Source organism: Falco biarmicus, chromosome 3 (genome assembly GCF_023638135.1).
Source record: "Falco biarmicus isolate bFalBia1 chromosome 3, bFalBia1.pri, whole genome shotgun sequence".
NCBI lineage: Eukaryota > Metazoa > Chordata > Aves > Falconiformes > Falconidae > Falco > Falco biarmicus.
Window position 1 is genome coordinate 119,161,501 of NC_079290.1, and position 65,902 is coordinate 119,227,402.

The 65,902-nt window shown below is 49.3% G+C and overlaps 4 protein-coding genes across 8 annotated transcripts; 1 reads left to right on the top strand and 3 right to left on the bottom strand.

The window, feature by feature from the left end:
- Positions 1-12,858: 12,858 nt before the first annotated feature.
- On the top strand, positions 12,859-17,510 carry MANEAL (mannosidase endo-alpha like). The gene is given in 5 exon segments (XM_056331985.1): positions 12,859-15,621; positions 16,074-16,460; positions 16,462-16,503; positions 16,505-16,529; positions 16,531-17,510. Coding segments are annotated over 5 exon segments (729 nt in total). The 5' UTR covers positions 12,859-15,511; the 3' UTR covers positions 16,696-17,510.
- A 133-nt stretch (positions 17,511-17,643) lies between these two features.
- On the bottom strand, positions 17,644-21,377 carry YRDC (yrdC N6-threonylcarbamoyltransferase domain containing). Its single transcript, XM_056331982.1, has 6 exons — positions 21,220-21,377; positions 20,825-21,020; positions 20,290-20,404; positions 19,833-19,952; positions 18,960-19,102; positions 17,644-18,617 (listed from the first exon to the last, which is right to left on the bottom strand). Exons 1-6 carry the CDS (start codon positions 21,359-21,361, stop codon positions 18,554-18,556), a joined length of 780 nt encoding a protein of 259 aa, XP_056187957.1. The 5' UTR covers positions 21,362-21,377; the 3' UTR covers positions 17,644-18,553.
- A 1,312-nt stretch (positions 21,378-22,689) lies between these two features.
- Positions 22,690-43,875, bottom strand: MTF1 (metal regulatory transcription factor 1). 2 transcript variants are annotated; one of them, XM_056331975.1, is made up of 11 exons: positions 43,791-43,875; positions 42,945-43,409; positions 35,998-36,236; positions 35,438-35,569; positions 34,847-34,920; positions 34,194-34,327; positions 33,295-33,372; positions 32,148-32,250; positions 31,006-31,562; positions 30,047-30,113; positions 22,690-29,005 (listed from the first exon to the last, which is right to left on the bottom strand). In XM_056331975.1, exons 2-11 carry the CDS (start codon positions 43,356-43,358, stop codon positions 28,620-28,622), a joined length of 2,184 nt encoding a protein of 727 aa, XP_056187950.1. In that variant the 5' UTR covers positions 43,359-43,409; positions 43,791-43,875; the 3' UTR covers positions 22,690-28,619. The 2 variants fall into 2 exon arrangements, with proteins under 2 accessions (XP_056187950.1, XP_056187949.1); XM_056331974.1 differs by having other exon boundaries at positions 22,690-29,038.
- An 862-nt stretch (positions 43,876-44,737) lies between these two features.
- On the bottom strand, positions 44,738-60,582 carry INPP5B (inositol polyphosphate-5-phosphatase B). Of its 4 annotated transcripts, none has more exons than XM_056331972.1 (22): positions 60,446-60,582; positions 60,220-60,299; positions 59,757-59,854; positions 59,375-59,404; positions 58,778-58,891; positions 56,191-56,281; positions 54,652-54,822; positions 53,831-53,932; positions 53,291-53,405; positions 52,513-52,629; positions 51,479-51,666; positions 50,760-50,871; positions 50,502-50,611; positions 49,480-49,615; positions 48,770-48,880; positions 47,949-48,111; positions 47,555-47,790; positions 46,848-46,961; positions 46,382-46,466; positions 45,874-46,001; positions 45,513-45,624; positions 44,738-45,175 (listed from the first exon to the last, which is right to left on the bottom strand). In XM_056331972.1, the coding sequence occupies exons 1-22, from the start codon at positions 60,500-60,502 to the stop codon at positions 45,051-45,053; spliced, it is 2,595 nt and encodes an 864-aa protein (XP_056187947.1). In that variant the 5' UTR covers positions 60,503-60,582; the 3' UTR covers positions 44,738-45,050. The 4 variants fall into 4 exon arrangements, with proteins under 4 accessions (XP_056187947.1, XP_056187946.1, XP_056187945.1 ...); XM_056331971.1 differs by having other exon boundaries at positions 56,191-56,284; XM_056331970.1 differs by lacking the exons at positions 60,220-60,299; positions 60,446-60,582 and having other exon boundaries at positions 47,949-48,081; positions 56,191-56,284; positions 59,757-59,871.
- Between the last annotated feature and the right edge of the window lie 5,320 nt (positions 60,583-65,902).

Consider the following 65,902-nt stretch of genomic DNA (forward strand, 5'->3'; position numbering starts at 1 on the left):
AAGGTTTTGATTTATGAGCACACTGAGCTCAGGTGGAGCCATCAACCCCAGGTCCAGCACCTTGCCCCAAACTCAGACACCAGTGCATCCCTCACCTGCACTCCAGTGACTGCCAGCCCCTCATCTCCCTCCTGTGCTAGGGGGCCGGAGGTCCCCATGGACCATGGCCAGGCAACTGCAGGTGGGTCTGAGCTCCAGCCGCTCCTGCCTCCTTTACCAGCTCCTGCTGGCCTCACCCCCACGCTGCAGATGACCAGGACAGCGAAAGGTTTCCTTTCTGTTCAGCAAAGGATGCTCCCCCTTGTCCAGCACACGTCCTCAGGTGGTGCCTGAGATTTCTCTTGACTTCACCTGCTGACGCCCACTCTCACTGCCCATGAGGGTCTGGCAGGGGGGACACACACGAGGGTAAGCTGTGGACCACCTGAGCCTTCACAGAATTCAGGACACCAACCCAGCACAGGCTTGCTGCTGAGAGCCGCTGGGCTGGAGGGAGAAGGGCTGGAGCCAAAAGACACCGAGGCACTGGCTGCAGGAGATCAACAGAGACCAAAAACCAGCCCGGCCACCTTCAAGACTGAAGACAGTCTCATTTTGTAATAGCGCTATGGTAATGGTGGGAGCTCCACCACGTACTTCACACAAATGAGCCACGTGAACAGCTACAGACACCGGCACAGCCCTCCTGTGCCTGGCTGGCTGCTGGCGCTGCGGGTCTGTGTGTCAACCTGGTGCTTCAGGACGCATCGCCCTGACCGGGGCTGTTGTTCTCCTGCACGTGTGCCAGGAAGGCCTCCCGAGCTGGAAAGCTGCTTTTCATTTGATTTCAATTTACTGTTGGAATTAAGCTGGTGTAAAACAGTGTGCGAAGAGAAAAATTACCATGTCTGTTTAGAGAGCGTAAAATAGGTAGTTAACTGTTTGGCCACTGAGATGGTGGGGTCCAAATCAATTTTCACCCAACTCGCATCATGCCACAATTAATAAGCTGAAAATGATGCTTGTTAGAAGCAAACAGTAAACAATAAAAATCCTCAGTGCCTGTCACCCCCCTCCTTTGGGCTCGTGCTCAGCCTTTCTCGTCCCTCCTGGCTGGCACCCGCAGAGCGGCCACGAGCAGTGTCAGCAGGAGCCGCAGCGCCGGGGGGCTGGGGGGTTGCTCACGGGGGTGCTCCCTTTGAGGATGGCAGCGCGCAGTGACCCACAGGCACCTGCAGCCCTCAGCCCCACCACGCCGGTGCAGGACAGGTGCCAGGAGCAGGTGCCCCAGCGGCACCTCCCAGCCCCTTCCCTCCTTGCTGAGGCCAACGGAGGGACCCTCGGGACGGAGCAGGAGGGGGCTGTGCTTGCCAGAGGCACTATGCGCGTTTCAGAAAAAAAGCAAAATTACAAAGTGACCACAGGGATGTCCCTCTGCCAGACATGGTGGGACCTGCCACCACCCGAACCTGCCCGCGCTCTGCCCATCAGCACCACGCTACCGCCAGTCACCCCTCGGCCATGGCACAGCACCGCGCTCAGCACCGGCCTCTCCCGTCCTGGCTGGAAGAGCCGACCTTGAGCTGTCTTTCTCCAGTAAATGCTACATACGCGTGCCGCAAAAAGGCAAGGCAAGATGCACGGATTAGGAATTAGCTTGTCCCCAATAACAAGGGTGAGAGCATGATGGTTGTTACCAGCATCCCCACACCGGCACCCAGGGGTGCACGCTGGCGTGCCCAGGAGCCCCAGGACCACAGCAGCATCCACCAGCCCTGTGGTGGTGGACAGGCAACGCTGAGGCTGGTCCCCATCCCCACCCAGCCCTACACCTCGCAAGGGCTGGAAGCAACGAGCAGCGTGAAGCCATTTGTCCCAAGCCAAGGCCATGACAGCTCCCCAGTCAGCCAGAGAAACATTAATTGTAAAGCAAGTAATTAGCGGCTACAAAATATGACCAATACAATTACACTGAGGGGTTTTTTTCCTCTATCTGTCCAAAGTCTTGGCACTGAACAGTCTTATAATTAGATGACAAAAATGACAGGCAGCTCCAGTGAAACAGCCCGTCCTCGCCTTTTGCAGAGGCTCCCCAAGTGTTCTGCACCAATAATTACTAATCAAGTTATTTCTTTCAGTATTAAAAAGGCGTTCCACAGGCAATTTGCCCATAATGGCACATGCCTAGCTCTGGCAAACAGCCCTCTACGTGCAGAGCCCAGCAGGTCTGGGATGGCTTCAGCTCTGGGCTCACAGCCGCTCCCCAAGGTGACACCCCCCACCCCAGCTTGGGACCCCCCTGTGTCCCCACAGACTCCAGGCTCTGCACGGCTGCTCCATCCACCAAAACTGCCACACAAGGGCACTCAGCATGGTGCAGCCCCCCTGCCATCCAGCGCACATGGTCCTCCAGCACGGGCCCCCCAGCGCGGCCGGGATGCGGATGCGGGCGAGGAATGGGGCAGACTGGAGAAGCAGACATGGTACCCGCGAAGCCCCACTCCCTGCAGCCTGTCATCAGGCACAGGATAAACAACACGGGGGAGGAGGAATGGGCACAGAGGCAGCGGCATGCCCAAGCTGCCCCTCTCGGAGGTCCAGCCTGCTCAGCCCAAGCCAGGCTTGCCCAGTGCTCACCTGCACGGGGACGTGCCCTCCTCAGCATCGCTTCATCCCAGATGTTCACAGCTGCTGCTGGCGTGTCCTGGCTCAGTAGCACCGTAATGATGTCATCCATCTGCATTTCCTAAGACTGGTTGGAAAAAAAGCCCACAAGTCTGTAATTTGTCATTATAATACAGACCTGGAGAACAGCTGAACAAACCACTAATATTGAACAAACAAACAAACAAACACCAATAATGGCTTCTATCGAGCAGAGACCCAAAGCTGATGGATGACCTGTAGCAGCACAGAATTATTTGTGAATTGTTATTGATTTCCAAAATAAAAATGGTAATTTTGCCTCACAATTGAAGTATCGAGGGCAGGTTTTGCTTTTAGAAAGTCTTTTCTCTCCCTGTGACTTTTGAGGGGGAAACATTCACTGCAGGCAAGCCCACGTTATTTTCGGGGACACAAAGCAAGCTGGTTAAACCCGGGCACCTGCACCTGGGGCTTGGCCAGGGTTTGAGCATCACGGGCATCCTGAGTCCTCCCAGACACTGGAAGAGGGGCAGAGGGGCAGAGCATCCGAGCGCAGGCAGGGTGCCATTCAGGACAAGGGCCTGCAGGGCTGGTGCAGCACCAGGGCAAACCCCGTGAGCCACCAGGTCCACACTGGCGCCACCACCCAGCGTTGTGCCAGCATTGGCAGGAAGGACCCCACGCCCTTGCTGCACCTCAGCACAGAGCATCTCTGCCGCCAGAGGAATGGTGCAAGACCAACTGTCCCAAGCTGAAGCACCAAAACCTGTAATTTAGACCCAAATAGGTGCCTACTGAGGTTTTTGAGAGAGCAAGCACCCACCGCTCCAGCATGGCCCCAGCACATGGCTCCAGCCCACAGCTTTACCCCAACCTCATGTCTGCGACCAACGAGCTCTGCAACTTCTGCCCCACCACCTCCAAACTTGTCTCCATGTTTGGGCACAAGCTCGGCATGTTGCTGTGAAATCCAAACCCGTAGCACTTGCCCCAAGCTGTTCTGTATCATTAACAGAACATCTGCCATGCCGCAAACAATGGAGCGCTCGGCGCTTCTCCCATCACTTACCACTAACAGCATTAGTCTTACTGCTACGAACAGAGTGTGCAGCAGAAGGCCAGAGCCTACTAACACCTGGCAATCTGAAAACGCTAGAAACAACCTCTCTGTCCCAGCACAGAGAAGCCACTGCTTGCCTCTGAGTGATCCTGCCTGGCTCTGCAGACCCAGCAGCCCGGGAGGGCACTTCCCACACCAGAAAGTGCGGGTGGTGGCTGCCGCTGGTGCACGCACTGCTCTGCTTCCAGCAGCTCAGCATCCCCTGTTCCCCTGCATTCACAGCCTTTTATCATTATTTAACCCATGACAAACCCATTACGATGCTAAAGATTGGAATTACTGTGATCCCAGGCAGATGCCCAGGTACTGGCCCAGAGAAGCAGCACTTTTGCACGAGGCAGTAATAAATTACTGAAGGTCACCTATGATTTATCACTGCTTTGGATTCCAGCCAGTGACACTGCTTCACCCAGGGAAGCAGCCTCGTGGGTGCCAGAGCATCTGCTCTGGTTGAGCCTCTAACAGTGATGTTTTTGCTTCTTTTATTGGATTGGAAGCATCCCCAATAAGCATGCTGTCTCCTTGTTTGAGTGATGCCTTTGCCATACAACACTGTGAATTTACATCCCATCCACTGCGAACAACTGCTCTGACAACTGGAAAAGCACCATCTGGGGAGAGGACAAACTCCAGGAGCTGCAGGCAGCTCCCGTGCAGGGTGAGCTCTGCTTCGCCAGCCCCCCTGGGCACCCCCATGCCCTGCCCAGCAGAGTGAGCAACCAGCTTCACTCCAGGGGAAAGCAGCAGCTTTTGGTGTGACCCTAGCAGCACAGAGACCTGCAAAGCTGGCCTGGCAAGGCGTACGGACACAGGCCCTTCCTCCTCTGCCTCTCCATGTGCTTGGGCCAGCCCCCTCCCCAGGGCTCCACTTCCTGCCCGAGCATCCCCATCCCAGCTCGAGGCTGGGTGCCCTGAGGTTTTGGGAACACTTTAGGGCTCCAGGACTCCTGCCAGGAGAGCCTCTTTCTTGCTGGCTGGTTGCCTGCCCAGCAGAAGACAGCCCCCCGACTGCCCCAAGATGAGCAGCGAGCACAGCACCGCTGGAGAGGCAGCCAGGGCAGCCCCCAGCCATGGGTCACAGCCGCTCTGACGGGTGCAACCCCACACAACCAACCAGCCACGGATGCTCCTACTGTTCAGGCAGCTGCAGTGGGTGTGAGACCCCAGCCTGCAGGCACTCCTGTGCCTGTGTTCCTTTGCCCTGGGGCTCTCCTCTGGGCTCCAATTCTGTGTCTCCTGGGGCTGGGAGAGTCCAGCACAGCCAGGGAACAGTCAAGGGCATGGACAAGTGTTACTGGCAACAAGACCCTGCCAGTCCACATTGGTAGTTGCAGCCCCACTTTAGAAGTGGGAAATATAATCACCAGCAACTTTTGGAAGTAAATAAATAGTTGATGAGCTGAGCCACTTGAATTATTAATGGCCAGTTCAACTGTTCAGACCCCTTGGTCATTACTAACAAGAATATCTGATGCCAAGAAAACTCTTTGCCTATCATGCGGCCAATATAAAAAAAATCCAGTGTCTATATGAAACCAGCTGCCCTCCAGTGCAGAGAAATTATCTGAAAAATAAGCCCAGAAGCTGGCGAATCCCCCCAGTACATCCCTGAGGCAGGTTGCATCACTACCACCAGGACAGAGCAACCATGCACACAAAGAGGGGAGCAGGGGCCAGGCTGGGGACGGCTGGGACATCCCAACAGCAGCGACAGACTCAGAGGACCTGGAGATAAAAGCTCACATGTTTTTTTGTTGCAAGCGCAAGGGCTAGATGACAGCAGCAGCTATCTGCCCAAGCCAGCGGCTGCTCTGTGCCTGAGCCCAGCAGAGCTGCAAGTCACAGACACATTGCTGGTTTCAGCCCTGCAGCTCCCAGACTCGGTCCCAGCAGGGACAAGTCTTTGCTGTGCTCATGAATGTGCCAGAAATGTCTGCAGGTGACAGGCACTGCCAGAGAGATAAGAGCACGTAGCACTGCACCAGGTTTTCATCTTCAAAGAGCTTTAAAACGCTAAAAAACTAACAGCAGCTTTCCTGGGTGCAGCTTTTGTCCCTGCATGAAGGTCTGAGACACCAGGCTGGCATGGCAGAGACGCGCTGCCAGAGCCCGGCTGCAGGCTGGAGCTGCTCTGATTAGGAACAATTGGACAAGGGAGCAGAGGAACCCCGAAGAGAGCAGCTGCCTCCGACACAGGCGCTCTGTAGGGCTGCGGCTGCAGCTGCCAGCGGCCAAGGCTGAAGTGGCACTTGTGCCAGTGATGCTGCAAGGAGACCCCACCTTGCTGCAAGGGGAGTGAGGACAGACACTCTTAGCCAGCCCTTCCTCCGCCGTCACCCACTGAGTGGGGCAGGGGACATCCGCAGGGGCAGCCCAGGGTTTGGCATACACAGGTTTTCCCTGCAAACAGCCCTCCTACCCTGCAGCCAGGAGCTGTGTCCATCCATCCATCCGTCCCAGCCTGCCTGTGCCCCGAGGGCAATGGGGACATGGGGACGGGCAGCTCGCCACCCATCCCCACGGCTGGCTGGTGGCAGTGGCTGCGTTTCTAGATATCCCTTTCATCTCATCAGAGGCTGCTAGATTTAATTCCCTGCACTTTGGTATAAAGTCAGGGTCCCATCCGGAAAGCAATTTGTGTCTCCCGGAGCAGGCAGTCATAACATTTCCCATTAAAATGTAAATTTGGCTAAGTTTTCTGGCACCTCTTTTCCTTCCTTAAGGTAAGAATATGAACTTGTATTATTTTTTCCATCAATGTTATCTTCCTCTCAGTTTTTGCTAAGTAAAAAAGCTGCCTGATATACACCTTCTGCAAATTAAATTTGAATTGAGTCTGACAGCACAACAGGGATCCAGATTACAAAGAGATGTGCTCGCCTAATTGGAATCATTTCTAAGAGGTTATTCGCAGAAGCGTTAACCACGGAAGGCACAAGTGGAGCCACACATAGTCTCTGCAACGAATGCTCATCTCGGCCGAGCTGCCGGCGTTGCCCTCATGGCACAGGCAGGAGCAGGGTGGCTGTGGTGGGACCAGCTCCTGACAGCAGCAGCACCTTGCTGGTGGCATCACCTCTTGGGAACATGCTGGGTGCTGAGTTTAGTTTTACTGATGATCACAGCTTTCCAACCAAAACCAGCTTTCCTCAGCCAGGCACGGCAGACCCCCACCAACTGCTCCTCCTGCCAGCCCCTGGGGCCAGCCAGGTGCCAGTGGTCCCCGCTCCACCAGCAGTCCCCGCTCCATCACTTGCCTCCCCAGCACCTGCAGCAACGCGCTGTGCCCCTGACCCCAGCAGCAGAGAGGGGAAGGGACATCTTGTTACAGGCACAGGATTTCTGCCAGACACGCTCAGAATAATTAAACCAATTGTCCTGCTCACACTGCAGTTTTTAGCAGATGATCTTTCATGATTAAAACCCCAAATCCCTGTAGACTCACCATCCTTTTGCCTTCAGACACCTGGAGGCAGGGAAGTGCTCTCTCCATGCCTCGGGAAGCTTGTCAGGGTCTGAAGGGTATTTAAAGGATATGACTATACACCAAGGAGAAAAAACTGAGAATTATCTTTTGATGGTCAGCTACGCAGAAAGCAACGGGGCCCCCAGCTGCGCATCCCAGGGCTCCCTGCCCAGCGCGGCCGCTGGACATGGCTTGTCAAAGTCACGCTGGAGCACAGCGGCTGCAGAATTAATACAGGAGCGCAGTGAATTAATTACTATCTCCAGCTGCATTTCCAGTGGGGATAATTTCAGGTGCAACAGTTTGAATGACATCGTTTCAAAGAAGAGTCTCCCATTCTCCTGACTAATTTGAGGTTAACTGAATTTGTTTCTTACCAGGAGACAGCTCATCAGCTCAGCCCACACTAACAACAGCTCCGCAAGCTCCCGCACGCCCCTGGGAAGCAGGAGGTGCTTTGGGGTTTGTCCCCAGGAAGCAGCAGGGTCAAGTTGTGCCATACTCGTGCTTCTCTCACAGAGCCCCCATGGCACCCCCAGCCCCAGGGCTGCAGCCAGCAGTCCTGGCAGCACCCCATTGCCCCACGCAGGGCTGCTGGCCACCATAGCATCCCAAACACTCCTTGCCAGTTTGCCTCCCCTGAAGGGCTCCAAGAGCTGCCCAGGTCCTGGCCAAGGTGGGGAGAGGCTGGTCCCATGCAGGGCAGCACGGTTGCATCTGACCACGCAGTCCGCCTGAGCCCTGGTGGCACACGGTGGGTGCATGGCCGCACCGCAATGGCTCACCTCGGGCAGCCAGCTCCCGCAGGCTCTGGAGTTCCCGCTTCCCCAGGAATCTCATCAAAACAAGCTGTGGCTAATGACAGTTTGCGTCACAGAGTAATGAAGTAATTGCACTTGACAGAGTTGCAGCTAGCCCACTTCCCAGCTACTTGTGAGCAGAGTTAATGGAGAGCATCATCACAGACCCAGGGGAGAGCAGGCTCATGAATAAAAATTAATAGCTTCAGTGCAAGGAGGGGTCTGATCCAGTGCTTTCCATGTCGTGGAGACCCCCAGGCCCCCAGGACAAGAGGGCTCCCCTGTTAGCCCCCAGGTCATGGCACAGCTTCCCTGCAGCAGCTCCTGGAAACCAGCACGTGGCTCAGACCGCAACCGAAACCTCTGTCCCCTCAACGGCAGTAAGGGAATTAGCAGAATCAGCCAGCATTAATTATGCAGAGAATCATTTGCTGGTGAAATTAAAAAGAAAAAAAAAAAAAAAAAGGATGTAATTTAATAAAAATATAATTAAATGAATAGTTAATTTAACAATTCCACAGTGAAAACCCCTTGACCTCTGGAGCTATCCTCCCTGCAAGCACAGGCTGTTTATCGCTCCAGCGCTTGGGCACTGGCAGCAGTGGCACCCCACAGCACCCTGTCCCCCGGCACATCCCCCCAACAGCCTGCGCTGCCCAGAGCCCCCTCCCCGGGGACTCACCCTGCAGCCACCCCCAAGGTGTCAAAGACCAGAAAGGGTAAATCACAGCCTTTTTGACAAAGGGAGAAAAAAAAAGAGAAGAAATGGGCATACACAGACCTCGTTACCTTTAAGCTCCTGAAAAATGCCAGTCCCGATAAACATTTCATTAAGGAACTGGAAAATAGGGAGAAGATGAGCAGCAGCCAGATGGAATTTCCTCCAGGAAAAGGAGCTGAGCGCAAATGTGACAAATGTGTCTGGAGTGACTTGGGAGAGGGGAACGCTGTCTGGGGAAGCGAACTCTCCAGATGGCCCCAAGGTCCCTTCTGTCCCTATCGTCTACGCTTCTACAGACTAATTCCTTAAATCAGCATCCTGTGGAAATCTGCCAGGCATCCTGCCAACTCTGGAGCTGGAAGAAGGGCTGGAGGACAGTATAAATGGATGTGCATGCGCAGCGCGTGAAAGGAAACTGGATTTCTGCAATAGGCCCCTCTAATCTCGGAACAGAAACTCGAAGGAACGTTTTACAGCAGCCGCCTCCTGCGACAGCAAAGCCCTGGCTTGGAGATGCAAGGTGTGCACAGGAACTGCCTGTCTCGTGGATGCCCCTTCCCACACGCTGTTTCACAGCCCTCTCCTGTTACAAAAACAAGAACTGCAGCTCAGCATCCCCCTCTATGTACAAAACCAGCCTAGATGGACAAGACCATCTCTCCTGGCTGTACCCACAGGAAGCGAAAAATTCTCACTCTGAGCTTCAAGCATCTGGTGAGGCGGACCGCGCTCCATCTGGAAGCATTTCCCCATGCACTGGACTATCTCCTAGTCAAGGCATTATAAGAAAATAAATCAGGAGGAGATTAACATAAATATTGTTTGAAAGATTTAATCAGCAACAAATTGCAATGTTATGTTTCCAGCTTAATTAGCCCAAGCCTGGTTTCTTTGCTCTGTATTGCAAAGTAGAGTGAGGGCACTTAGAAGCAGCACTGCAGATCTCAGTTGGCGGTGACGGAGGAAAACTTCTCCCCAGCTGGGGCCGGCAGACGCCTCGGCCAGCAGGATCTCTGGGGGAGGCAGCGTTTTGCAGAACAAATGGTGCACCAGGGGCTTCCTGCGCCACTGTGAGGAGGAAGGTGCTCCAGCCCTGCGGGCACGTTGCTGCTGCACCCCCCGCAGCAGGATTTAGCTTTAGCTTTCAACGACCTCAGTGGCAGAGAGCCCCCAGGACACAGGGGTGGTGTTCGTGAGAGTCTCCCCAGGGAGAGCACCTTGCCCTGCATAGGCGTGCAACAGTTTTGCTGAGGACTCCCTCCCTGCCCCACCAAAGACGTGACTCGAGGCATACCTACACCCGGCAGCCATGCACTGCAAAGCCATACATGTTCACTCAGTCTTGCAGAGCTCGAGGAAGGACCAGGAATAAATCTAATGCCAACCATAGTGTTAGCCAAAAACATGTAAAACATATTAAAGCAATTAAATACATTCTCTAAGGCACCTTCCTATAACAAGAGTTATTCCTGGGCTGCTCTGATTCATGTCCTGCTTCCTACAGTACTGCAAACAATATCCAAAAGGCCACAATGAAGGGTGCTCCAGCTCTGCCAGCTGTCAAAAGTTCTCAGCCCGACCACCTCTGCCACACAACAGCTGTACAAAATAAAACAGGGTATGAAAAGCCACAGGCCTTTAGCCACCAACTGCAGCAGCAAGAATGACATTGTGGACACGGGGAAGCACTCAAAAAACCTTAGCAGATAAGATCACAGTGAGAAGCAAGAGTTACCCAGCAACTGCCCAACATCAGACAGACCGAATTGCTTGTCCAGGGCGTCCAAACACAACCCCCTGGCAGCATTTTTCCCCAACGGCTTCAGCAGGAATGGAAAGGGTCAGACACCCAACAGCTTCACCTCTGCTACCAACGCAGACTAAGCCTGCCTGGTCTGTTCTTACTCATTTGAATCATCACTGTATGAGTTTGAACTGACTCTCCTAATGAGGTTCTAAAGATGCATTTTCATTTGGAAAGCAAGTGCTAATTAAAATGCAAACCATGTCCTTCCTGCTCTGAGTGCTCATGCCAATGTGATTTCAACAAGGGTTGCAAACACAAGAGTCACCCTGATCTGTACTGCTCCTGTGAATTGGCTTATGAAAGTGTTTATAGTTCCACCTACAAGATCTAAAAAGGCATCTCTGCACTCCAGCAGAAGCTCTTTGTCTGATCAGCATGTCCCAGCCGGTGATGAGTGTATTTTCCCAATGCACTTCAGCAGACAGCTTGCAGCGTCCCAGACACTCACTGTGGCTGTCGGTCCCAACACCGCGTCCCCCCACCCACTGCACACACGGGTCCTGGCACCCAGCCTTTGCATGAAGTCACTGAGCTTAGCAGCACAGTCGCTGTTTTGGAAAGCACCAAGAGCACCTGAATAAGCAACAAAGCCAGGGTTTGCTCCATGCTGGTGTGTTCCAGAGGTGCCAGCAGTGCCCAAATGCTGATACAAAGGCCGGTCACTTCAGCTGGTGCTGGGTATGTCACCCTGACAGCTACAGTGGCCTGCAGACACCCAGAAGCCAGAGGAAAGAAGTAATTTATAGTGCCAGTACTTACTGCAAGGCAACCAGGACACCAACCACCTTGCCCACGCCTGATGCGTGGTGAGGTGTGGCTCATCCTCTTGGTGCTGGTGGCACAAATAACGCTGTCACTTGCAAGGACACCAAACGCCAGCAGCACGCAGTGAGCCAGATGCAGAGGCGCCAGCTGTGATGCCAATATGTTTCCCCAGTTTTCTGCCCACCAAGGCCACGCCAGGCTGCGGCAGAGGGGCAAGGTTCGGGCAGCCCAGGGCAGACCGCAAAGTCAGCGCCTTTCAAGGAGCCTGCTCTGCCTCAGGGCTTTGCCTCACCTCCTCAAGGACCACCGCCCCCCACCCAACTATAGGAAACCAGCCCTTCCCGGTCATGAGGGCATCATCTCCACCTGCATGCTTCCAGGTCCCCCAGCGAGGCGCAGAGACCCCACAGTGGGGAAGCGGCTCCCAGGTGGCCCCAGCGGCTGCGCCCCTTGCCTGGTGTCCCTGCGGTTTGGCTGGCTCCATGGGGCAGAGCCACCTGCCTGTGCCGGCGCAGAGGTCCGGAGCGCAGCTGCACCCCGATTATTGATGGCACAAGATTAGCTTGTCTGAACAGGGAAATACATCACCGGAAAAATAGGAAACATTTGGAAAGTGGATGGCGGGTGTGAGAGTGATGAATGAGTGCTGGAGAAGCCTGGCAAAGATCAATGAATAGCTGATGAGCTGAGGAACAAGGTGGGGGGGAGCTCACCATGCAAATACAGAGGGAGCAGAATCAGTAGGGAAGCTGCTCAGTATGGCGAGACGTCACAACGAGCCCCCAAACTGCCTCCACCTCCGCAGCGCCGGCACGGGGGAAGCCGGGCATCGGGGCAGCTGGTTCTGGCTCTGCTCTGTGCTGCAAACCAGGGGCTGTGGGGAGCAGACCCCTGTGCTCACTGCCTGCCAGCGCCCACGGAGCGACCCCCCATGCCCCGCTCTGTCCCCTCCAGAGTCATACCCCATGCTCAGAGCAGCCCCCGCCAGCACCGCAGGGACAGTCACGGGCAGGAGAGGGTCCTGCACAGGCAGACAACAGGGAAGTGATCCCTCCTGCTCCCCTGCAGGATACCCAACTTGGAAAGCTGAGGTAAGAGCAAAGGCTCAGAGAAGGGGAAGCACCCAGAGACCCCTCACGCACACGCGCTTTGCCAGTGACAGTAACTCACCCAGCTGGTGCCTCTGGGCTTTTACGGCAGGAGATGCACAGACAGGCCATTTGTGTGAAGACATCATTTTGGGGTCAGCTCTGTGTATTACAGTCCATTAGCAGCGACTGAGACAGCTGCTCACGAGCAATAAAGATACATAACCACTCCACGGTACTTCGACACTCGGAAAAATCCTCCTGGCTTGGGCATCGCCAGGCCCAGCACCGGCAGGAGCACAGCACCCATCCTGCTCTCCGGTGGGCAGCTCCGCAGAGCAGCCACCACCTGCACCGCAGCCAGCCCATGCGACGCCTGCAAGGAGCCATCCTCGCCTGCAAGGAGCCATCCTCGCCTGCAAGGAGCCATCCTCGCCTGCAAGGAGCCATCCTCGCCCACCACGCGCAGGGCTCCCGCCCCAGGCTCCCTGTGGTGGCCTAGCACTATCTAGTGGTGGGAGACACGGAGGTGGGTGGGCTCAGGGATGGGACCCCAGTAAAAACTGAGCCTTGTGATACTGCTGGAATACATATCACAGGAGCAGCGTGGAGACCCAGACGGAGCCACGCCACCGTCGCACCCACTTAGACGCGGCTCTTGGACCCGATGATCCCGATGCGTGCGCTACATGCCCCTTGCTCATTGCTTCCAAATAATTTTTATTTAGATGGTTCTGCCCTGCCTTCAGCTCCTTCATCTGCCAGTTCACAAATTAATTATAGTTTCTAGAGGCGTTGAACTCGCAGAGGGAGAATAGTGACAGCAAATTCATTGGTCTGCAGATTTCTGCCCAGCGTCCTTGTCCTTAGCACCAGATACAGGAAGAGAAAGCTCCTTCTACCTCCCTGGAGCAGCCACCCTCTGCAGCCTGACGGTAGCTATTTGAAAGAAAACGCTAGCAACTACTTGTGGGATGACAGGCTGAATAGAGCAATTTAGAACTGTCCATCACAAAGCAGGGGTATTTAGCCCCATTGCCCCTTCCCTGCAGTGGGTTCCTGGTGGCTCCAGTGTGCTCAGGTGCAAGGGTCTGCCAGCCCAGAGGTCACAAACAGCAGCGTCCTTTGCATAAGCAAACAAAAGAAATGACTCTGAAAAAGACTACGAACACAACACTGCTGGCTTCCCGAGCCAGCTGGCTCAGCACGACACTCACTGCACCCACAACTGGCAGCCACGAAATTAGATTTAAAAGTGCCCTCACCTCCAGCATATGACAGCAAGTGAAAGGCAAAGGGGAAACAAAGCTCACCGAGCCCTTGAAGAAGCCCAGGCAGATGTGAGCTGGTGAATAAACGCAGGAGCATCACCCCAAGCATGAACCAGGCCTCCAAAATTATCACACTGGTCTTAAAGAGATTTTAAAAATAAATGAGGGAAGCGGGAGAGGCTTTTGCTTGCCTTATACTGTCCAAGCCACTGATGTACATCCGTATTGTGGTGTCTGCTCTCTCCCTGCAGTCGGGAGGACCAGCAGCTTCCCTAGGAAGGCAAACCTGTGTTGTGTTCTGACCAGGTTCAGAAACTGGAGAGGTAAGAGCTGGATGCCTCTCTGCGCTCCTTTGGGTACAACATTTGTACAGTTCTTACAGAGATGAAGTACTCCTAGAGCAAATCCCACGTGTGCAGAGCTGAGGCTCCAGCAGCACTAGTGCCCCACGCCCAAATGAGACAGAGGGCAAAGATGAGGTTCCCTGTTCTACAAAAAACAGCTCGTCTGAGCAGGGGGACATTCCTTGCTGCTCTTCCAAGCCTGGCTCTGCGCTGCCTGTAGCAGCCACACGCGGCGAAGCCTAAAATACAGCCAGGAGCAGGGCTCGAAGCGGCTGCTTCGGACAGGACACGGGCATCATCCCCAGAGCAGCGCTGGTGTACAAGCAACAGGGAGAAGTCTGCCAGATCCCTTTGGCAAATTCAGGTGGCATAGGTACAGGCATTTTAGAGGCCAAAATACACCCAAGGCGATACAGCGGCAGACAGGCTCCCACCAGGGCTGGCCGGGCACCCTCCTCACTGGCTGGCATGAGGAACTCCAGCACCGGGACACCTCCCAGCGCCCCTTTCCACTGGTGTCCTACCAGCACCACAGCTGCCAGCCTGGCACCCAGCCCACAGTCAGCTCTTGCACACCTCCAGCCCAGCCAAAAGCCACACAGCTCTGGAAGGCAAACTTCCAGCTGCCCCCACAGCTGCCTGAGCCGCCCCCCACTGCCCCCACGGACCCGGGCTCCATTCATCCAGCTCAGGGGCAGCTGTACCCCGCACCGCAGCACCGGAGCCACAGCGGCTGCACCCCTCAGCATCCCACACATCCCCCCAAGCACCTAGGGCACCCCCAGCCACCTCGGAGCGCTGGTTACACCAGCATCTCCCCAAGCACCCAGGGGCCCACCTGCCACCTCGGAGCACTGGTTACACCCATATCCCCCCAAGCACCCGGGGACCCCCCTGCCACCTCGTAGCGTCGGTCACAACCATGGCTTAAACACCACCGCTCCTAAAGCATTTGTGTGACCACGAACATTTCCCACACTGCTGACGCACAGGCAAAGTTTAGGAACAAACCACATTTGACTGGGACCCGCTCCATTATGTGCCACTGCAGGGGGGCTGGTCCTGGCCTGGTGGACAACAGCAGGGAGCCTCACGCCCTCCATACGGGACACCATGCACCGACACACCGTAAAGGGAAGGCTCGTCTCTGCTGCTGGAGGCTGCTCAACTCTGGTACAGAGCCGATGCTGCACCTGGGCAGAGGTTCTGCTCCTGTGCTTCAGCCACTGTGTAAAAGCAAGTAAGTACTCGTATTTAAGATAACAGAAACAATTTTTCAACAGCTAAATGCAAGGCTTCCCCTCTTCTTAGCAGGGTTTTCAGTTTACTTTTTACTAGCATTAGGGAAAAACAGTGCAAAGCCCCGACTCCACCGAGCAGCCTGCTATATTCACCTGTCACGAATGGGTCCTCCCAGTCTGCCCCCAGTGGCCACCAGAAGGTCCCCTACAGCAGGTCCAAAGTCTTCTAGGAGGTCAGGGTCAGAGAAGGCAGCACCAGTGTGATGGAAATACCATCTCTGTGGTCTGTTTTGAAGGTTGCCTTTGATGGCCGGCCATACAAAGGGCGCGATGACCACAGTGTGCATGAGAACATCAAATACATTCTGGACAAGTAAGTTTTCCATGTAGACCAAGTCCAGCTGTGTAACATTGCTTCAAGCACAAACAGCGTGCAGAGCTTTGAGTTAAATGCATCAGAACAGCATCCAAAAAACAGCGTGCAGGGGCGGGAGCTGCCTAGAGTGAGCCAATGGGCAGCACCAGGCAGGGGTTCTAATCAAATCCTGCTTTTTCCAGCTCTTCCATACCTCGCCTTCAGAACACCAAACTGCTTTCTTCTGCTCAGCTTTCTAAGCTTATCACCCGGAGGCTGGCACCTCTGCCCTTTCTTTCAAAAAAAGGAAAGGAGCAGGCACAGGTACTCCCACAAAGATGGAGACAAAGTTTCTGGGAAAGGAGGCCCCTGCAGCAAACCCAGTCTCACATCACGCTGGCCTGACAGTGGAGATGCCTGCTGAGGGCTTGTCACCCCCACCTCTGAAAAAACTTTGTGCTGTCCTCTAGATACGGATCTCACGCAGCTTTTTCTAAGTACCAGACCAGCACCGGCAAGAGTGTCATGCTGTTTTGCATCTATGATTCCTACTTGACACCAGCTGAATCATGGGCCAACCTTCTCACACCATCAGGCTGCCACTCTCTCTGCAACACAGTCTACGACACCATGTTCATAGTACTGCTGGTGGAAGAGGGACACAAGCACAACATCCTCTCTGCAGGGTACAACAACACATACACGTACTTTGCATCCAAAGGTTTCTCTTTCGGCTCAACACACCAGAACTGGAAAGCAGTCAAAACCTTCTGCGACTCCAACAACCTGATGTTCATCCCCACCGCTGGCCCAGGCTACATCAACTCCAGCATTCGCCCCTGGAGCAGCCACAACACTCAGAGTCAACAGGAAGTACTATGACACGGCTCTGCAGGCTGCACACAGTCAGGCCAGAGACTGTCTCGCATCACATCCTCCAAAAAATGGCACGAAGGCACACCGATCGAAAAAGCTGTGCACAAGACACCAATGTGCCTTTATCTGGACTGCCTTCCTCATCAGCCCAGCATGTACCTGGAGCTGACTCACAGGTGGGCAGAAGGTTTCAGCAAAGAAAAGAGCAGTGGCTGATGTGACTTCAGTACTTGCCTTACTCGAAAAGGCATCCCACTGACAAAGCTGCAACACAAAGCAGTGCTTGAAGAGATGCAGCCACAGACCCTTCAGCCTAACCAGGCTGCTGAACACGAGCAGCCGCCTGTGAACATCCCAAAGTCTGCGTAACCCCAGTGACGGGCTCACAGAAGGAAGTTAAAGGGAGCAGGAAATCTGCAAGCAGCAGTCAGATCTAATTTTCTGCAGATTTAGCACAGATGAGCCTTTGAGAGCTCCTCTGGAATTCACAAGCGCTGCTGGCTTAGGGGCCAAAGACCTGTTTTTTCTTACCATGGCTCTGTGACATTCGATGTGGTTAGCTGGGTTCCAGCATGTATTTCACCGTGCGCCCTTGGCCAGCTGCCTGCAGCAATCACACATCCCTCACTCCACTAGCAACTACGTCAAAGCATTTCTCCATCAGCTTATTGTAAAGAGGAGTAAATATTCTTTCAAGTTGCCCACTGCAGGTGAAAATTAAGCCACGCCGTTACATACCCTCTTACTTTACCCAACCGCTTCTATACCAAGGAGTTGTACGCCAGGTGTTGTCACTGTGGTCGACTGTTTCCAAATAACTAAAGAAAATTAGAGCTGGAATGCTACAGACTGTTTACTACTGCTGCTGGATGTGCTGGAAACCAAGGAAATGCAACGATCTATACTAAAAGCTCTTAACCAATTGTTTAGCATTCCATGTTTTGAAAATTTAGATCTGAAGTTGCTTTATCCCCTTTAGAACCAAGGAGAAAAAAAAACCACATTTGCAATAAAAATGCAACTGAAAACACCATTAATTTGTGCTTTGAAAGAGTTCAGCTCACAGTAGCTTTCCCCTTTTTTATTTTAGCCATGCTCAGACCCTTCCAAATTAGCCATAAAATTTATACTTGTCTATATCAATAAAATGAGAAGTGGCAGCTCTGAATGTGAAACAAGGTTCTATTTATGACAACTCCATACACGATCTCACTAAGCGCCCAAGTGCATCAAAAGTGAGGGACAACATGTCTAAAAATAAGCATTTAGAACAAAATCATGCAGGTTGCTTACCAGTTTTTAAATTAATAGCAGCTCCATAAACTTTACTTTCCAGTGAAGAACAAACACTAGGGGAAACTTTCATCCATTCCCTATTTACTTCAGCTTAGCACTGTTTTCAGAACAAAATCAAGAGGGAAGTCCACATTCAAAAAATGAAGATCAGCAAGCCAAGAGCTCCTTTTCATTCTTTATATTATGAGGAAGCCAGGTCTTTCTGAGCAGCTCCCGTCTAGATAGGGACCATTTAAATACTATTAAATTTCAAAAGCACTGATAGTTTCAGTAGTAGGTTTTGATTACAGTTAGAACAGCAGCCAGAGAACACCATAGCTACAACACTGTGAAAGCTTCAAAAAAACCTCTTTTCCATCTTTGCTTTTCTTTCAGTGCAGATACAATAAACAAAGACACGGCATAAGCGTTATGGGGAGGGTGGATCAGACACTATATTCATCATCCCATCCTAACATTAAAATTACTGTATTTCAAAGGCCTAATCACACTAATAAAACAGACAAGTATTTTGGAATGGTACAGCAGCACAAAGAGGTCAGCATACACATCAGGCTGGTTTCTCAGACTATAGCAGATGTGGTACTAATTAACAGATACACATCAACTACTGTTCTGGGTTTGTTTGGGTTGGTTTTCTTTTTAATCTTTTGTTTATTAACCTTGACCTAACCCATCGACCTTATTAAACAAGGCCACAAAAGCCCATTTCCTGAATGTGCAGACACATGGTGCCCAACTTCACCAGCTCTGCAGAGCCTCCTCAGAGTCCAAAGTGTTACGATGATTCTGGTATCAAGCCATACTTCTGCCTCAGGATTTCAACCGTAGGCATCATTGCACTGTGGGGTGAAACAGAACCATCAGGAAAAAAGGTTTTTAAGGATTAAACTGCATTTTCTGGGAGAGCAATCAGCTAGACAGAACAGTGCACTCTGAATCAAGGAGAACACAAACTCCATATAGAAGCTTTCCAGAAAGGGGTCTCCTGGGCTCAGAATTTGAGCGCACACTCTCAGGATTTCTGAGCATGCTGATAATTAAGCATTACATTAATAATGTTATTAATAAATAACGTTAATGTGAAGGTTCAATTGCTGTGGGAAAAGAAGCAAAACCCACCCCAACTTGGAAGCTTCATTTCATTTAAAGAAAAAGCTAGTTACATCCAGCAGAATGCTCACCAGCCAGGACGAATGATGGTGAACTTCCCCGACACAGATAAGTCAACCACAGTTGACCCCAAACGACACTCTGGGCTCTGTATATCTCCTATTGGGCCTCCATCGATGATTAAGGACAACTGAGGCCACAAGTCTTGGAATTCCTGGGGAAAGAAAAAAAAAAATAATAGAGAGATGTGGCTAACAGTCCTGAAGATACTTCGTTCTAACACACATTACTGGACATTCTGATGTCAAGGGAGTTGGTTTCTCCCCTTCCTCTGTCAGGTCTGCACTTTTTTCTGTCATGAAGACATCCTGGCTTGATTTCTGATAACAGATTTATCTCAGGCATGCAGGAAAGTCACAAGAATTCTCTGGTTGAAGGCTTTTTAGCTGCGCCACTGTTTATTAAGGAGCGCACAAAAAAAGCCAGAAGTCTATCAAGACATTTGGGGCCAAGAATAGGGCGTTTGTCTGGTACTGAGCCCAGGTATGTCATCACCAGGGTAACAAGCTTTGCAAAAAGACATGTCCTTATGTTACAGGTCGTTACCAGGCCGCAAGGAGCTGTACAGCAGCAGCAGTCCCATTCCACAGCCATCCCTCCTACAGCAATTTTTGTCTTTCATATTTAGCTACATCAAAAGCTGCTTATAAGCCTTTAAATATTACTTTCTAGCTCTGCTCTCCTTCCTTTTTAAGGTGAAGATCACAGCAAGACCAGCTACCCCACACTACATATCCACAGGCTATTTTATCTAAAGATTATCATTAAAAAAAATAGTAATAGTGACAGAAATTCTTGTTTCATTGCTAAAGCTGGCAATTGTGAAAAGCCTGGGGCTCTGACAAACTACAATAATGTCACTCAGGGGCAAAAAGAGGCCTTACCGAAACCGTCAGCGTGCTCGCCTGAGAGCTGATGTTAGCACTTGTTAGAGCCAGTGGTCCAGCGCAAGCTCGTGCCAAGTCCCTAATAAAAGGGTGGTTTGGAATACGAACACCAACCAGCTACAAGGAAGAAGAGAGCATGGGTTTACACTCAGTAACCATTTTCAATCTTGCATTGCCTAAAACGCTCTTGACCTAAAGCTAATACCCTAGAGAATCACCACATCAACACCTGCTGAACCAGCAATAATACAAGTAAGCTAGCCCCCAACGCTGGGTTATGCAGTGCTCAAACAACTTGCAGGGCACACAACAGCACAGGGACCAGCTTCAGGAAGCGCCAGTTCTGCTAAGCATGCTGAACACAGGCATAAGAATAAAAGCTACTACAACAGAAGTACAAAAGTAGCACAACTGTCCCTCAAAAACAGGGGTTCACCCTGTAGCAAAGACCTACCGATGTGAAAGGATTCAAGTCTTTATTTAATTCTTCTGAGCGTTTTAAGACCAGGGTCACGGGTCCTGGAAGCAGGTCCCGCAACAACTCATCCGGCACATTCACGTGGCAGTACCTACACGGCAGCAAGAGGAAGCACGTTAAAGGCAGATGCACAGGTACGTTCTGTTTGAATATGAGGAAGAGCTCCTGTACTATGGGGGTGACCAGGCACCAGAGCAGGTTGCCCAGAGAGGCAGTGGAGTCTCCTTCTATGGAAACATTCAAAACCAGCCTGGACATGACTCTGTGCAACCTGCTCAAGGTGAACCTGCTGGGGATTGGACTGGATGATCTCAAGAGATCCTTTCCCACCCTGACCATGCTGTGATTCTGTGACTGACCAGGACTGCTGTGCTGGGCGCGGTGAAGCAGCTCCACTGCAGCCTCACACCCCACAACCACTCCTGCCCCGCGCAGGGCTGCGGGTATTGTACAAGGGCTCCGGAGCCCAGCACAGACCCACGGGCCGTGGCTCAGCACCACTCGCACCCACCTGTACAGGCCGTCCACGTCCCCGAGGCAGATGGCCAGCGGCTTCCTCCCGTTCCGCCCCTTCAGACTGTAGATGCTCCGCACGGCACCAGAGTCCTGGGCCAGACACGCCACGCCGTACACCGTGTCCGTCGGTACCGCCACCAACCCGCCCGCCTGTAGGGCGCCGACGGCGGCCGCCACCGCCTCCCTCCAGCCTGCGCGATACCGGCGGGTCAGCGGGGCGGCCCAGCACCCCCGCTACCGGCCCAAGGCCTCCGTCCCCCACCCCAGCCCCGGGCCTCACGCCGGGCCAGGGCCACGGCCCGGGCCCACACCGCCGCCAGGCCCGGCCCCGGCGCCCCTCCCCGCCAGCTCCAGCCTTCCCCCTCCCCGCCCCGGTTACCCCGCCCGTACCTCGCGCGTCCGGCTGGGCCGCGCTGCCGGGCAGGGGCAGCGGCAGCAGCAGGCGGGCGCGGCCCAGCCCCGGCCCCAGGCCCGGCGCTCCCTCCCCGGCCCGAGCCAGCGCCGCCAGCACCGCGCGCCGCGCGCTCAGCATGCGAGAGCCACTTCCGGGCCGCCGCGGTGACGCACATCCGGGGCGGCTCGCGCCGTTCCCATGGCGACGCGGGCCGGGCCGGAGGCGGCGGGGGAGCCCCGCGGGCCCGCGGTGGGTGCCGGGGGGGGGGCGGAGGGGGGCGCGGGGCCGCCCGCGGCGCCGCCCGTGACCGCTGTCTCCGCCGCAGGTGCAGGACGGCCGGCGGCGCCTGCGGAGCCTGCTGGAGGCCCGGCAGCGGCACCTGCGGGCCCGCATCGCCGCCTGCGAGGAGCTGATGGCGGAGATGGCCGCCCTGCAGGCCGCCCTGCGGCCCTGCCCCAGCCCCGGGGAGACGGCCCCGGCCCCCGCTCCGCGCTGTTCCCCGGCTGGGCGGGGGCCGGGCGCGGCCCAGGGCAGCCCAGAACCCGGCGGCGGGGCCCAGCGCTGAGCCGGGGGACCGGGGTGGTGCTGGGCCGCGGGCTCCGAGGCGGCCTCACGCGTGTGTGCCGGGGACGAACCACCAGGGCCCAAGCCCTCGGCCGCGGCCCCAGGCTGTGCCTTCTCTTGTTGCACTGATGCATGATCTTACTAAATTTACACTTTAAAATAAAGCAGGTTGGTCTGAGTGTCTCTCACCCCGTCTGCCCGCCGCTTGCCTTCCATCTCACACACTGCCTCTTCCCTTCCCTGTTTAAAGCAACAGGATTAGTCGGTGACCGACTTGATGTTAGAAGGGCTGGAGAAGCACAAAAGCTGTGCCCTACTTTGCGAGTAGCAGCTCAGTCCCTGATGAGAACTATGATTCCAAACTCAGACGCATAATCCGTGGGGCAGCAACAAGCTACAGCTGGGGGGTGGGAGATGCCCTCCAGCTGCTGGCATGGGGTTTTTTTTGCCACATGGAAATGCTTTGCATCACAGAAATCTCGATTTATTGAGCAGGGAGGTTCAGTCCATTTTCCTTATTGCCACTAGCTTTCCCCAAAGTTCCCATTCTCTTCCCTGGGAGGTACCCCATACCTGCAACTTCCAAAGCAGGGATGCTACAACTACCATCTTTACCAACAGGAAATTTTGTCTTTCTCACCTCTGCTGCATCGAGCACAGCTGGTGTTTGCATTAAAGGGACTGCAGAGCATTTCACATACAAAGAAAAATTCGTAAATTCATCATTTCCACTCTACCTCTTAGCCACACCGCAGAGAGTTCGAGGATAGGAAGTTTACAAAGGTCATTGCTGGTAGGGCAGGGAATGGGGTTACCTTCATGCACCTAAGATCAGGGGAAGGATGCTCACACTCATCTCTCGGATGTATTTATAAATACTCTTAGGAAAGACTATTTTAACACAACGTTTAAATAAGCATTTAATTAGGATTTCATTAGTATTAATATTGCTTTCAATTCCAAAAAAGTTAATTTCCACTTCTTTGCAGATATTTCAAAGTACAATATTAACTTCATACAAAATGAGCAATTAAGCAAACACCATTATTTCACATTTTACATTCTTCAAAAAATACAAATTCATATTTACTCTTTTTTTTGGGTTTTGGAGATGCTCTTCCTTTGGAAGTACTGTACCTGTAACTAACATCTTCACATTGCTCAATGTAAGCACATTTGTTCCCATGTTTCATAGTTAAATAAATTCCTTTAATACCATACACACATTCTTGAAAAAACTGGGGTTCTTTTATTTTGTCATCTCCAAGACCACTGCCCAGCTCCCCATATGCATCAAACGGAACACAAGCAGTAAGCGGACAACCTGCGGTTCTCCTGGACTTCCCGGTTTGACAATTCTGCAGACGTCAATGCTGAAGACTACTTCGGTAACTAACCAGGCTCGAGGTTTGCGCATCCCTGCCCACCACGCTGATGCTGGTCTGTGAAATAGAACTGCAACTACAACTCTCTCTCCAAAACAAGGGTCAGACAGATAGCTCCGGTTCAATAAGCAAGTGGAAGGACACAAAGCTACACAGCAAGAAATACCAGCTACTGTAACTACGGTACTGCAAAAACATACCCTTGATTTTGCTGAAAAAGATCATATGAAAAAAATTTCTTTTAAGAAAAAGTAGAAACTGCATTTATTTGAGAAAGTGTACACTGCATAATGAACCAAATTTTGGCCAGCTTGCACACCACCAAAAGCATGGTGTGGGATTTTTAAACTAGTTCCAAGAACACACACACTTAGACTATGTACACGACTACATAAATATCCAGTTTAATTTGCATTTCTCAGTGCAGACACAGAATCCAACTTCTAGAACATATGATATATATCAAGACGAGACGCAAAAAAGTTAAAAGTTCAGCCCTGTCCATGAGTATCGACTACCGGTAACATTTATAAAAACTTGACATTGTTTCCAAAATATGTTACGGAAAAAATAGTGTACAATTAAAAACTATGCAATCAGAAATTTGTAGGGTATATTAAAAGACATGCCTTTTTTTTTTTGCCTTACAGTCCAAATTGACTCTAATAGTTCTGCCCAGCTAGTTCCGACAACTAATGCCAAGGACTCTTCACCCACAGATCTCAAAGCATTTTACAAAGACAAGTTCCATTGTCCTCATTTCACAGGGAGGAAACCAAGGCAGGGAAAGGTTAAGTGACTTGCCCAAGGTCTCACAGCCAGCCAGCAGCAGAACAAAGAAGGTAACACCAAGATCCCTTCTGCTCTGCATGGCAGAACTGGCTGCCTCTCCCTTCGGTCGCTAGCTGTGCTCCCCCCAGTCAGGAACAGCTTTTTTCCTCCAATCAACTCCAAGGTCAATTACACCTTAACTAATCTCCCCCAGCAGTTCCACAACCGACAGGCCAGTTGTTAATTCGATCTCCGAGCCTTGTTTGTAATTGGTGCAGGAAGAATAGTGTAAACAGTTTAACAACGTTGCTGCAGTTGCAAAAACAATATCTTGGATGACTGCAGAAGCGCCATCCTCCATGAAAGTAAGGCAGATAACATGACATCAAAAACTATCTCGAAGACAAATTTTAAAGGTGCAACATGCCTGTTTCAGAACAGCTTGTCACTTCTGTTCCTACTTGGGTGGCAGAACAGAGCGGAGGCCAAGGGAAAAAGAACATACAGCGAGGAACACAGCCGTGTCCAACAGAAGTGACAAGCAGCCCACCAGAAAGCATGAGAGAAAAGGCCTGCTAAAGCACAGTGCTCTCAGTGGAATATTTGCATAGATTGGACATTTGCTAATGATGCATAATTTCTCTTGGATACAGACAGGGAAGGGCAGTATGTCACTGAGCTAGTTACTATATATATTCAGTTAGACAGACACAGACAGACCGACCACATGGGACAATGATCTTTAGCTACAAGTATTGCACCAAGTTAAGTGCTCTTCTTTGCACACCCCTGTTAACTTTTACTCAGAGCAAAAATAAACTTTGTGAAAGTATATACAAAAGAAATTGCAGCAATTGGGTTAAAGATAAAATAACCTAAAGTGCATTTTAGATACCGGTATGAGGTTCTGTGAACTAGTCTTTCTGGACACAGTCAGCATTACAGAAGTGCCCAATTCGTACTTTGTTCTATATAATTCAGTACCAGCATTTAAACAGTGCTGATTTTCCATCCCTCTACCATCTACAAGCATGAAAAGCAACTTCCACAGCCTTCAACTGCATGCCAAGCATCTGCTTGCTTGGGTCACTGCCTGGCGACTAGAGCTACTAATGTTGGTAATTTGACCCACTCCACACATTTAAGCTTCTGCACCTGTCTAGAAACTGTACGTAACCAAGCGAATCCCCACAAGCCACAAACATCAAAACCTTAAACACAGAATGACCCGGAGCAGCGCAGTTTTGCTCTCTGACTGATAATTAAAGGGGCTTGTGAGACGCAGATTTTGCAGAGGGAGGGCACGCTGTTCTCAGAGGCTCCAACATATTAACAGAACATGCCCCTTTCTGGGAATCCAATGTCTTATCAGATCTACAACAGTAAAAATGCTCCCCTTTATTAAAAATGTTATTGTGAATATGCTAAATGCTGGGGCAACAAGAGGAGAAGGACAGAAAACTCTCTGGCATCATGGAATCTAAGGGCTTTGCTGCAGCTGCCCTCTCTTGCCAGCTGCTGGCGGATCTCCTCCCATCCAAGCGTGTTAATGACCATCCCATTTGATCACACAGCACTGGGGATGGTACAAATGTCTGCTGTGAAATGTATCAGATACATGCAACATGGAACACTCTGGAAAGCAGACCGATGACACAACAAAAGCACACATCTGTACAATGCAACCAGGTGGGATGCACAGTCCATAGCGCAGCAGCCTGTGCGTTCACAGAATCACACTGCTCTTGCCTCATTACAAGCTCTTATTAGCTTCACCTGAATTGCAGCCACCCTGATGTACATACAAGAGAGTAATGGCAAACCCAATGTACCTAGAAGTCAGCATAAACTCAAAACGCATTGCTTTTCCTAGAACACATCAACAGAGAACAGTAGCTGTGAAGAGAAAACGGAGAGGTCACCCTCTGACACCCACTCAGAAAGGATGCGTGCAGCACCTCACTGCTGCCAATCACCACATTTCCAAATTAGCTGCAGATTTCAAAGCCTTTGGTAGATTCTTTACTCATTTCTGTCAGAGTTTCTGAAGATGCTATCTGGTCCAAACAGAAGCGTGGTTTAGGTGGACTAAGTCATGAGTAGCAAAAGTAGCATAGAAAAGCGCCTCCCTGAAAGAACGGAAAGGCTCAGAAGAGGTTGCAAAATCCCCCAGCTGTCACATTTCAGGCCACGTCTGGTACCCTTCTCCCCATCAGAGAAAACCCCACAGTTCCAGGGGAACACACACGCTCCTGCACTGGCAGAGTCTCTCACATGCACACACACATACATCCACTCGCCTTCAAACACCACTGTTGCACCACGCCAAAGGAAAGGCACGAGGCCCCTTGCAGTAGCCTGTGCCCCCACGGGACCCCCGCGCAGCTCCTCTGCTCACGCTCCTCCGAAGCGGAGCTCTACGCAAGAGCTGGCAGGAGACTCATCCCTGTGAGCGCAATCTCGGCCACGAAGGCCTGAGACTTTGTTTTGTGTTCAAAGCAGTTCTTGCTGCTGTGCAACCAAACTGCATCACAAAATGAAGCTGTAGGAGAAAAGCAAAGGGGGCCACCATCTCACGGCCCTCTGGAGATCACCACTACAAGAACAAAACACAAAACGCTTTGTTAATTGGCATTTTGTGGATGCAAACCTTATTGCTGCAGGACCCACATTCCCCACTGCAACAGCACTGCACAGCACAACATGCGCCAACACACACACAGAGGAAACAATTAGCATGTTTCCAGTTCAGCTGGTGCCCCCAAGCTCATCACCGCAATTACCAAACAAGAGCATTCTGCCCTAGCAGAGCAACATGCCACTCCCCAGGCACAAAGCATTCTTCACACAGCCTCTCTTCCCTCTCATTCACCCTAACGGGACCCAGTTCTACCCTTCTGTGCTTAACTGGAAGCAAGTTACCAGAGAGGTGAAAAGCCAGCTCCCTGCAACCCGTTTCCATCTGTGCCGTGGCAGCGCGTTCACGAGAGAATAGCACGTGAGATGGCTTCAGCCACTGTCTCAGCTAAGACTGTGACACAGCGTTGGTAAGGCTACACAGAGCATGTCACAAGAGGGTTAAAAAACCTGCTAGTCATCCAGCATCCTGGGAAGGTCTGGCTGCACTCATCATTCTCCCCCCAGCAGGTACAGAGAGCAGCTTTGATCAAATACAGAACGTGAACAATCTCTATCCACTACACGTTTGCATTCCTAAATTTAGTGCGCAGACACACTCCACATTAATTGGCTTATAGTCATTATCTTTGTATCTCACTAATGACAACACTGTAAACTGAATAAAGACTATTTAATATTCTCTCCTTTAACACAAAAAGACTAACAGCCAAAGCCAGAAAGATGGATAAAACACTATAAAATTACATCTTTTAAAATAATGCAGCATAAATAAACCATTTAGAATGAGACTGCATTTATTGCAACATTACAGGCTTTTTGGTGGAAGGGGGGTTTGTGTTTTATTTACCCTGAGTAGGTTAGAATATAGACTTTCAGTTTGATATGAAAAACTACTATGTTGTGTAACATCTTTTAGTCAAGAAATAGCCCCGTGCACAAAAAGCTGGCATTGCAGTAGGTTGGAGGCAGATTCAGGCAGACATTATATAGCTTAACAGAAAAAAAAATAAGCATTTATGGACAGCTGAAGGACAGACTTGCCGAATCCAAACTGAATTTACGTTGAATCATTCCGAAAATTTTCCTAGAGTTGCTCTTGACAAAAGATGAGAGTAACCAGCAAAGGCACCATGCTCCTGATTAAACAGTCGCGGGGGTTAAGAGGATGACTTGTTTCCAAACAGAGCCAAATAAATCAAAAGAGCAGCAGGCACCAATCTGACTACATCTGGGACTCACTGCATCCTTCAAAGAGAGGCAAAGAAAACAAGACTCTTTGAGCCTGAGTAAGCAGGGGCTCCGATTGTGTTTCCATGTTGTGAAACAGTGTCTGCCACCACACTTCTAAGTCCTAATGAAATTAAATGAACAGATCTATTGGGAGCACAAGGTACTTGTGCTCTACTGAAATAAACTCCCCAAAAGTTTCTGTAGGCTTTAGTAACAGCATTAGTACAAAGCAAACCCAGGCATCAGCTCCCAACTCAGTGATGTGACAATTGCATTCCAATAAAATTGCAGATAAATCATCTTCTACAACAATGCCATTTTCTACTACAGCAAAGCCCTTTCCTGGGCTCCCCTTATAGTGCATGGTTAGCATCAGACATAAGAGACAGAAGAAAATTATAGACCCAAGGAGTTGTAACAAAGACCCACTTGCTGCCAGTACCTTAATCCCAAACATAAGTGATGTGCAATTGGAGACAAACTACCCCCCTTTTTTCTTTTTAAAATCTTTCTGCAAACGAGTAACCTTAACTTCTGTGTTCACATATGACAAGCAAAAGTGACAGACAGTGCAGCCAAAACAGTTCATATATAACTTACTCTTTTTTTCTTTTTTTTTTACCTTTTCTTTTTTTAGATAGATTCTCAAAGATGGATGTACCTGGGACGTGACTAAGATGACATCTGTGAAGCAGAAATAAGCCACAAAACTTCCAAAGAGGAAGGAGAAAGAATCAATCCTTCAGTTTCTGCTTCTAAGGAGAAGGGGTTTACCCTCCAGGTGCAAAGGAAAATCTGGAACATCTTCACTTAGAGAAGCTGCTATTCAAACCAATTTCTTCTTCCCCCTGCAGTAGTGCTTCGATTGGAATTATATTAGATGGGCTTTCAGGGCTCTGGAGGGACAGGAAGTCCGATACATCCATGGCACTTAACGTTTCAGTCTGAGAGTCTGAAGGGTTAACTATCTGACTGCTCTGCCCGCATAAAGAAGAGGAAGAGGAAGGAAAGGTCTGAGGCTGCAGCTGGGGAGCTGGCTGCTCCAAAGCTTTTGAATCAGGTGAGGAACATTCCTTCTTAATGGTGGCTTTGTCCTTGGCAGAGTCTCGGCAGGCACACTGACACTGGCAGGCCTCCTCCTGCTTTATAATAATGACAGGAACACTGAGACCAATCTGCTGAACAGGGTTTCCTGAAGGTGAAACAAAGACAAAACACAACAGAACTACATAATTTCACAGCAGGGAAAGACAGATCATCTTTGTTAAATTAGATTGTAAGCACCTTGCAGCAGAGATTATGTCTGTCTTTGTTCAAGCACAATGAATACCCTGCAGCAGATGATCAATAAAGAAAAAAAGTGTCAGGTACTCTCTGCTGATGAGCAACTTGTTCAGGCTGAACCCAGGCATTAGAAATCTGATCTAAATTTTCACTCTCCTCCCCCTTCTCTAACAAACACTGTGACTTTTACAGCATAAAATCCAATAGAAGGGCATTCAAATGCCCCAGTCCCTACACACTAATTTTTGAAGACAATGATACAACATTACACCAGCTATTCTACCCCTCGGCACCAACACAGGTATTTTCCCTGTTCATTTTCTCTAGTCCACTTCCCTCTCCCATCTTGCTTCTCACACTTCTCCTCACTCTCCCCATGCTGCTCCACTTGCCTGGCTTCTTTTCTTTTTTAAAATTTAAGTTTTAAACTCACCTCATCTCTCTTGACTCCAATTCATCTTTGCAATATAACAGCACTGTAGGAAGCATGTTATGGGACACAACTTCTACAGTTCTGTGTCATTTTGATGAATCTCACAAATAATGCTTACCAAAATCAATTGTTAAAGAACTGATTAAGTTTACTAGTTCACTACCTGTTCCATGTCTTCATTTAAAAGAACAAAAACCAAATAATATCCTTTCATTTCTGTCTTTTATTTTTCTACATCATTAAGATACCATTATTATGAATACTGGACCTAATTTGTCAACCTGATTACCTTACAAGTTGTTAGAGAAACTACTACAGGACAGACCTCAACACAAACACCTATGAGTCTACAGCAGACTGCACTTAAAACCTCAGGAAGGTTAAAAAGAAAAAAAAAAGAAAAGAAATTTCTTCAACATTTCTGCAAGCAATAAAAGAATTCACCACAAAAGCTGGTGAAGCGAACAGTACTACGAACAGAGAAAGAGAGAAAAGCAAGTTCAGTGTCAAGCTTACCTGTGTTGCCAGCTACTGGTAACGCAGTGGTAAAAAAAACTTTTTCTACTACTTTTGGAACTTGTGGCTTTAAAGAAAAAAAAAAAAAAAGAAAAAAGTGTGAGTTGATTACAATCATATTTCTATTGTTCAAATACTAAACAGCTGCAAAAGACACAATTGTACATATATTCCAAAGGGGCCACACAGGAAAACAATTAGATTATGACATTTAAGTTTGGTTCTGGGCTATGTTCTGGCTATTCCAAAACTCAGTACTATGTCAATATTTGTAAAGATGGGGAGTAATCACCCTCCGCACTAATATATGTGCTTATTAACACAGCTTGTGGGGTTTTGACAACTGAATGACTGAACTCTGAAAAAACTGCTCTGCTTGCTCACGCTGTGTGTACCTGCAGCCATTCACTCCACCATTTCCAACTGAGAAAGCCTAAAGGTGGCAGTATTCTTAAAGATAAAACACAAAGTCTCAGCTATCCAGATTTACTGGAGAACCAGAAATACTGTTTTGCCAGAAAACTTTTCATTATCTTTATCAGGCTAAATTAAAAAGAGAGAGATTACAAAATGCCTACACAAACTTTCCACAGTCTTTTGTGCCTCTACTTGTCAAAATAATAGATTAAAACCCACATTTATTCTCGGGCCATGTGGTGCACTGTCCTGGATAAACCAAGCTGACACCACCTACTGAGAGAAGCCTGTCGCTGGGGAATAGAAGAAAGCAAGTTCTCTCTGCACCCTGCATTTCTCTGTTTTCTGTTTATCTCTCTAGCTATTTTAGAGACTGCATCAGTGACACATTTATACATATCAATGTGATAAGCATTATACAATACTGCATCCTGGTTTGTATCTAACAATTACAGGTTTGACCACCTTCCTTTTAAAAACAAGGAGTCCTGGAGGAAGAAAGATGGTCCAAGCCATGCCAAAGCCACGCTGGATACACTAACCATTTGTTCTTGGCTTTGTGGAGAACCAGTGGCACCATTTAAGATCCATTGTAAGTTTTGCTCTCCCATGACAATGCTGGACTGCAGAATAGCAGTGCTCTGAGAAGGAGTAATTGTTATAGTTGGGTTACTGGTCAGAACAGAGTTCGCACCAACAGGCACAGTCTGAACTACAGCTGGCAGGGGCTCAGTGGCACTTGATGCTGTTGGGGCAGATGCCCCAGCAACCACTGGAAGTCCCTGCACAATGGGCTGCGGTGGCGTCTGAGTGTGCTGCAGGAAGTCTTGGTGACTGGCTGCAAACTGTGTGCTGTGAGGAACAGGCACTTCTGGGGATTGTAAAACAGTTGCAGGATTTCCAAATGCAGCTTGCTGTGAGCTGGCTCCTATGGAGGAGGGAGCAGCAGGTGCTGCTGAGGCTTGCAGCGCTGAATGCGAAGGCTCAGAGATGCCAAGCTGCAGTACAAGTGGAAGAGACAACGATGCCGAGTCTCCTGCAGAAGGTGGAGCAGCAGCGACCGAGTCTGCATCGCCATTAAAACCTTCAATCAAGGCAGCTGCCAAAAGAAACAAAGAAAAATATAAATACCTCAGATCTCATAAGATCTGAATAAACAACTTTTTCAAACTTAGCTAGCTGATGGATTTTTGCTGAGCACCACCACTTTTACGTCTTCAGCCTAGTTCTCAAAAACATTTAACACTAGATAGTGAAATCTATTTAACGCTAGACAGTGAAATCTAAAGGTACATCCAAGTTCAAGAAGCTGGTATCACTGAATGCTACACACAAGCTGATCAGCCTCGTTAGCTCCCTCTAAGAAGCCTTTTTATGAGCTGGTTCATGCAGCTACATCAATAGAGGAAGCTTGAAAATCCTTGTGTGGAGAGTCGGAGAGCATCAATGTCAGCATGTACAACAATACTTGGTCAGTTCCCTTGTTGCTGTCCGAGTGTCATGCCATCGGCAAACACAGCGCATTTCCAACACAGAAGAACTTCAGCACTGAGGTTCTGTTCGCTGCTTAAGAGTTATGTGGGGCAGTAATCTTCAGTCTGAAATGCTGACTTAAGTACGTGCCAACAGAGGGGGAGAACTGTCAAAAAGCGCCCTCTCAAAATAATGCAGATACAATCCGTACCTGTCTGCTGAGAGTCGTCTTGATTTGCAGTATGATCTGGGCTCTGAAACATAGACTCAAAGATGCTTGCTGGTGAGATTGTGCTAAGATCTTGTCCATGTGTCTGGTGAATAGAAAGTAAAGAGGAAAAGACATCAGATGATGTTCTATCTCAGGTCTCCTTTATACTTTGCACAAATCCCAGTCAAGGAGCGTATGAATGTCAGAAATACCTCTCCAATTAACCAGCCACCTTCGGGAAAGGCAACATATTTCACTTACCTAGTGTAAAATGACACTTAGGTTTTATTACTCATAATCAAATTTGCTAACATAATGAGCGAAACCTTACAGAAATAAGTCCTTCAAAAGCAAAATACATTCTTCTGCATCCACACTTTGTTTAACCCTTTTTAATACTCTGTTAGAAACAGAAACAGACGTTAATTTGTCCTTGGCTGTTTGTGAAACCTTTTCAGGAGCAGAAACAAAATAGTTCTACTTAGATTGTATCATGGACTGTGCACTGTTAGTCACCCACACTGCTCTAGGAACTGAATGCATTGAAAAGCTGCATACTGCTTCCACATTGAAGCACAAAAGAGTGACATCCTCATCAGTACACAATTTTCATCTATGTAAAATTTAAGCTCAGTCAACAGTTATCAATAGGCAAGAACATTATTATGGTAAAACCACATGCAGAGCCTTTAAAAACAGGTTGAATTAAGCACTGCAAATTTTGGAAAATGCCCCGCTTTCACTCAAGTTATTCTGCTTTTAGGCAGAAATATTTATTTTTTGTTCCAACACTCCAAAAAGGACAGCAATAATACATCAGATTTACAGGCTCAATAGGGTATGTAAGAAACGTGCATCTTTTTTGTCAAGAAAGAGCCTCCTGCAAACTGCCACAAGACAAAAAAAAAGCAGTATTCAGTACATCTAAAACAATTCTATCCAAAGTCACTCTTTCTGTGAAGAAGTACATCTCTCCCACTAGTGAAATGAAAGCCTCAAGCAGAGCGTGCTGGAGGCCTGAACAAGCGAAGCAGAACCCACAGTCATACATATCTGATCTGCCACGTTCTCGTTGACAGGACAAGCACGTTGCCAGAAAAAAGCAAAACTCAAGTTCAGGTGAGGGAATTCCAGGGCAGTAACTCACCGGATTAGAGTTCTCCCGCAATTCTGAATCTGTTGATATGAGGCTTAAGTCACTCAGACAAAGTGAGTGGCTTGTATCCTGTAAAGGAGAAAAACAAATTATGTTACATATTAAAAAAATAGCGTCAGAAATGTTTTACTTTTTAAGAGTCCATACAATTCTGCCTTCACAGAAACTTTTTTACCTATATGTGAGCCATGTCTCAGTTCTAAAATCAAAAGGAACATTATTATAGCAAAAGATACTTAGCACCTATCAAGGATTCTTAACATCTCTTTCACCTTACTTCCAAAAAAAATCAAATGACCTAGAATTTTAAATTAGCATAGGAATGAATTAGCCTATAGAAAATAAAATTAAACCTTAACAGTCAGCATTTATTTTACGTCACACGCTTATTACACAGTATTGATTAAAACATAAGAATCTATAAGGAAAGCATGATCATATAGATATAATTGCCTATAAACCTGGGTACATGGCATACTCATCAAAGCAGCAGTAGCCCAAACGTTAATTTTAAATGTGATTAAAATGAATAGACAAATTTAGATGAGCTTTTCTAAATAACATTTGGTAATCAAATACCACACTAGAAGTTTCAGAAATACTGGTCCCACTGTTTATTATCAGCACACTGTAAACACAGCATATGAGAACAAACCCTACACCGCCACCTTGAATGCCAGAAATTCCAGAATTTAAACTGAATTCTCAGTTCAAAAGAGAGGCACCCATGGGTTTCTTCTCGGGAGACGAGGCACCAAGTAGTTAAAATTCCCTTTGAAAATCCCAGTCTTATAGGATACATCTTTAAAGACACAGACAAGTAACTTATTCCCAAAAATACGGTTTTATCACCATCAAACATGGCAGCCTTAGGAAGAAGTGCCACTAACCTCAGACACATTGTTATTGGGAAGTGCATTATAGGAATGTCCTTTCTCATGACCTTTCATGTGACTCTTGAGACTATACTGTGTACTAAAAGTCTTCTCACAGCCGTTACTGGGACAGAAGAAGGGTTTCTCCCCTATAGGCAGCACAGAACACATATAAACTTACAAACATTGTATCAGACACATACTAAAGCACCTAGGAGAGTAATAATATTTTATACAAACAAGACTGTTTAATGCTACTTCACACATTCAGCATTCTTGGGAGTCCTGCAGATAAAAACTGCCATTTTACCACGTGCACCGATGCAAGAACACAACATTTAATTTTTATGCCTCATTACCAATAGATTTGTGAAACATTCATGAAATTCAAGACCTGTCAAGCATAAATGGAAGTGCACAAATTGAATATTGGGGGTTGCCCTCACCAGGTGCTAGAGTTTGTGACTGGCCTTGTTAAACTTGAGGTTGACATCAGCACACTTCTCCAGCCCCTCTGGATCGCATTCCTTCCCTCAAGCCTATCAACTGCACCACCCAGCTTGGTGTCACCCACTTATTATACGTAAGTATAAATACATATTAAGATTCAGAGAGTTAGTATAAACTGAATACGCTCAATTAAGAAAAAGAAAACCCTTGGGACTTACCAGTATGTGTCCTAACATGTGTTTTAAGGTGGTGGCTTGCAGCAAAAGCCTTTCCACAGCCGTCATGCTCACACCTGAATAAGGCATCACAGAACAGTTAGCATCAGGCTTCTTTGATGCACTAATTACAACCTTAGATCATGCTTTGCAACAGTCCCAGGACTCTGAAAAGCAGGCCTAATGCTAATCTGTGCTAGTAATCAGCTGTCTCCCAACAGCTGCTCTGCATTCTACAGAGACTACAGCAGGGCTCTGAATGGGACTTTAAAATTCAAGCATTGGGGGCTCCTTCATGGAATAAACATTGCACCACAGCAGAGATGCAGCAATATGTTTTAAAAACATGCTCATTGTGGCACACACATTTGTTAAAAAAAACATAGCTTGACTATTATCTTTGAAGACAGCCATTTCACCCACTTTTACAGGCAGCTGAGGGAGCTCTAGAACAAACATGTTCAAATGCTGGCCACCTTCACTTTTTTCATCACAAGAGCAGCTTTTCATTCAGAACAGTAAAAGCTGCCCTTTGGCACAGGTGGCCCATTACATAAGTCCCACAGAAATAAAAAGTGCCATCCAGCTACTTACCGAAATGGCTTTTCTCCTGTGTGTGTTCGAATGTGCTTCCTCAGATCACTGTGCGTTGTAAAGTATTTACTGCAGCCTTCTGATTCACAGTTAAATGTTTTCCCTGTGTGAAGCCTCTGATGTGCTTTCAACCTAAAAAGCATGCCAAAAAAATCCCTCTCATGACTCGTAGGGCGAGAGAGCCCCTACCCGAGACAAACAAGTCATTCATTCAAATGTGCAGGACAGGATCAAAGGCTTAACACATGCTGAATGGAAGGTAACCAGCTTATGAAAGTAACTGGTATCACTTCCGAAGTCCCCAAGCAAATCTGAGAATTCCTTGTGATTGTGCACCATCTTCAACACTCTTGCAATATAAATAAGCTAAGTATGTCACCACAGGTTCTCTCAAACTACTCTTGGTATAGCATTTCCACATTTTCAGGGGAGGGGGGTTATTTTCGCATCTGTACCTGGAAGAAGTGTAACAGTTGTATCCAGACACAAACAAAAAGTAGATGCAACCAGCAAAACTGCAACAGCCATGTCTACAAGAGAAACAGGCAGAGACCTCCTACCTGTACAGTGTATTGAATGCCTTTTCACAGCCCTGCACATCACATTCAAACGGCTTTTCCTTAGTGTGCACTCGAACGTGGATTTTGAGGCTGTAGGAGGTGAGAAAGGCCTTGCCACAGCCTTCTTGATTGCAGACAAAAGTGTATTCCCCACGATGTGTCTTTTGGTGAGTGCGCAGGTTTCCTGCAGTGCTATAGGTGCGCGGACAGCCCTCAAAGGTGCACTGGTACCTCTTAACCTAAGAGACAAAATGCTGCGTACTTAGTAATTCTTAAGCATTTCTGAAATCCAAACAGGGTAGAACTGCAGTTAAACATCAAAGACAATGGAATAGATTTTGACCCCACAGGCAAACAAACAAAAATTATTGCATTTAATTATCAGGTAACAATATTTCTGCTGTGCTATGTGAGGAAGGAGTGGCACACACTGGAAAGCAGGCTGACCTTATAGAATAATCATCTAACAGGAGAAAAAAGGAAAAACAGTCTGAAACATTTCTAAAAATATGATAAAACAGCTGGGAAGGACACCAAGAGGCTACCAAACCTACCTGCTTTTCATGCATGCAGCACCTGTATTTCACTCAGGTACTTCTAGCAGAGCTACTTATTTGTGGAAGAGGAAGACAAGAGAAAACATACTTTCACAACCAGGCCCTCAAAAGCACTGCCCTGTGTGCTGAATTCCCATTAACACCTTGAATGAGAACTATAGTTTTCACCATCTCCTATGGTCTAACCATCGATCCATTTATTACTTCATTTTACCACAAAAGCACCCTTCCTTGTACTTTGTTGTTCTCTTCTGTGTTTACACTTCAGGCATTGGCTGTAACGAATGAAACAAGGTGTTTTACATCAAAAGGCAAGTATTACAGATTTCTCAGCCAACTATCTACATCACCAGGAAGCAATTCCATATTGAACTAGATTTGGTAGCCTTCCCAGCTTCTGCAACAGGCAGAAAGAGACCATGTAGAAGCTTCCAGTGTGCAAGTCATAACACTTAATTAAATCTCATTCTCTCTCATGAAGTAGAAGGAATAAGTCATCAGAGATGCTTGAATAAATTTATCTTCAACATTAATTATCAGACTGACAGCTTCCATTTGATTGTTGTAGTTGAGAAACCTTAACATCTAAAAGTGATCACAGAGCCCAAGAGAGGACTTGAGGGTTGACAGGCAAGATGCAGAAGAGGATTCCCAAAGATGTTGATTTGGAAAGTTTAGAAAGGCAATGCAAACTCACAACAAAGGAGCAGGAACTTGCAGATTTAGTACTCTTTAACAACTGGTCGGGAAGGTTATACAACAGGACATAAGGCAGCGATCTTCCTCTTTTCCAAGGCTCAAAGCACCTCAGTCACAGTACCTAGCATTACTGCTCAGAAAAGGCTGGAGCCTGTCTTCAAAAAAACCAATACTGAATTGGGGGTTGGTACCAGCAGAACTGGATGAACCTATACATAATGGACGTGCAACACTTACAGGTTTTTTCTTTATATACACCCATCAGAAAAGAGCATTTGATAAGCACAGCTCTCTACCACCATGGCTTGGAAGCTGGGAAAAGAGTAACATGGAATGCCTTGATCGGGTAAGTATAAAATCACTTTATCTGAAGTCATGCTCCTCTCAGAATAATGGAAATTTAGATAGATATGTTAAGTAGGAGCAATACCAAAACCACATTGTTCTTGGTGTGGCTAATTAAGAACCAAGTATTTTTTTAATCCTTCCATAAAATAACTAAATTTGAATAATGCTTTGTGTAACATCTCATTTATGAAAGAGACAATGGGCCCTCAGTAAAACCACTACGAGATCTGTAAATGGATCTCAAACGCATTTGTGTTTGGCCCAAAAACATCTCCCATTCACATACTACAAAGGCACAAGAATAAGGACGGCTGAGGGCATCGGGAGCACGTTATTACTAGTATTATCACGCTAACAGCTGTTGGCACTGTTGGACCATACCAGTGCTATAAGGTACAAAGGAAGGTACATGCCTTCAGGTTCTGTTTCTCAAATAGTCGGCGTAACAGCCCTTAACGCTGTCAATTTGAGCCACGTGCCCTTGGCATTTCCTCTTAAAAGCATGCCTCCTAGATCCTACACCAAGTCCCTGAGAACCGAAGCACTCAAAGGATAATCCATTGCATGCTTTCACTCCTCTCTCTATATATGTTTAAGGCCTTCGTAACTGTAACTACAGAACCGGGGTCTAAGCACCACAGCACACGTCTCAGGGCGTAACCACCAGGTTACTCAGTCCCAGGCTCTACCTGTCCTGATCACCTCTAGAACAAGGGCAGCTCTTCAGCAAGAGCAGGGATTTCGCTTAACTAAACACGTTGTCCTGACAGCTGCCCAGGAAGCACTGCAGTCACACAGCGCCCTGGCACAAACTTATACCAGGTATAATTTGGGTTCTAGATGGCTCTCCATAAGGAGAAACAAAAAAAAAATAGTCTCTCAGTTTCTTCCAACCTGTTTTGTGGGGGACAGGGTTGCCAGTAGGACCCCTTTAAGAAAGCTTTATAAAGTCTGCGTATTCAGGAGCCGAGCAATCTCCTGTGTAGTCACAATCTGCAGTCTCTTGTTGATACCACAACAGGCGAGCATCTACCTTCACCTCCCTTTGATAAAACCTTAGTGTTTGGAGAATATTAGAGCAGGTTAGATATAAAAGAGATCTTTACACAGAGCATAGAAATATCGTAACTATAAAGCCAGAAAGCCATAAGACAACTATAAAGTAAGTAGCAGTAGTTTTCATTTTAGCTAGTACTGAACTCAATTCCTGCCCCTTACATAATAGTTGATGTTAACAGCATATTGCTAAATGGAGATGAGATTTCAAGCTATTTATTATCAACACTTATCACTCAATCCAGGGAGAAACTTTACCCTCAAATAGAGAATTGAACAGTGAATTACACATCCAGGAACCAGTTCTCCATGCTTCTCCTATTTCACATAACAGATGAGAAGCAACACTATCTCACAGAACTGTAACTACCAGGAAAAATATTGAGCTATTGCAAAATACAGAAGGGGAGGAAAGGATAGCAGAAAGAAATTAAGAGGATGGAGGAAAAACAAGTATAAAAAAGTATTTTTTTCTGTCAGTCTTACTAGGATATTACCCATACTAAGGGGCTTATTGAAAACTACAGTTCAGGAGCCTTACTGCCAAAACACAAAAAACCTCCTCTCTCAAAATATCTTGCCCTGTTGAAGGGCCACTTCTTCCAGTCCTCACCACATTCCCATCTAACAAGGGAGACTGGCAATTTGTTTGTGGTTCTATGTTTTCTTTTAACAAAATGGACAGGGAAGAGGACCTACTCTACAATCCACTGTAGCAGCTTTAATTTTTTATTTTTTTAAAAAAGCAGCTAATTAGGAGATTAATTCAATTTCTTTTAATACTACATTCTATTTAAGATACACTGTTTTCTCTATTTCGATAGCCACTAGTTACCTAGGCTGTCCTAAGTACAGGGAATATGATGAATTCCTGTGATAACATGTAAGAACATGCCATGTTCGGACTCGTGACCTGACAGTCTGCTGTGAAATTCACAATACAGAGCAAATTCTTGCTGAATCTTTCTCCTCCTGTGATCCAAGGTTTACTATGAAGCATTTAACTTACTACAGATTTTCTAGTCAAGAAATATATGTGTGCTAAAGCAATGGAAGCAGTACACTACACCAAAAGCAGCTGTCGATGTTTGCATCTGATTCCCCCTTGATTTATTACAAGACAGTAAAAAGAGGAAAGATGAAAAGCATCAAGTGTTTAAATTGAACAAATGATCTAGATGGTATGACCAACAGTAACTGGAAGAGATTCTGGAGGTCTCCACATTTTTATCTAGTCACCTGGCATTATTAGAAGCATTGTACAAAGAAGGAAACAGTAATTTCACTGTAAAGCAACTTGGCTTAAATTTATAGTTCAAACCAAGTAAAAGTTATCAACAAATATCCAAGCATTATGATACAGACTGTACATAATTAAGAAGTTTGGTTGCGTTGAGTCAGCCAAAACACAAGAGCATAGACTGATAACGCACAGACACAAGGTCAGAAAGTACATTTTATTAGATGAAGGGGTACATTATCCTCACCAAGGATTATCAAATTGAATGTTCCCTATTAAGCGTTTTAAGACAGCTGGAAATTAACATTTTACATACACTGCAGTACACTCTCCACAGTACTTCCCATAATCCACAAGTGATTTGACACAAGCATAAACTACCTAAAATCAAGTGAGAAGTCTGTTAAGCTTTCTATGTGTTCACATTTAGTTCTAGAAAAGTGAAACAAAACAACCAAAAGAAAAAAAAGGGAGAATATTAATTATAAATTAAGGATTTGGTTCCTAGCTGCCAGTGCATGTACTTAAAGGAAGACAGCAGGAAACACTTCCAGTTTAATGGCCTCCACTATGACAATGGCCTTGCAGTGCTCCCCCTTCTATCAAAGGCCAAATCTTTCACAAATTATTTTAAGCATACTGCAGACAGAAGCAATACTACCACCACATTCTAAGCAAAATAAAACTTTCTGTAAAGCAGCAAGCATGTAATTATCTTCTCACACTAGCCCATCAAATAAGCGCTGATCATACACATAAAACTATGTAGACACTGACCGCGAAAGACCTGCGGTTACAGCGGCAAGTACTCAAGACTATCACCATATGCAAGCAACAACAAAAAAGAAACATGGCAGCACAGGAAAAGACACAGATGGCGAGGATGCAAAGCATACACAAACAAGTTGCTTTGAAGACAAAGGCTGTAGCTGCATCACATACGCTTTTTGCAAAGGACAGTGTGCTATCTCTCCAAGGAGATGCACCAGAGGGAAGCTAGAAGAGCCTTAATTAAGCATTTACCTTAGAAGCAGGAACTAATCGACCAATAATCAACAAGACTGGTGAAAATGGAGCCTGACACACTGCCAAAGTCTGCTTAAACCACTCAGTTTGCCTTTAACTCATCTTGTGTTTAAGATATTTCCCCTTAAATTGCTAATTTTCCTACATCACCAATAAAGACAAAAATTAATTAATATGAAATACAAGACAATCACATTTACTCTTACAGACAGAAGTATAGTGAGAGAAGTATAATGTAACAAAAGGAAATTAAAGGTAATCAATGAGGTGTAAAACCCTATTTTGCTTCATAAATGTCTAAGACTGACCTGAAAACGTAAGACTTAATAACAGTTATCTTCACTGTTAGAACTGCTGCAGATGCTTTGAAAGCACCAAAGAACTGGACTGCTGCCTTTTAGAGAGGAGCCAAATGTTCAGGGGTTTTAGAGCTTTCCCCTCCCCATCTGCAGACAACTTACCAAGCATTTGAAACAGCAGGACAAAAAGGGCTTTTACAAGATGGAAGCATCACATATGCTTAGGGTTTGTTTCCACTGCACATGAATTATAGTGTAACTCCCCTCCCCCCACCACAGAAAATTAGTTTGAGGTGAAAAATAAATTCAGATAGAGGATTTCATCAGGAAATTCCAGGTCTTACAAGCCTTTTTTAAAAAAGGAGAGGTGACTAAATAAAATCAGTTTAATTGTATGTGCAATCACCAACACATGTTTTAGCTTGTACACCCTGTTTGCAGACACCACGGATTGCAAGCTTATTACCCTACAAAAAGAAACTACTGATATGACTGACATACAAAAATCAGATGTTTTAGCAGCTAAGGATGTAGGGTAGAGCAGTAGCTAAAATGAGTAATAACTGAGCAAAAGGAGTTCCTTAGACATAAATGGGCTTATTGAACAAACCTGAGTCCAGAAGTTTCGTAATTGCAGAGCTGACCTCCTACAGCCCCATTTCCTTGCTGCCGAGAACACAATAATGAAGGTTCCCTGCTAATCTGAATTATTCAGACCACTCAGACCCAGCTTCCTCTCCCAGCAAGGGCTCATTTCTGCAATTCTCTCTTACACTGAGTATTAGTTACACAAGTAGTTGATACTACTACCACTGATACTAGCACAGACACGTGTATATATCCTGCTTTGTTTAACTCAGAAGGGCCAAAAAGGACCACAAAGTTGTCACCATGTCGGTGTATCAGTTAACTTCACATTGCTTTTGCACCTAAAAAACAAGAATCCCAAGTCAGTCTGGACAAGCCCTCACCACTCTGCACCCAGGCAGAATTCATGAAGGAAACAGAATTAAAACTGATTGCCATTTTGAATATGTAAACTGACTCAAGCTTTCAAAACACAACAGATGGTGGTTTAAAGCTTTCCTTATTTTCTTCTCACAGTTCCCCTGTGAATGACACAATAAAACTACAAGTAATTTTAAGTCTGGCATCTTAAGTTTTACTGTACCTAAAACTAGCGCCAACAGTCTGGAATTTAACCTGTAACTTGGATGTGTTTTTCTCAGTGTGGTTAACCACAAAGTAACAGAGCTCATGCTCTTCTTAGTTATCTCTGAATTCAGGAAATAATTGCCCAAACAGAAGAAAAATAAAAAACTACTACAGTTACATACACTACTAATATAAACACACTTTCAGTAGCGCACTCCCCTGTTATCTAGTGTGCTACTGCTTGAAAAAAAGTGCTTCCTAGCTGCTTCACAAGCAAGCAGCCAAATATTTGAGTGAAAACTGATGACACTCACAGCTTTGCCACTGACCCACTAAGCAGCTGTAGAAACAGTCATACCCTACCAGCACAAAGCATTACTATCACTAGAAGTAACAGCAGATTTAACGGAGTGTAATTCGCTGTGTGGTAACCTTTAAGAACAAGAGAAACTTCTGTCTACCTCCCAGCAAACAGCTCTGAAAAACACATTTTCAAGGCATTTAAGGTCACCAGGTGAAAAGCACTCACAATAAGCACAAAATTCAGAATGATATTTAGCTACTTACTTCTTTAAGCTTGGTTTCTGGGCATTCAGACTGCAAAGTGAGCGTTGCTCCTTCAATATTTCTTGGCATAGGAGTTGAACCAGGATTTATCGTTAGATGAATCTGATCTGGAGAAATAATGTGTTGCACATAACCCTGGGACATTCCTTCATGGTCTGCTATTAAATGAAATCCTTCTTCATGACCCTCTGGTAAAAAAGGCAAGTGATCACCACACTGTCCTTCATCCTCATCATCTTCCAAGACATTGTGGTCCTGCTCTATGAGAACAGTTGTCCTGTCATAGACTGTCCCAGACGATGAAGAAACCAGCCCGTTTTTGTCAGCAAACCTCATCATATTGTCATCCTGGGTTAAATCGTCTTCCTCCACTTCATAGTAGATAACGTTGCCTTCAGGACTGTTCTCCCCCATGGCTCACCGCCTCTCAGTGCGATATCGTGAAGTTCGACCGTAACGACTCATCTGCAACAGAAGGACGGGCGGCGGGAGGGGGTGTGGGGGGGGGGTGGTGTCAGGCGGATCTGCCCCCCAGCCCGGCCCCCCACTCCGCTCCGCGGCACAGCGTCGCGCGGGCGCCCCACGACCCAGGCCACGCACCCGGTCGCGGGGCGGGCGGAGACGGCGGCGGAGGCACCGAGCCGTGCGCCGCGGCCCCCGCCCCGCGGGCCGGGGAAGGCGTCCCCTCCCCGAGCGCGACGCTACCCCACCCGGCCCGGCCCGGCCCCCGCTGCCACGCCACCCCGCAGGGAGCCACTGCCAGGGCCGGCACGGGACCGCGCCGCCCCACAGCCCAGACGCCCGGGCGCAGCCCCGCCGCCCTCCAGCCAGCCCCGCCGCGCTCACCGGGCTCCCGGCAGCGGCGGCACCTCCTTCCCCACCCCAGCGGCACCATGATTACCAGCACACTCACTTCCCCTTCCGGCCGCGCACGGCCCGACGGGAGCTCCACGCCTACCGCGGGGCCCCACGGGAAGGGGCGGGGGCGGGGCGGGCTGCGCCTACGCGCTTGGTGGCGCGCGCGCACACACCCACACTCACACCCCCACACCCTCTCCCGCGCCCCGGGCTGCAGCAGGCGGCGGGAGGCCCCGCAGCGGCGGGTACACCGTGCACGCACCGCAGCCGGCCTTCACATAGGCGTAGAGCATTGAAATACAGTTACACGAGAAACCCGGCTGTTTCTTCCCCAGGCGGCAGTGTGCAGGCAGAGCGCGCGGGCTGAGACAGTTCTCGGCACTCCCGCTTCCCCTCGGCGCGGGCCTGCACAGGCCCCGGGGCCCGCAGCACGGCCCGCAGCACCAACACCAACCCCGGGCCCCGCAGCACGGGCTGCAGCACCGGCCCTGCTACAGCACAGGCCGCAGCACCAACGCCAACCCCGGGCCCCACAGCACAGGCTGCTTGCTGCCCAGCAAACACCTGTGCCCCGGCCACTCAGGATGCTGTACGTCGCAGAGCCCCTCAGGGACGAGGCCTCCCTTCCTTACAGCTGCACCCGTGTCTCCCCTGCACCCTGCCAGCGCCTGCGGCTCCAGCCACACCCCCCACAGGCACCAGCACCTCTTTAAAATAACCCACCTTCTTGCAGATGGGGTCCCTTAACTCCACTGGCTCATTCACATTGCTACGTGGTCTCAAAGAGTTAGGTGGAGAGTGGAAGACCAGGGAACAACTCGTATCATGCTTTTTAATTGCTACATGAGGCGTGGTATTAAACTGCTCCAGGCCACCTACTGCCAACCAACCAAGACCCTCAACCAGTCACCATCAAAAAAGAGGCAGACAGGCTGGAAAAAACACACCGAGATCTTTTTATTTAAATAACAAGGACTTAAAAATTCTGAGTTTTAATACAAGTTAAATAAAATACAGCGTAAGTATTGGATTTTGTATTTTTGCCTGTCTACATATAGCTTGCTTATAAATTTTATATACTTTACAGCTTAAACAGTGACAACTCATTCCAACTGCCAGATCTGTGTCTTCAAAAGCAACAGATTGTATAAAATACTGTGATATAAACAAAAAAGCCAGTATGCTGTACAAAAAAAATATTTTTACAGTAATTTGATATCTAAAAATCAGATTAGCTGCATCTGAAATTCATGGTAAATTGTCTTCTCTCAAGAGGAACTGATAGATAAATTGCTGAGCTTTCCTCTTTTCAGTAATATCAGGTGCAGGATGTCCAGGAGGAGGTCGAAGTAATAAGCCACCAAATATACTAGCTGCATTAAAAAAAAAAAAAAAAAAAGGGGGGGGGGCACACAGACACAGGAAGAGCCTGTCAGCAGCAGCTTACCAAGGGTAATTCCACCAATCCCAACCAGTCACAGTCAGAGAGTGCCTGCCTTCAGAACAGGGTAGGAAAAAGCTGATGACCCACACATCACTTCACAACTTTTTTTCAGTCTACTGCAATGACTGGTTTTCTGTGGACTATTTGCTCGTTATTAAATGCTTCAAAACAATAGAGGCCATGACTGCACTCACTTTGGAGAAACATGTTTTGTTACACAAACCACAAAACCCCTCCAAACAGAACGGTTATTTTGCTCGCCTTACCAAGAATATTCACATCCAAGTGGTTTTTCCCTGAATTTTTCAGTAGTTCTCGTAGAAATGCCATTAGATACTCAAATACGTTTTTATGGCACACTGGCAGGCTAGAGATAATCTGAGGAGGAAAAAAACCCAACAAAACAACAACATTCATATCAAAGACAAGGCAATGGCTTAGCAACATCACCCTGTCTAGAAATACTAACAGCTCTTAATCACCAAGGAGCACCAGTTCTAGATCCTTTCTATTATCAGATGACTTAAGTTTCTGAGAGCAAAAACCTGTTACTGGTCTGGCATAAAACAGTTTCCCTCCCCTCACTCCAGAATTACAGAAACAGCCTCCCAGCAAAGCCAGCAATACCTGACTGCTCAGCAGGTAGTTGCTGGCATTCTCCAAACAGCTGCTGTATAACCTGTAGCAGATGACAGGCTCTGGCAGGCTTTCCAGGAAGAGCAGCAGGGCTTCTGCTACCGAGTGGTTGCTGCCAACTGATCCAAAGATGGTTAAGGAAGAGGCAAGCACAGTGTGATCTATTTTGGTCATGCTTCTGATGAAACATTAATCTTTGCTTAGGTCTCCAAGATCTCTTCCTATTGTTCACAGCTTTGAGTTCAATCACTTGATGCCAAACAGCAAGCTGCTTCTGCTGGCAGTCAGACACTTACATAATTCATCAACATCACAAGGACTTAGCAGAGGCTTCTGTACTGGTTACAAGGAGTAGCAAGGAACTGCAGATCTCATTTACCCCGAGATGGGAGACAGTAATTTAAAAACCATGGTGGGGCATAGGAGATTGATAAAATCTTTTTCAGCTTTGATCACTAAGGCAGAGTGAGCCTTACCAGACATCAATCTAAAAGGATACAAAGGGTATCATGCATTCCTTTGTCCAAACAATCTCGGATTTGCTCAAATTCAGATCTGAGGCCTGGCTGCTGAAACAGGTCCTCCTGCAAAGATGACCATTAGTCAGTCTCAAAGAAAATAAAAAAGTTATTTGGGTAAACAGAGCAACGTTGTTGTAATCTGGCTGGAAAAATCTCTCCAATTTGGTTGTTATCGGCACAAGTCTCACCACGAGCAGCTCTGGGAAGGCTGCAGCACTGCAGTAGAGAGCAATGCAGAAGGACAGCTGCTGATGCATGCCACATGTAGACAAGGTCACCATCACCAAACAGCAAAACCTGGGGCACCAGGGTCGCATCACAGATGTTCTTTCTCTCTCTTTACCATCGGCCAAACATCCAAAGTTAGCTATTGCCAGCATCTCGTTCAAAACTAAACCTAACGCAAACAAATTGTTCTGTGTTTCTAGTACAAACACTGCCTACCTGCTGGGAAGCATTGCGGTACAAGTGATCCACCATCATCCACAGCTCTTTTGGAATATCCATAGGCTTTTCAGTGTGAAGAGCATCACCACTCATTTCCAGCGGCATCAGGGTCTGAAAGAGGGGAGGCGTGGGGAGGGAGAAGGAAAAAAAAAAAAAAAGAAAGGAAAAGGTAGCTAGCCGAGTTCTTATTCAACTCCACAAAAATGCTTCACAAAGCTTACACCTGAGAATTAAGACTTGTCAAGAAACTGTGCAGCTTCACTCACCAGTCTTCATAAAGACTGGAACAACAGGCACATTTGTATCATAAATCCAGACAAGAAACAATCTGCTCTCACAAACATACTTCACATATGCTCAGCTCTATGGAAACGTTACGTCATGCCTCACAAACACACACCTCTCCATTCAATATGGAGAAAGCCAAAGGCTCCCAGGTAAAGGTCTACCTTTAGAAGTCACACGCATTTTAAATGTGCAAGTGGGATCTAATTTTCAGTGCTCTCTACATGAAATGGGTTGGTTCATCCACGTGAAGAACTAATGCAGGCTGTGAAGGTGGCGCACTGGGAAGCACAAGCTGTATCAGCATTCTCAGACTATGGACCAGGGAAGTGGAAGAAGGCTCTTTAGCAACGAACAGGACTTCAATCTAGCTTTAATGGTTCTCGTTGGTTCAGAAGGGAATCTTGTCTTTAACTCACAAGTTTCCGAATGGATTCTTCTGACATGTCCTGAATCGGTTCCTTCATGTAACACAGTGTATGAATGGGAGACCCAAAGCAACTTGGCAAGTAGTTGCCTGTTACAGACAGAAAGTAATCCTTCCCCCTGTTAAGATGCAAGACCAAGATATCTTCAAGTTTTTCCTCTCCAGAGTTTAAGTGTGTAGCTGTTGATTTATTAACAAACACCTCCAACTCAATTGTGATCTCAGCATCTGCCAGAAGATGATAAAACAAAAGTGTACTCAGTTAAAAAAAAAGGTATTAACCAAGAAACCTGCAAATAGGCATAGCATTCTCAAAACAGCAGAGAACTAAGCCAGAAGGTGACAATATTAGTTCATTAACATGAGATGAACAACGAGGAGCTCACCTGACAGCAGAAAGCCCTTACTGGGGTTAGCAATCAGCCACTCCTTGCAGTAGGTTTTCTCATCTGGTTTGCTGATAAACTCAAACTGGCAGGGCACTTGTCCGTTGCGGACTGTAAACTTCTCTACCTGCAGCTGCATGTATTTAACATCCACAAAATGGAACTAGAAACAAATGTCAGTCAATACCATCAGCCAGTTCCACCTTGCCAAGCACCAGCAACAATTCCTGTCGTGTGGTTTAATCATTAGACAGCAAGATACCCAGATTAACCCTCTTGCTCCTGCATCCCACCTCTTCCAGGATTGCACAGGATTACATTTGCTTACTGTTTGCTAAAGTCGTTTGCATCAGTGGGCCCTTTAAAACAAATGCTCCCCTCAAATAACCTCAATGAAACTTGAGAACAAGATAGCTGTAGCCTCAAATGTCTCATTTGCTTATCTTTTTTAGTCCCCAATACACAAAGTAAATGCCTTTGTGACCTTCTCCAAATCCTTCATATTTTGCATTTTATGTTTCAAAGAGAAAGGAGCAAGGGCCACAAACTACCCATTTACTCTCTCTCTCTCTCTCCTCCCACCTCAGGGAGTAACACACTCTACATTTCAGCCTGGTACTGTGAATGGAATTTAGCAGCATCTAAACAGCAACCAGTATTTCTAGGGCTTGTAAACAGAGAACAGTTGCAAGTCAAAATATTCTACTACTTTGGAACTAGACCCCAAGGTCTAGAGTCCATCTCCTACTGCCAGCACACACTCCTGGGGTTTAGGGTTGCTCGGCTCCTCCAGTGAGTCCCAGCACATGAACACACCCTACCTCTCTCTGGGAGAGGGTCACCGAGGGAATGTTGGCATTCTCCAGCTTGTCCAGGGAGCGGACTATTTCTTCAAAGGCTTTTCGATAGAGCTCCTCATTCACAACCTTCACCTGAAAAGGACACACACTGCACCAACTGGCATTTACTGTGCCACTGCAGGAGAGCTGTAACACAGCTGGAAACACACAAAGCGATTTGATTTTAGCAGCACAGTAGCGTATACAACACATGTAATGAACAGAGCCAGGTGGAGCACGAATGCTCCAAGATCTCCTCAGGAGCCAACAGTAAAGGGCCTTGCCATAATTAGCAAGACAGTCACCCACTCAGTACTCAACCAGCTGCTTTTTTTTTTTCCCACCAGAAAAAGTTTTACTAGTGTCGTCAATGACGTAGCATTGCTGCACTGCAAGTTTCTGTGAAAATTAATAGGAAAATAAGAAAAAAGGCAAAAGAACACTTCTGAAAAAAAACCAGATATTCATGCATTATTCTGCTGAAGTATCACTTAACACAGCCCTAGCTTACTACGAACAACAATCCTATCTCAGTATCTTATCTACCCCACCTTTTAGCCATTGTTCTCTGTGGGTGCCTAAAAAGCAGGAGGAGAGGGAAATCAGCAGGAGAACCTCCCTCCTCCTTCCCCCTCTCCCCACATGGAGGAGGAGGTCAGGGGAGTTATTTCCTTCAGCACTGACATACTTACCCCGATATCAAACACAGAGCTGACTGGCTTATGATCACTGATCTTCAAAGCCATGTGGCTGCGATAGCTCAGCTGAGCAATGTTCTGCCCTTTCCAGAGTATCCGATCACACCATGCTGGAATACGACACTTCTCACTGAAACAGGTAAAAATTACGGTTTCCAGGCACAATTCAGGTAGTAACAAGGCAGAATACTGCTCTCCCAGAGACTCTCCTGCCACGGCCTAGAGCTCTCTATCAAAGCTCTATTTTCCAGTTTCTTGGAGTAGTTATAAAACTTTGATTGTCTGCCATTAGGTATCTCTAGATCATGCTTTACTTTCTACTTCAAAGATGCAACTGTTTATTTTGTTCTTTTGATACAATTCACACGCAAACCAATACTCAAGAGATACTTTTGACTGGAAGAACCATGAAAAGTAAGAACTCAGGCTTCACATTTACAGTTTACAACTTAATTTTATTTTTTTTCCCCACTGACTGCTGCACAGATTTCATTCCCACACTTGAAGCCAATGTTCCCAGTTTGCCACCACCAGGTCAGCCACGCTCCATAGCACGTTACAGGAACGATGGCTCTCCCAGTCTTTTGGGGAATGCACTCAGCAACAGACAGCACACAGGCACCATTTTGAACCCCAGCCAGTCTGTCCTGAGCAGGTATCACCAAATAAAAGACCCCAAAAATTTTGCTTTGGGAAAAAGAAGCCAAACCAAACAAAAAGAATGAAACTAACTAAAATGATTCCTTAATTTTGCACACCTCTGATTAAGAAGAAACCCAATGGATTACTCCTGGGAAAAAGATAAGGAAAATCTGACAGAAAGTAGTGGAAGAAAAGCAACATAAGTAGACATAAACTGGAGATGGATTTTGGAACCAAGGGAGAGGAACAGCAATAATGTCAGAACTGTTCCTATTTATAGCCATTAGATCTACAATTCTTTTTAGCTTTGTTTTTACTTCCTTCAATGATAACATTAGCCACTGGTAGCATCACATATGAGGCAATCACCGTACCTTGTGTCCCAGTCGTCACAGCCAGCATCATATTTATATGTTGGCTGGAAAGAAATCTCTCCCTCTGTAAAGCCTTCAAAGACTGCATTTGCATTCATCTGCCTCTTTAGCTACGAAAGAAAAAGAAAAATTTGATTTTAAATAAGCTCAAGCGCAATTCCCATATGAACTGAGAGGGAGGCGTTTGGCCAAGGAGAACGTGTGCAGTTTCTAACCAGCACCCTCAGCACCACCTGCAGGCAGGTGAGGCATCAGTACCTGGTCATACTGGCAAAGCTCTAGAAATGCTTTCTCATCTACAAGCTGCTTCACTTTTGCCACATCCAGTTCTTCTAGGCGGTAGTTGAGGTCACCCAACCATAAGATCACACTGAAAGAGAACGTACACCAGACGTCTGCACAGAGGCCTGAAGATGTCCGAGACGGGGAAGCACAGCCCTGCAGCAGTGCCCACCACCACCGCAGCAGTGCCCCCCACCACCTCGTGCAAGCACAAGCTCTTCTCATCCCAACAGATCAGCTGGGCGCTGTGTCTGCTTCTCCATCAGAGACAACAAGTAAGACTGCAAACTTCAAAAAGAAGCTACATTTTCTACCTTTGCTGGTTTTAATTCCTGTTCTGCATGTTTGTTACTACCTCTTAATAACTCTACCTTTAATATTCCACACCGATTAAATCCCACAGCCCACTGGGGAAATCAATGCATATTATTGCCCCATTCCCACTTTGTGCTTGAAAATAAAACGAGACCTGGAAGAGCATAAGGCAAGTGACTTGTCAGAACTGTACAGGCAACCACTCTCCAAACCAGGGTTACGGTAAAGCACTTCTGGCCCTTCCAGGCTGACAGGTAGATCACTGGGGCACCCCCTTCTCACCGCCCTGCTGGCAGCACCTCACGCCCACACCCCAAAACATTTGCAAGGCACCTCCTGGCCACACACAAGCGATTCACACAGTCAGACAAGAAGCTTACTCATGTTTGCCAATAGTGAGAGGGGGCAAATTTGGATCTGACTGGCAGAATTGCATCCGAGAGCAGATGTCTTTGAAGTCCTGGTTCCTCCGCTCATAGTCCTCCATGTGTGCAGCAAGGTGAGAATTCACAATGCACACGCTAGTATTATGGAATTTAAACCTTATGGCAACACCACCTTTGTTACCCTGAAAGATAAAGACAGACATTGGTCAGAAGCATTTACACAACAGATGAATCCACTAATGAGCTACCAGCAGTTCACTAGCCAGAAGACGTTGAGGAAAAGCATTTAATTCCAGAGGAAGGAAAAGGCTGAAAACGCCAATTAGTGATAACTACCTCATGAATTCAAGTCAGTAACTCACTGAGGGTTGCACACAGCAACAGAACATAACAAGCAAGCACACAGAACTCCAGACTGCAATTCAGGAATTTGCTAATACAAAAGGAAATTAAAATCAGAGAGGCAGCTGGTCAGTTACCTCAGCAAGTCCCAAAATCTACTTAGCAACGAATTGGATCTTCCAGTGCAAATCGTAACAAATTTGTAAATGGAGGAGGAAGCATGTGGCTTAGCTGGTCAAAGATACCTTTGATAAATTCTAGCTGCAACGCTCACAGAATCTACATTCAAAGGGCACAGACTTTCCACTTTCCAACGGTGTGAAATGGCAAAAGGTCAGGAAGTACTCAGGAAAACTAATCTGGATAGACACGTTTCTTCTACTCAAGTCCCTTTGTGTTATTTCCTTTGGGCAAAATCACATGAGAGCAAGGCCCCACACAGCCCAGCACATGCAATCAGGGAAAAAAAAAAGTCTTCAGAGAAGATTCTCCCTTACGATCTTTGAGCCTTTGCGAGCACACGCCAATTCCTTCTAGCAACACCCTGAGCTGGCACAGGGACAGGACTATGTGCCTCTCAAGACAGCTGCACCCCTCAGCTGGGGAAATAACCACTACACCTAAGGAGAGGGGCTCTCCAGGGCTCTTCTGAATCTCACCCCTTCTCACGCAGTTGCGACTCTTACCATCCTCCCCATAATTCCAGTTCCCACAGTCTCGACTTCCACCTCGGAGATGTTCAAAGCAAGGTCTGCTTTCACATACAACAGAAGCATGATTCCCACCAGCCGCACCAGTTTCACCTGAAAAACAGATCCATTAAATACTAGAATGGGAGAGGTTTGATGAGAGAAAGCACATCACCCCCTAGTCCAGAACATGCGTCACCAAAACACAGATGAATTAGAACAGAGTTCCAAGCTCATCCAAGGGACCAGCTGAGCTCACAGCACACTGGCACTCCAGCAGCACAGCGCAGGAGGGAGCCAAGGACCAACACCCCAGTAAATGAAGTTGAAGCCCAAAGCAAAACCTACAGCACAGGCGTAGCCCATGGAAGGAGCCCCCCTTCAACAACAATGACAAGAGACAACGCAGACCAAAGGAGCAGGAGTCAAAACATAAGCAGTATTCCTACCAAGTCTTCCTTCACACCTCATTCTACTGTGCGTCGTGGAGACGGACATGGAAGAAGCTAGGATACTTCCTATTCTCTTCCACCAAGACAGCAGGAGCTTCCTGCACGCGTGGATGCCCAGCTCTGGTCTCCTGTCCTGCCCGCTGCCTTGGTACCCTGCACAGCCACACTACCTACATCCCCTTCACAGTGCTCCTGACCGAGCAGAGCCTGCAGACAGCGTGCCTCTGGCAGACACAGCACGTGAGAACAAGAAAAAGCCAAGGGAAAAGAGGCCCAAGTGGAAAATTATTCCACACACAAAGCTCCCCAAAAGCCACATTTACCTTTGCGTATTTGGCATCTGGGTGAAGACTATCAGTTACAGCTTTAAACCATTCTTCTTCCTTCGGAGTGTCATTGAAAAAGAAGGCTTCTTTACTCAGATCAAGCTCCTGGAAACTGCGTTAGAGGAAGGAACCCATGGATGCATGCACTTGTTTGTAACCCTCGAGCCCTTTCCTCTGGGAAAGAACTAAATCAATTTATACTCACTAAATTGATAACTGAAAACCCACATTCAGTTATGCTGATTTTAGAGGTATGTTAAATGTATAAGCTATGTGACCATTAATATGAAATTGAATGGCATTAAAGACTTTGTAACATTGCAAAGTGTCCAACAGTAACTTGCCAGAGAGTCCAAACCCCACCAGAACAGCAGCCCCGTCAGGCCACGCAAACATACATGTGAAAGCTCTGCAATGCAGTCAGGCAGTGCAAACGTTCCTGAGCTGCGGTGTCTTGGCTGGACACCAAGCCACAGATTCACAAGCAAGCAACCCACAGTCACGGTTTGGGAGGATGGGCCAGAAAGAGACACTCACCCCACGCAGTAGATGTCTGGAGGCTCAGCATCACACCTCAGCCAAGGCTGGAGGCTTTCTCTGGGTGACTGACCATTCACATTGTATGTCCCAACAAAAAATCTGCAAAGAAATTAACTAAATCCCAGAACTGCAAATTGTACAGCTGATGGAAGTACACTATTATTAACCCATGCACTTATTACTACACATAACTATTTAGAAGTAACATATTTCCAGGGGGGCATTAGGAAAATGTGACAAACTTTAAATCCCTAAAATGATTCAATTACAGTAGTATCTTTACAGACATGTTTTACATAAGGATACACATTTTTACAAATACTATTAAAAAAAAAGATGACTAGAGCTGTGCAGTAGCAATTTGAAATTATAAATTCACAGAATGACACACATAAAAGGATTTCAAGCACGGTAAAGTTTTCGTCCTAATTATATATTTCACCCAAGCTCTTATGATCTTATTGGAACGACTATGTGGGTAAGTAATGAACAGGAGCAGTGAGGGAAAAGGCCAGAGGTGCACAGAATTGATGTATTTCCAGAGACTGTCTGAAATAAGCACAGGGAAAAGTCATTTCAAAAAGGCCATTTTCACAACAAGAACCATGAGGCAAGCCATAGCAGAGACACAAATTAAATTCCACCCTGCTAATGCCTAAACGAGGAAAGAAAGCTGTTCTGGAAAGCACGGATCATACTCTTCTACAAAATTTCCTATTTGTAGGGATACTAGATGAAATAATGAACATGAGTTATCTCGACAGCTTATACTAACTCACTCCCCACAAAAATAAGTTCCTCTCAGGAATGATCATTACCTGAAGCTCTGGACATACGTGTAGGAATCCTCCATTTGTACAAGCTGAGATTTAACAATAGTATCTCTTAGTCCAAACTTTGGTTCTGATAATATCGAAGCCTTGTTTGAAGCCATTACACTGGAGGACCGTACCATCTCAGTTGTCACTTCAGGTTTCAGTTTGTTTTGCCTGCAAATGAAAGCAAAACTGCATGCTGAAACCCATGATATACACACACACTCAACAGCTTATTTCTGCTGCTGAGGACTTGATTTGCATTTATCTGTCTTTTTCACTAAAGATAGACAGTCATGTTTAGGGTAAGCTAAGACTAAAGAGGAGCATTTCTTAAAATGGCTCAGTTCTCTAGATAAAACCAGTTTAATTAACTCACTAACCTAGTGCAGCCTGTTGATTCAGAGCAGGCATTACTCACACCTGGATGTTAATAAAAAAACTGTACTCCTTTCCTGCTTACTGGAGCAAGGAGATGCAAATCTCCTCTCCCGCTGCCTCTGCTGAGGTCAGAAGGGCTGAGCAGAAGAATGAAAAACCGCATTTGTTCTAAAAGCCTTCTGGTGAAAAACTCCCAACTCTGCCTAGAAAGGAAGCAGCACAGAGCAGATGGAGGTAGAGGTGGTTTTATTTAGTATCTCGTGGCTTTGCATACTCCTTTTGCAACAGTAATAATGCCACAGCTTGGGAGCTCCCACAAGCAAGCGGATGGTATGAATTTAGGGTCAACAACCTGCACATCAGTGCCAAGGACAGCGCACAGACAGACTTTGAAGGATATGCAGCAGGGTCCACAAAGTCCTGGGAACTGGAAAATGGAACTGTAGCGTTTTCAGAGCGTATCTATGAGGCACAGTGGCCCTCAGCCAAAGCTCTCTCAACTCAAAATAAACAACGCTCACGGGTCCCGTCCCACTGAACAGCAAAAATATGCCCAAATAGGGGACTAGCAGGACTGTTACTGAGAGACTGCTCTGAAATTCCCACTAAAATTTTGACAGCGTGCTGATGCTGAATTTTTTCTCTCCTGACTAGAATCTGCAGATCCTCTTCTCAAAAATTTGCCAGCTTCTGATCTAGACCCCAGCACCTCTGGGGACTGTAACCGACACGGTCGCCGGCAGATGGAACCAGATAATGCTGCCGCAAGACTGCTCGAGCACTGGTGTGTGCACAGACCTCACACACCAGCATCAGATGCCAACTTCCCCATGCGGTTTCCAGTTGAAAACCAGGAAGCCCAGACAAGAAAGCTCCCTGCACTTTCTTTTTCTTCCTCTAGACATCAAAGCATCAACAATTTGCCCACCGCAGTTCATTCCATCCATACACAATCCCCAGAAGTACCCAGAACTTTGGTGCTACATGTATTTACTGTCACTATACAGAGATCCTCTGCAGAGGGGAGGCATAGCTAAACCGGCAAAGAAACATTGCCACCACTTTTACTCCTCACTAGACCTTCCACAAAGAGATGACGTGTGCAACTCTGCCTTCAACTGCTTCACTAAACCTACACAAAAAGCAAGAGAGATACCATACCTGGGAGCACTTTTATCAGTGCTGTCATGGCTCCGGTTCTGACTAACTGCAACCTTTTTTCCATTCTGTTTGACACCTTCAGAGCCAAGCACTTCTGGAAAAAAAACAGTAAGTTTTACATTAAACACAAAGCGTTCTTTAATTTACCAATAGATGCAAACACTGGCAAAAATCTGCAAGCAGAATATAATTTAGGTTTGTGTGGAGTAACAAAGCGCCCCGCAGTTTCTCTTTCAGTTATCTGATATATTAAATTTGTTTTGACAGAACTGTTCTGTGGTGGCGCAGCTTCCCCTCCGGAGGAAGAATTGACACTGGCATGCCATGCGGCTGTGGAGAGCCACAGAACCGCTGCACGCTGCCTGCCTGCTGCTGGAGCAGGTTGCTGTTGGCTTTCCTTTACAGCTAAGCTGTAAAGGACTTAGCAGCACAAAATCCAGGGCTTTATCCTGGGAATCAAAAAAATGTATGTTAATAACAGATTTTTCCTTTCTGAAGCAAGACAGGAAGTACAAAGAAAGGAAGAAAAAGGGAAAAACAAACTCATAAAAAAAAACCCACTACCCTTTAAAGGGTTTCTACTTATCTGCAAATACACAACAATGCACAAGCGTCCCCCGTCCCATCCCCCCCGCTGCCTCAAGCCGGTGCAGTACAGAGTCACCACATGGCTCCACTGTACCTCAGCAGAAACAAGTGCCTCGATGCACACTGCACATTCCTAAAAAAGTAACAGGGCTGCTACCATGCAAATATAACCAAACAGGGGGGTGACACTAAACGCATCCCACTACGTTTTTGCAAAAAGTGACCAGTCTTTCAGCATTTGCTTTCAGCTGCAACATCCTGCTCCAACAAGCAGCCAAGTAACAGCTGAAGAAGAGGATTCTGCCTGGGGCTCTCCACTTTTAAGACCTGCAAACAGCAATCTCAGATTATGCTACTTAGCACACAAATCTAATGATGATACAGAAATTGTTCTTAAGATTGTAAGGTTCTAATCATCCGGCTGAGCTCCTCCTTCAGCGAGCACAACTTGCAAAAATTAAAATGTTATCTCCCAGGACAAGAGGGCAAACCAGAAGCAGAACTTGAAGTACTTTACCAAAGCACTCAGAATGTAAACGAGCTAACAAGTGGCCATACTCCCAGCTTGGAAAACCTCTCCTGCCCAAGAGCCCTCTAAGGATAAAGACTGTGTAAGAGGATTTGCAGAGGGTGGTTGCAGAGCAGGTGACTCAGACCTCGCACAGCCGAAGTCACGCAGCATCCAAGGGGGATGGCCACGGTTCAGAGGTGCTGCACGCGTTGCCAAGCACCGTCCCAGCGGCTGGGACAGACCCGCAGGCGTTCAGTGCTGAACCAGAACCGCCAGGGCCTCTGCCAGCTCTCCCGATAAACACCCCATAACTGCCTCCACTGCCAGGAACAGACCTGGACTTTCACTTTACGGGACAACTGCTACCCTTGGAACAGGAAGGCCACTCAGCCAAAGTTCATCTCTTTTTTTCTTTTTGAATACCCTACTGATAAAGAGGCGGCATGGAGCGCTGCCCTGCCGCGCCCCCGTGCCTTGCGAGGCGCCCAGCCGGGTGGGCGCTGCGGGGCTGTTCGGGCTCCGCACCCCACACCGACGGCCGGGAACTGCTCCGGCTCCCGGGGCGCTGCCGCCGGCGGCCCGGCCGCGGGGAGCGCAGCGGGACCGCGGGACACCCGTGGGTACACCCCGCAGGCCGGCCCGCAGCGGCGGGAGCCGGCGGGCAGAGCCCCGGGGCAGCGGCACCGGCCCCGCCGACCCCCGGGAGGCGGCCGGGGCGATGCCGGCGGCCGGGACCCGGGACCGCGCCGGCCACGGGGCGCTCTGCCCGCCGCCGCCGCAAGGCGCCGGGAGCCCCGGCCGGGCCGCCTCGCCCCCCCGACCCGCGGGAGCGGCCGGGCCTCGGCCGAGCCGGGCAGCGGCCCGCAACCAGCCGCGCAGCGCGGACTCCCGCCCGCCTCGTCCCACCCCGTCCCGCAGCGGGTCCCCGCGCTCACCTCGGCAGGGCCGCCCGCCCGCGGACATCGCCGCGCTCCGCACCACCGCCCCGCCCCCAGCCCCTAGCCCCGCCCCCCGGCCCGCCCCGGCCCGCCCCCCACCGGACGCGCGCCCCCGCCAGCCGCCGCGGCGGCTCCGAGCGCGTCCCCGCGGGGCCGGTCCGTGCGCACGCGGCTCCGCCCGGCGGGGAGGGCCGGGCCGGGCGGCGGGGCCGCAGCGGGGCCCGGAGCGGTGCGGGCACGGGGAGCGGAGCCGAGGCGCGGGGCCGCCGGGGGGGGGCTGCCTGGGCCCCCACCGCCCCCCCAAGCCCCGTCAGGCTGCCCCTCGCTCGCCGCAGCGCCTGATCTGCCCACCCAAAGCACTGACCGCCCGCGGCGGGTGCACAGCCACCGCGCTTGCAAACCGGCACGGATCGGTGCGAGCTCCAGCAGCGGAGGCCCACGCTGCGCATCCTCACCGAGAAGAAACATGCGAAGGCGACGCCAGCCGGGCCTGCCAGCCCCTCCACCACCAAAGCCACGGGTCACAGCCAGCGCCCCACCGAGCTCGTACCTGGGCGGCTGCACCTGCTGACCTCCTGAAGAAACGTGCGTGTGTGCGAGCCAAAAGGCAAGCGCACCGTGAGCTGCTCATCTTCTGAACTTATCTGGATGGTCACATCCGAGCCTAAAGACGTTGGGAGAAAAAAGAGCTCATGCTTAGTGCTGACAAGCCTCCAGAAACCAAACATCTCTGCTCTACAGCGGCTAGCATGTGCACACATGCAGACTTCAGCAACAAGTCTCCCCGTGCTTTCTTGTCATGTTTCCTTCCCATATTTTACATGAGAATGCTGTTTAAAAATATAAAAATCAACATTTATAATAATTTGTATTCGGCTTATTCAGTGACATTAATTAATATTCCAGCATGAATTCAAAAGATTTTTGGAAAAAAAAGATCGCTTCGGCTGAACTGGGCTAACAATACTTGTTAGCATGAACAAAACTGCGGCAAAGAGCACGGCGAGCCCCCCAGCAGCAGCAGGACAACATCCCCCCCATCACCAGCCTGGCCCACATGAGCCCCCGCGCCTGCTTCACTGCACACAGCTGGTGCAGGGCCCAGGAACGCTTGTAACGCAGGCACCGAAGCAACAACAGAACTCACCGATGACGGGAAGCTCATCGTCAAGTACAACTGTAAAAGCAATACAGAGTTCAGTTACAACGTGCTAGGCAATAGGTTTGCAGAACACGCCGGTACTTTGGAGTTAGCGAGCTCTGCAAGTTCCTCCCAGCCCGAATAGTCTTTGGACAAACAGCGGCAGGCGGGACAGGGTGCTCTGGATTGCGGAGCAATTAACCTAGCAATTAATCTAGGCCCTTCCAGCTATGACACAGGAGCATCACCACAGCTTACAAACTGAAGAAAAAATGGGAAGGCTGAACAGATCCTAGATTTCAGCATGTAGAACAACAAAATATGGACTCCAGGCCCCTTCGTCCCCTTCTCTGGAGGTGCCCGAAGTGTCACCGAAGTGTGTTAGTACCTTCTTCCACTGCAAACCCTTCTCTGATGGGGATAACCTTCTCCAGCCAGACGTCCTCGGCTGCGATGGCCATCCGCCGGTGAGTGTACACGTGGATGCTGCAGGCAGGGAGCACACACAGAGGCAGCGACTTGACTCCGGCACCGCCGCCGCTGCAGGCAGCCGGACCCCAGCCCACCCAGCAGCACCGGCCAGCACAGCGGCCTCCCACCACCACCCAAGAAACTTCTTGACCGTGTGCCCACCCACTCACTTGCCCCACTGTGGGTACCGCACCGGCAAAAGGCACCGGGTGGATACCCCCAGTGCCCGGGCACCCCCTGCCAGCCCACTCTGGGCTCCCCCAGGCCATGCAAGGGTCGGGGTGCCCAGGGTCCCCCGCCCCCCTCCCGCCGCTCTGCCCCCCCAGGCCGTGCGGGGGTCAGGGGTGCCCAGGGCCCGCCGCCCCCCGGCCCCCACGTACGCGTGCTGCCCGCGGCGCTCCACCAGGCCCAGCAGGCGGCTGCCCGCGCCGCCCCCGGCCGCCAGCACGGCCTGCACCGCCTGCGGCTCAGCGTCAAGGAAGCGCAGACACGGCGGGACCGGGACGGGGACGGGGACAGGGACAGGGACGGGGACGGGGACAGGGACGGGGACGGGGACGGGGGGCCCGCCCCCCCCCGCGCGGCCCAAGGCCGCGGCAAGGATACGATCCGGCAGGTCGCCCCCTCCGCCAGGCCTTCCTGGATGGCGACCGACTGGTCCATCCCCCGCACCGGCTCCGCTACGGCTGTCGCGACGTGTCGTGCCCGGCCCCGCCGCCCCCCCGGCCCCCCCCACCCCGCCGCGCTCCCCGGGCGGGGCCGCTCCCGCCGCCGGCACCGCCCCGCTCCCGGCCGGGCCCCCCCCGCGGCGGCGGCTCCCGGGCCCCCGCAGCCCCCCCGGCCGCTCCGCCAGCCCCTCGCTGCGGAACCGCCCGCGGGCACCGGGGCCCCCGCAAACAATGGCCCCGGGCAGCGGGTCCGCAATCGGCCGCCTCCCGCCGGGGCGAGGCCCGGAGCATCCCGGCCGCGCTCCGCCTCGCCGAGGCGGGGGCGGGGGGGTGTTTGCAGGGCCGCTCTCCCGGTCCCCCCCGCGGCCGCTCTTTTCTTTGCAGCGCCGGGAATTACTTTGTTGTTGCATTTCCAGACGAGCCAGCTGGCACAAGCCACCTTCCGAGCTGCCAGGCTATTATGCAAATTAATTAACGCAAAGTGCCTAAGCAGGTGCTGGAAAACTTCACCAGAGCCTGTTGCACTGCAGAGAGCCCGGCCCAGGTCAGCGCTTCCCGCCGAGCAGCAGCAACAGCCAAGAGCTGGAGATCACGACAAACGCCCTGTGCCTCTGCCCTGCCACCCCCCCGGCACCCACGGGTGGCTGGGGGCTGCGGGGGGGAGCACGAGGAGAAGGGGCTGAAAGAGCTGCTGTAAATGCTAAACCTCTACTCTTGCAAGAAACATGGCACTATCGGGTATTTTTGAGACAGAAAACCCCCGGGTTTCATCCTGTTTTCACTTGCTGCAGATATGCTGACACTGTGGCCTGGAAGGAATTACAAACGCGGCCCAAGGCCTGTCCTGCGGCTCCAGCGGGCTGGCTGCGGCCGCGCTGCAGCGGGGAAGGGGCTGGCTAGTGTTTGTGGGGTCCAGCTCACCCAGCCCCACAGCTTCCCCACCGGGGCACCCCCAAGGGCTGGCGGGCAAAGCCTTTCTGCAGGGGACAGCACGAGGCTCCCCCGGGACCCCCACGGCCCTCCTGGGCCTCCCTCCCTCCCCACCAGTCACACCATGCCCAGCCACGCTCCGAACACCCCAAGGGACCGACACATGGGGCTTTATACTTTTGCAATCTTTTCTTTAAAGAGCCGACAGCAGCAGAGGACAGCAGCGCGTGTGTTTGTACCAGTAACAGCACATCGACACTGGTGAATTCTGCCCAACAAGCGACGCGCCAGCTCCACGTAATGCAGCAAGAGGCTGGGGGGGAGCGCGGGGGGTGCTTCTGGTTATGGTTCACGCCTCTGCTTGGCTTTTAGCAGTAGAGAATCAATCATAGATGTGTAATAGAATCATCTGAAAGGTAAGACACTTTTAAATTAATCTCATTTTCCTGCCTAAGTCTTGGAGATGAAACGTGAAGTTACTAATCTTACCTAGTCATACAAAAGGTATTTCAACACCAGAGCAGTTTTAAACTAATGAGCGAGAGGGTGTCCAGAAAGGCTGCACTGCAAGCAGATTATTAACTAGAGCAGACCCTGTGCCTTCAGTCAAGGCAGAATTTTCTGGTTTGTAAGCAGGCTTAACACCCTCTTGTTCCTACTCCTGAGGTCACTCATTCCAGCATCTGCAGTCCCAGCAGCACAGAGACAAAACCATAATTAGCTTGCAAGTCTCCCAGGCCTACAGATTTTTGGCGGTGCAGGGAAGAATTCCCCTTTGTAGCTTCCTTAGCGTGTAGATTAAGTGCTTTTCCTCTGGATACACCGGGGGACTCTTGATTACCAGTGTTTAAAAATTCAGTGAAATGTAAGACACCAAACAGGAGCCAGGACTCACCAGCCTCGGGAAGGTGAGGGATTTAAAGTGGAGCTTAGGGATGGGAGGTGGGATTTGGGATCAGCAGCAGGGTCCTGTACGGGGCGGCTACAGAGCCAAGCGTAGCGGAGTGCCCCCGAGCAGACGCAGCAGGCCGGCTGGAGGAGCAGCAGTGGTGACCTCTGCTAGTTGTGCTAGAGAAGCAGCCACGTCTGCCATGCTACATGAGCAGCCCCCAGGGGAAAGCTGTTTTTCTGGCATGGGTTTCCGGACAAGCTCCAAGCAGCTCAACCAGCCCGTCAGTAACCTGTACCCTGCTGGTTGGGCCAGGAGGGCTCCAGCCCTGAGGGTGGCTGCATCAGCTGCTGGTGGAAAGACAAGGGGAAAAACTACTGCTGCTTAAGCGTGCTAATGAAAGGGCTTTCCTGCCTGCACAGCCACCCAGGACAGGGGCACAAGAGGGGACCTGGCTTTCACCCCATGCTTCAGCGTCCCTCGCACACGACATTGGCTTACGTACAAAGGGCTGCTCACCAAACCTGAGCGAGGCAGTAACGAGGCCCCAGGAATTCATCCTCTCCAACTGTAACCCAGAAGAGACTTGAACTGGGACTGGGAAGCAGGTGGAAAGGGTGCTCTAACAGTGGGAAGGGGACAGCATCCCATGGAGGAGGGCATCCCACAGGGCAGCGGCTCGGATCTCCCTGCTCCACAGGAGCTTGGGCAGGGGACCAGCATCATCTCCGTGACCAGCCAGAGGTATGAAGCAGAGCATCGGCTCGCCACACCAAGAGGAAGCCCCATGTCCACCTGTGCCCACAGAGCAGCTCAAAAATGGGAGGAGGATTTCCCCCCAGCAGAGCACCTGAGCAGGCACCTGCAGCCTCTTCTGGAAGCAGAGCACGCAGGGCTGCTGTGCTGCAGGACAAGGTGAACAGAAACGGGAGCCCACCAGCAACCTGCACCCACCGCCGTCGCGGTTCACGCAGAGGCCTGGGGTCACCCTGGGGGTGGGAGGCACCTGCTCGGGGGGAGAAGCAGCCATGGGCAACTGGGCCACCTTGTTCCTGGGACAGGGACGTAGCAGAGGGTGTTCGATAGTGGCCTTGGCTGAAGTCAGAGAGCAGCAGGGATCCTAAGGAGCGCTGCAGAGGGCAGGCTGCAGAGCATGTGGACTGCTGCTTACCCCCGGAGGGAAGCAGAGACCCTGTAATTCAGGAGAAGGACCGCACCACAGGCCATGAGCTTCAGCAGCGGGGCCAGCGTCACCTGCCCAGCGCTACTGACGTGCACTTTGCCATCCAGTCGCAGGCAGCTAGCTTTCAGGGTAGCTGGGCAGCACTCCTGGTAACAGGCAGCCTTCACCCCACCAGCACAGACTGGTTTGGCAGCCTTGCAAGCTTTGCTACATCCCGCCATGTAATTCAAGCCCATCTTCTTCATCTGGAAGGAGGAGAGAGACGTTAGCCCAAGGGTCCTGCCAAGCCTTTAGGACTGGCCTGACAGGAACTATGCAGGCTCCTGGGCTGTCCCGCTCTTCACCCCAAGGCCATACCTCGCAGAAGTTGTGCCCGACAACACATCTAGCAACAGTCTTCTTGCCTTTGAAACATCCGTCCCCGTGACAGGAGAACGCTGCACACACTTTCCCCTACAAGAGAGGGCCAGAGGAGACTGTATATTCATCAGTCCAGAGGGCAGGAGGACAAGAACTGAGCTTCAGACAGCCCTTCTTTCCAGAGGGGTCCTTTCCAACCTGCCCACCCGCCGCTGTCCTGCGGTGTTTGGCCACCGCTACCTCAGGCATTTTAGACAGAGATAAAAGACCAACGTGCCCCATCTGAAACTGCAGGAGACTTCAGTGAAACACCAGCATAGCAAACAAGTTTCAAGCCTCCTTTTCCTTCCTCTTAACAAGGCTCTGCAGAGATAAGCACTTTCCCCTCCACGCAGCTGAGGGAAAAGGCTGCGGTGCCCGTGGGTGCCGGTGCCCGTGGGTGCCCGCGCCCTCCCCACGCTGCTAGCACCGCTCTCCCTGCAGCCCAGCCAAACTGCTCGCACCCAGGCATGTGCTGGGCTGCAGCTCGGGCCCATCTGACGGGGCTCATCATGCACTTTTCTTTCAAACCTCGCTAAGTGTTTTCTTGCCTTCCAGAGGCAGCTTTCGTCCCCGTAAAGCGGGTGCAGGGGAACCTTCCCTCTCACCCCACTCAGGTGGGAGCTCAGCCGCATCGGCAGCCGCAGCCCCCAGGAGAGCCCCTGGCTGCAGCAGCATCTGCCCGGCTGGTACCTACGTTTCTGGGGGGAGCTCGGGGTGTGGTGGCTGTAGTGGTGGCGGGCAGCACAGTGGCAGCTGGCAGGTCACCTGCAGACAGACAAGGAGCCCTGTGAGGTGGCACCCAGCACCCAACATGCATGGAGCCCTCCACAGCCACACATGGGCAGAGGCACCAGCATGGCTCATGCTGCGGCCACAGCTGCTGGGCCACCCTGTCCCCTCACCAAGCTCCTAAGGGGAGAGCGAGCCCCAGGGTGGAGGAGACGCAGCGATGCAGCCACAGCCAGCTCTTTGCAATGGGCTCTGCCCACCCGTCCCCCTCCTGTGCAGCAGCATTAACCTCAGACCGCTGCCAGGGACCCTATGGGCCGTTACCATAGGAGCTGGCGTTGAGCTGCAGGCAGAGGGAGGAGGCACAGCAATCCAGGGCGCACTGCTGTGTGCTCACACTGTTGTTGGTCCTGCACATCTCTGTGCTGCACGAGCTGCTGCACCTGGCTGTGTAGTTTGTGCTGGAGGAACGATAAAGCTGCAATAGCAAAGCCAAAGGAACAAAATGCTAGGAGTATGAAGAGATGCCATTAAAAAGGAGCAACAATAACTGACAGACCACCACAAAGGGAAGGGAAACAGGATGGTGACACAGGCTTGAGAGAGTACTGTGGATTCCCAATATAAAGGAAGGGAAAAGAGACTTTCCCCATCACAGCCCCCCTGTGCCTCCAACTCAGCGAGCTCCATACCTCACAGTAAGTCTCATTATGGCAGGTCACAGTTTTGTTGGCATGGGCTCCATCCTGGTAACACCTCTCCCCAGAGCACTGAAAGCTCTGGCAAGTGAGCTGGAGGGAGAACACACCAGGGTGTCACAGGCAGCAAAGTCTCCTCACATGGCACCGCGGTGCTGTCCCCAGCCATGGCCTCACTGTGTGGAGGGGCTGCCTATGCACACCCGCCTGCCCACCATGCCCCAGGTGTTCCCCTTCCGCCCCAGGAGATGCTCTCATGGGACTCGCGGCCCTCACAGAGATAATCTGCGCTAAAGACCCCGTCCATAGGGCTGTAACGGCCTAGCCAATGGCCCTCTTTCCATTCCTTTCCTTACCAGTGTTTCATCTGTACTGTTCACAGAGGCGTTGGCGGCCACCGAGGCGTTGGCGGCCACCGAGGCGTTGGCGGCCACCGAGGCGTTGGCGGCCACCGAGGCGTTGGCGGCCACCGAGGCGTTGGCGGCCACCGAGGCGTTGGCGGCCACCGAGGCGTTGGCGGCCACCGAGGCGTTGGCGATTGTGGTGTTCTCTGCAAGACAAAAA

Coding starts and splice junctions, on each gene's coding strand:
- YRDC (XM_056331982.1), bottom strand. CDS start 21,361: ATGCTGAGCGCGCGGCGCGCGGTGCTGGCGGCGCTGGCTCGGGCCGGG. Junction 19,953..20,289: donor ACTTGAATCCTTTCACATCG/GTAGGTCTTTGC, acceptor TCTTCCTTGTAG/CTGGTTGGTGTTCGTATTCC. Junction 18,618..18,959: donor ACCATCATTCGTCCTGGCTG/GTGAGCATTCTG, acceptor TTCACCCCACAG/TGCAATGATGCCTACGGTTG.
- MTF1 (XM_056331974.1), bottom strand. CDS start 43,358: ATGGGGGAGAACAGTCCTGAAGGCAACGTTATCTACTATGAAGTGGAG. Junction 36,237..42,944: donor CAGAAACCAAGCTTAAAGAA/GTAAGTAGCTAA, acceptor TTTGTCTCTTAG/GTTAAGAGGTACCAGTGCAC. Junction 34,328..34,846: donor ACATGTTAGGACACATACTG/GTAAGTCCCAAG, acceptor TGCTGCCTATAG/GGGAGAAACCCTTCTTCTGT.
- INPP5B (XM_056331971.1), bottom strand. CDS start 60,502: ATGGACCAGTCGGTCGCCATCCAGGAAGGCCTGGCGGAGGGGGCGACC. Junction 60,300..60,445: donor AGGGGGCGACCTGCCGGATC/GTATCCTTGCCG, acceptor GCTGAGCCGCAG/GCGGTGCAGGCCGTGCTGGC. Junction 48,112..48,769: donor TGACCCTCTCCCAGAGAGAG/GTAGGGTGTGTT, acceptor ATTTGTTTCTAG/TTCCATTTTGTGGATGTTAA.